This window comes from Antedon mediterranea, chromosome 5 (assembly GCF_964355755.1).
Source record: "Antedon mediterranea chromosome 5, ecAntMedi1.1, whole genome shotgun sequence".
Lineage (NCBI taxonomy): Eukaryota > Metazoa > Echinodermata > Crinoidea > Comatulida > Antedonidae > Antedon > Antedon mediterranea.
In genome coordinates this window covers 20597591-20660907 of record NC_092674.1, presented here as the reverse complement: position 1 = coordinate 20660907, position 63317 = coordinate 20597591, and the positions used below count along the sequence as shown (strand labels likewise).

The window sequence follows — 63317 nt, the reverse complement described above, 5'->3', positions numbered from 1 at the left end:
TGCCTGAGATATGCACCTGAGTAGGCAGGTTAGTCGCAACCGAACCCATTGACCCACAAATTCAAGTATTTGCTGCTGATTATGTTACATCGTCAAGGACCTATTAATCTAAGAAAACTTAGTGTAGGCCTATATTATTAATTACTACCCCACCAACTTCCTGATCTTTGAACATAATTCCATGAACACATGTGCAAACCAAAGGACAACATTGTATTAGCTGCCGTTTGCAAGAAGAAAAAACTAGAGATACTATTTTCAGAAAACATAAACCAGAAGAATGAATTATGTGGCATTTTACCCTAAGCTTTCAACACCCCGTGAATTATAATGTTGACCAATTTTGATTGAATCAACCCTGAAGAAACATTTCCTTGTTTTAATTATTTAGCATAGTATAAGCTTATAAAACTATGAATTATACACTAGGAAGATAACTATCGACGATGTGACAGATAATATTCATTTTCAATCTTACATAAAACAAAAGAAATTAGAAAGCGATCATTCTAGAACTATAAAATAACCATTTATGCTGGCAGATTAAACATAACTATTTTTCTTAAATCCAACAAAATAACGTCATGATTATTAAAAACAATAACATCGATGTATCTCGATAATAATAATAAATAATTATTTTTCTTAAATGCAACAAAATAACGTCATGATTATTAAGAACAATAACATCGATATATCTCGGTAATAATACTTAATAATAATAATATAACCCTCTATTACCCTTAAAGGTCAAAAGTACCACTATGGTTTACTAGGCTGGTAGCTGCAACTTTTCTTAATAAGTATATTGAAGCTGGAGCCAGGGTTGGCATCTTTAAATAAATTATGCTTAATTTTGACAAAGGCGAGCACAATGGAAAATTTTGGGACAAAATGTCCACCTTGGATACCTACCTCATCTTCTTCAGATGTATCGTGAAACGTATATTTGATAACACTAGTTCTCACTGTTACGATATTATTCCATAGGAAGATATTATAAAGGGTTTTAAAACAAAATGTCTAATTTCATCGGTAGATTGGTAGATTTTCAACCGTACGCGGTAGAAGTAATTTCTGGGTTCTTTATTTTCGTACCGCGCGTGTGAAGAATAATAATAAAAATATTTATACTGCAAACTAATAAAAATCAAATCTTTATTTCGCGTACCATCATCTAGGTCGTGTCCACAAATGGTTCTCGAATACACAGTAAAGTCGACGTACCGCAGGACTATAACACATTGTCGTTTACACGCATAAATAGACACGGTGATTTATTTAGTCAAACTAAAATTAGCAGACTGTGGAATTACTTCCGAAAGAAGTCACACAGTAAGTCCAAATTGTTTTGTTTTGTATGTAACATTATGGTTGAGGGATGAGGAAGAGGATGGGTGCAAAGATGAACAATGTTTTAATATATTCTTTATACACTAAGTAACAAAATATCTGTGTTCACATACGTTTATATACCACTGAACACAGTAAACCATTTGCGACTTATTTATTAATACTTTGTTGAAACTATCACTGTCATTTTTTTGTATTATAAGGTTTATTTGTTGCTACTAAATATAAAAGAAAAAAGAAAAAATATTAATAATTTTATGAATAAACAAAGAGTAATCATACATTATTATTTATATATAATTATATATAGAATTAATGTTCATTGCCTAATTTGTTTATATATATAAAAGTATCTCTTCGGAGATCCCGCCTCGTGAATAAAAATACTGAAGATTCGGTTTTGAATTAATGTTCATTGCCTAATTAACAACAGGCAAACATTAATTCTCAACCGCCCAGTGATATACTGAAATTTAATTAATTAATTTGAAACGATACATGATGAGGAAATCTGTGAGAATGAGAAAAAAGTCGCCCCAACCGAGTCTCGAACTCGAAACGCTTGATATGCAGATGTCCTAACCATTAGACTACTGGGGCTTTCATGGTATTGTTCGAACTCGATATATATATATATATATATTATATAAATCATACTGTAAATTATAGAAACAGTGCTCATATTCGGAACATGATCTCATAATCGCGTCGAGCATAGCTCATTGGCGAAAGTTCCGTATTTTTTTAGTTGTATGAAAAAATGTCTCTGGCGGGATTCGAACCTGCAACCTCTGGCTTACAGGGCGAGTATCATACCACTAGACCACAGAGCCATGTGTGGTATTATCACAGATTTTCACCCACCAGAGAGAATGTATCTGGCTCTGTGGTCTAGTGGTATGATACTCGCCCTGTAAGCGAGAGGTTGCAGGTTCGAATCCCGCCAGAGACATTTTTTCATACAACTAAAAAAATACGGAACTTTCGCCAATGAGCTATGCTCGACGCGATTATGAGATCATGTTCCGAATATGAGCACTGTTTCTATAATTTACAGTATGATTTATATATATATATATATATATATATATATATATATATATATATATATATATATATATATATATATATATATATATATCGAGTTCGAACAATACCATGAAAGCCCCAGTAGTCTAATGGTTAGGACATCTGCATATCAAGCGTTTCGAGTTCGAGACTCGGTTGGGGCGACTTTTTTCTCATTCTCACAGATTTCCTCATCATGTATCGTTTCAAATTAATTAATTAAATTTCAGTATATCACCGGGCGGTTGAGAATTAATGTTTGCCTGTTGTTAATTAGGCAATGAACATTAATTCAAAACCGAATCTTCAGTATTTTTATTCACGAGGCGGGATCTCCGAAGAGATACTTTTATATATATAAACAAATTAGGCAATGAACATTAATTCTATATATAATTATATATAAATAATAATGTATGATTACTCTTTGTTTATTCATAAAATTATTAATATTTTTTCTTTTTTCTTTTATATTTAGTAGCAACAAATAAACCTTATAATACAACAAAATGACAGTGATAGTTTCAACAAAGTATTAATAAATAAGTCGCAAATGCTCGACGCGATTATGAGATCATGTTCCGAATATGAGCACTATTTCTATAATTTACAGTATGATTTATATATAATTTACACAGTGCTACGCAACATCATTGATTTATATATATATATATATATATATATATATGAATTTTTTGAAATGTAATACTTACTTACATTATTTAAGTACCTTAATAATTTATATTATTGTAATAGTTTAGGAAAGAAATGAAAATAAATGTTTACGTTGAACTTGATTGAATACCCCACTACTGTACGACGTTTTTATTTGTGTAATTATTAATTAATACAAATGTAGAGATGTCAGTAATAATTAGGTTCATTTGTATATGTGTATATATTTAACAGGACTCACACTCACAGTAAAAAAATTGTGCTTCAAACGGAAAAATGTTTTAAAAGTTTATGCCTCATACATTTACCTACTTGTGTTATACCAAATATTTATCCTGGGAGACTTCGCAAATAAATATGTTTGACTAACTTGTATATAGAGTCTTAAAGCATCAGAGTATATTTGGGAATAGTATATAAAATTACATCGGGAGAACTGATCATAAGACCTTTTGTTTTTAAATCGAGTGAAACCCCGATAGCCGAGTTGTTGAGTAAAATTACTGTGGACTATCCCGTTAGGATCCTGAGATACTTCTGCCCATGTTGCAAGTCTTCTAAAACGTCTTCTTTCTTAGGCTGAAACGGCCCACTATGTTGCGGAAGGTAGTTGCAAAAGAATATGTTTAAACTAAATAATGTATTATACCAATTAGGATGGTATTTATTTGAATAAACGGCCAAAACCTCTCCAATTAAAACATAACTTAGAATAATAATCACCCTCTAGTTTATCAATATTTGCTTATATTTTTGCTTAAGCTGAAATATTTAATAAGTGCTTAAGCAAATAATTATTTATCAAAGCCTCTTAGCAGAAAAAAACTCTTGTAAATGTTACGTTGCGCATGCGTAATATTAAACTCTAGAGGACAGCAATTTATGTCTTAATAGTTTTTTTATTTAGCGATGGCGGCGCTATAACATTTTCATTATGTCAAATTTTTAGTTGGTTATTATGTTTTTATAACTTGAAATAGAGAAAGAGCACACATTTTGAAATCTATACGAAAATCATTCGCGCTATACTTCAAATCAAATCAACATTTTATTTATTTTTATCAATGATAGTTTTCTAAAAGTTAGTCATATTGGTCCGTCGTACCTATACCGAAAATATTAGTTTTGCTCGTCTAATTTCTGGGCAATCTTACCGAAAATCGATATCATTATTTTAGCGTCCGTGGTACCACGGAAAACGCACTAGCGTATCCCCTTCCAAACGTCCGATGTTCCAGCGTTGTCAAAAAAAATTAAAATTTATGTTGCAGAAATGTAATGTTTTTCGTCTTAGAGTTAAGATATCATTAAGTAAACATTTTTGCTTAGTATTATTAATAAATCCGACTTATTAAGAAAAACTCAAAGCAAAGTTAAGACGATTTTTTTGCTAAGCAAGTTTTATAAATCCGACCCCAGGTCATTCTCTTTAAAGAATATTATTTCCTAACATCTTTAATCCAACTTGTTGCAAGAGCAATTAATTATTATTGTTATATTATTCCATCATATAGTAATTAGAAATGCATCAGCATTGTAGTTATATAACATCTAACTGAATTCCTGCATTGTGGGTCACAAGGCGTGCAATAGTATGCACATTTGACCGGTCGTTAAATAGTACTGTTTATCCTTTGTTTGTGTACGAAAAATAAATGTTCTCGCGTATGAACAAAAAATGTCAATACCTGGACCATTACTGTGATTCTGAACGCCGCGTACGAAACTTTGGAGAGATAAACATACTAATTTAGACCAAAAAAAGCATTTAAATTAGCCATATATCTTTGTTTGTTTGTTTGTATGATTTCGATTAATTGACAATTGCACAAGACGTGGAATCGTTGGAAAAAACAGAATTAGACTAGATAAGTTTCATCGTCGAAGTTTCGTAATGGTATCGCTGCTTTTCTAGCCTGGCCTACTTTTGCCACTTTAGACTAGCTAGGTCTAGGCCTTTTTTGTCATCCGTTGACATACTTAAAACTACAAATGCGTTTACAAAATCCAAAGAAATATAATATTTATGAGATTAGAAAAAAAAGGTATATAACATTATCTTGCAATGTAAATATTTTATAAAAAAACAAATAAATCTCGCTGTTTCAATGTGAATCAACAGTACCCATCGTTTAATATAATTCAAATGACAATAATTTATTTAGATGTTACTTAGAACAAAATAATGAATGTTTATGTGGATGTGTATATTGTTAACTAATACCTGCATCTTTACTGATTCAAACGGTTTTTTAATAAAAAATAATGGTATTAATTTCGATTCAATTCAGCACATAAAGAAGCACTACTTTTGTAATAACTAAAATTATATTGAGTATTATAGCTAATACAATATGCCGTAAAATGTGATAAAATAATAACGCTTCTCAGTGTCAGATCCTTGGCTTTGTGTCAATTGTGGTATGAAATAAATAAATTATATTTTATAAATTAACATCGTTGTGAATAGGTTGCTTTTAACAGCAATAGGTAACCTTTATTTTGCACTGCACTTTTGACTTAGCAGTTTATTTATTGAGAATAAAACAGATCACCCAAAACTGCCAACAAAAAGAAAAGGAAAAATTATCCATCATCTATAAAAAGAACGAAATCATTTAATGACAAATAACAGCTATAACAGGCAAGAGGTGACGGCACATACTAAAATCCAACTGTGAAACCAGAAAGTCATGAAAATAAAACATTTACAACACTTCCGAGTTTATCAAAATTGACAAGGAAATATCTTGAAATATTCTGATATCTTCTATGTTGTGTCTAACAGTAACAGTGTGTTATAAAAAAATGAATGTTTTATATTCTTGAAATGGAACAAAAAAATCAATTGGTGAAAATAGAACAATTTACATACAATCGTTTGTATTTGTTCTTTTTAAAAATAGCAATATCTATGTCAGAACACTAACTTATATACAAAAATGGATACTATCCAAATCAATTCTATGCAGTTGCGTATGTACGTTGAAATTGAAATTGGCAACATCCTTAAAGAAAAAGCTATTATTATTTATGTTTTTCTAATATAAGCACATGCATTCAGGAAGTAGAATACAGTTGATTTAAATTTGGAAGAAATCCATTAGGTGTGGCACAATGGCGAATATTCAATCAGAGAGACACCGAATCCTACCTCAACTTAGCCTTTTGGATGCTGTATCAATAACGATAGGATCCATTATAGGCTCTGGAATATTTATCTCGCCTAAAGGAGTATTCCAAAATGTTGGATCTGTTGGACTTTCTTTCTTTGTATGGATATTCTGTGGAATAATTGAAATCTTTTCTTCTTTATGTTGGGTGGAGTTAGCATTGGCGATGCCCAAGTTTGGTGGTCAGTACCATTACCTTCGTGAAATCTATGGTGACTTTCCAGCATTTACATTACAATGGCTTGTCTTTTGTGTACGATATCCGGCATCAATGGTAATTCGGACTCTTACTTTCTCCGAATACATCTTAGCACCATTTTTTGAAAGTTGTGATGTTCCACCAATTTCTCTAAAATTGGTATCTCTATTAATAACTAGTAAGTTGTGTTGTTTCCTTCATTAGGCTTGGTTACTACTGTTACTGTACGACGTACAGTATAGGCATAACGCAGGTGACAGTTGGGACGATGCATTATGTCATGATTGCGTTACGTTTGCGTCCAAGCAGATACCAAGCGTCATCTCATTTGAGACTCTATTTACAACGCTTGGAAGCATTCGTCATAGTAAGCGCGCTCAGATTAAGATTTTACCGCTATTTATAAGTGGTAATTTGTTTTCGTTCCCGCACACATCTGATTCATTATTCAATATTAAGATACTACAACATACATAACGAATACAGTGAAACTGTTTTACGGCAACAGATACCAACGTAACTAAAAAAAGAAGCGTTTTCTTGCTTTGTAAATGAAACGGAGAGGAGTTTGTATTACAATGCCAACTTTGTTTTTATTACATACTGAAATGCATTTTTCTGTACGTGATCATTAACCAGGGGTTAATATTATGCTTATTAAATATCATCAACCTGATGTTTTAACGATTACACTGACCAGTTAAGATTGAATATACCCTCTTCGGCCATTCATGCAGTTATATTGTTAACGTTTTCAGGGCAAAACTTAAAATAAAGGAAGCTGCATTTCCTGCCTTCTCCTCTCTATACCTAGGAATTAACATTAACACGTATGCCGTGACGGTATGAGGCCAGTGCCTAATATATAAACTTGGCACTTACAACAAGTTTTTTTCTGAAGGGTAGGGTACCAGCCAGTTTTAAAAAATATATAAGCACTTATATATGTAGGTATGTAATGTATTATTTTTTTTTATAATTGTTATGCAGTGCTTTGTGGTTTTATGAATGCGGTGAGTGTCCGTGTCTCTAAAGGAACTGTTAACTTCTTAATGGCGGCAAAGATTCTAGCACTGGCTATCATCATCATCACTGGATTGGTATATTTATGTATAAACGGTAATTGTTATTATTATTTTTCTAGTTAAATGGTGGTTTCATTCATCTATAGTATGCTTAAAACTGACATCTTTTCGGTTGTTTCACCCAAGCTGTTTTATGTTTCACGATAGTTGATTTGGTACTATTTTAGTCTTACTATGTGACATGTTACGTATCTTACTATTATAACGTGTAAATGAATTGCTTTCCATCGAAATATACGATGCGCATAAAATTATAATAGTAAAAAAAAAAAATATTCTCAAAGTAAACACAATCGGTCATTCTATATTAGCATTATGCCTGTAATATGACGTATTTCTTCGTTAGTTAATCACATTAAAAACTGTTGTATTTTTCCTAGGTGACCAAAATGGAAACTTTGAAAATTCCTTTGAAAATATTAATTGGACCAAACTTGGCTTGGCATACTACGCTGCAATTTGGTCGTATGGAGGAGGGTAAGATTTAGATTACCCCATTTCAAGTTGATATTGACTAGAGTATTGGTATGAATAGCATAGCATAAACGCCTAAAAAGAACATCAATTTTCCAGTCATTGTACTACAGAGAGTCAAATTTATATATTGTTATATAAACAAATGTATATGTTATAATAAAGGGTATTGTCCAAGATTAGTCACGTGCTTTTGTATTTTTTTTTTCAGAGATAATATGATGGCAATGACTGAAGAATTCAGAAATCCTAGGAGGTACAGTAATTTTCTGAAAAACAAGTAAATTCATAAGAGATAAGAGGATTTTATAAAAACTCTTTAGTAAAAAGACATGGAACAATCGGAATTTTAAACAGTCTTAGGCAGCATCTACATTCACTTCCTGGGTATATATATACGACATCGAGCAAATAGGCACCCAACATGCCATTTAATCGGATTAGAAACAAACCCATAATATCTAATTAATTGGAAATTCTATGCCTACAGTACTGTTGGTCAGAAGAAAAAAAAGATACTATAACAGATCTATGATTTCACCTAGATAAGCAAGTGTGTTAATTTCAAAATTTGAATCGTGTCTGTAAATTGTACTTATTTCAGGGATTTTCCAAAAGCTACCATAATTTCGATTGTTATGGTAATCTTTCTTTACATATTGGCAAACGTTGCCTATTTTGCTGTGCTTACTCCCAATGAGATGCTTGATTCAAATGCTGTGGCTGTGGTAATTATATTGCTTTTTTCTCTCTGTAGCAAAATGTTTTATGTGTGCTTCACATGAGTATATTTCCGTGACAGCTTCACATGATTTTAACTGTATCACTGCAATTTGGTAAAAAAGCAATGTCACTTTTGACACTGTATTTCCATTATGCTTTTTGATAAACCATTTTAATAAACTTTAACAGGTAAAATTGTGTTTTAAATATTTCAGACATTTTCAGAAAAGACACTCGGTTCTTTTCGTTGGGTAATACCTATTTTAGTGTCACTGTCAGCGATGCCGATGACGGGATTCCTGTCGGCGCCTAGGTAAGGGTAATACACATCCAGATACATGGTTTATAATAATAATAATAATAATAATAAGATTTGTATAGCGCACATACCACTCCAGAGTGCTCAAGGCGCATTTAAAAATAAAAAAGAAATAAATCATACACATTCCTGACAAATAAAATGCAATTTCTTTGGAGGGTCCCCATCCGTTGTCGTTCTGTCGCGGTCCCGGACCCCTACCTAGGTGATCAAACAAAGGAGTAGTTTATTTCATGTAATAAGGTTTTTTTTTTTTAAATTGCATACATATTTTCAATATCTTTCACTTAATAGAACCTGATCAATACGAATTTAAACATGGCACCGTGACGTTGTTTACACAACATTTTGTGCAATCACCTTATCCACTACACAAAAACTTCAGGCCATAATATAAAATAGTATACGTGTACACAGTTTTTGCTGACGTATTCACGATCAATTGAGAGATTAGTAACATAGACCTACAACTTATATAGAGGTATTGTACTTATTTAGAGGTATGCTATGCTATTTGACTTATGTCTTACTACTCTTCAATATTATTTCAGATCATTTTATGCAACTGCTCGAGACGGAATGTTTCCAGAATCTATTGCGCTGGTCAGTATAAAGTATAAGACACCAATCGGATCTATCCTAATATGTGTATGTAGAAACAAGCATTATAAATAATCACATTTTGTTGTTGAATATACCATTTTATATAACACCTAAATAAATGTCCTTATGATTGGACGATTGTGGATCACATGGCATGCAATAGTATACAAATAATGAATGTTTATGAGTGTAATGGTACAAATAATGGCACGAGGTGAATGATGAAAGGTTATATCAACGAGGCAAAGCCGAGTTGATATAACCTTTCATCATTCACCAAGTGCCATTATTTGTACCATTACACGAATACAAAACATTCATTATTTGTTTTATATAACATCTAAATAAATTCTAGTTATTTTAAAAAGTACTATTTAACGATCGTTGAATAGTGCGTACTATTGCACGCCATGTGACCCACATTCGTCCAATCAAATGACAGGAATTTATATAGGTGTTATATAATACGCATTATTAAACGATCGTTTCATAGTACTTTTTTCGTGTACCAACAAAAAATCTGTTTGCGTTTGGAAAATATTTTTTTTATACTTTTACTTTTTAAATACAACATCGCCACCAATTTTCGTAGCGAATGTTATTGTTATGACTGGTTTGGCGATGGAGGTACATTTTTAGAGAGACATTTAAATTAGCTTCAGGTCGTTTTTAGGATTTTGATTAATTATTGGGAACATCTCCACAAGACGTGGAATCGTAAGAAAAAACATAATTAGCTTAGATAATTTCCAGATGCCTGTCGAAATTTCGTATTGCTGTCTTTCAATTTAAATGCTTTTTGATCTAAAGTAGTACATATTATATATCTCTCCAAAAATGTACCTCCATCGCTAAACCAGTCATAACAATATAACATTGCAACGAAAGTACACAATAGGAATTTTTCGTACAATTGCACGCCAAGTGATCCACAATCGTCCAATCAAATGACAGGAATTTATTTAGGTGTTCTATAATACGCACTATTGAACGGTCGTTAAATAGTACTTTTGTTCATTATTTGTAACATTACACTCATAAACATTTATTATTTACAGTGTATTTTGATACTGGCTTATCTGTTCTTCGATATCTGGACATTAATCACGTATCTGGGGTTTGTTAGTACTTGTTGTGATGGATTGGCATTATCGACAATATTTGTCTTGAGATGGTTCAGACCGGATATCAACAAACCATTCAAGGTACGTACAATTGATAAGTGAAAACAGTTTACGACCTACGGTACTTTCAAAGCACTAGTTAGTTTTACCTTACCTTTTATATTTCAATATTTCCGTGAACCGAAAATACATCATGAATGATTTTTCTTATTATCAGATTTACATTCCCTTTCATGCAGGTTCCTATCGCATTTCCAATAATAGCATTAGTTACGTATGTTGGTGGCATTATATTGGCTGCTATATCTGCTCCCATGAAAGCATTGGTAGGCTTAGCTCTCACCATGACTGTTATACCTGCTTATCTATTGGGCGTGTATCCGAGAACCAAAGTGGCACTTGCCGGAAAGATATCTGGTACGGTAATTCTTCTTGACTTACATGTTTATATTGAAAATGGCGGTAGGGTTTCATACACAATATAACGAATGAGTAAATATTGTCTTAGCATCCGTTGATATGCCTACGCTCCCCCATTCCATAACAAATTAAAGAACAGATAATCCTAGAAAATCCTAGAAGAAGGCCTATTAAATAATAAGTAAGTTCAAATTAATCAAAAATTGAATCTTTTTTCAGGTATTATTACTAGATTCTTTCAAATATTGACAGTTTCTCTACCAGAAGATAAGGAAGAATAAAGGCATTACGAACATTCCAGGCTCTTCAACAACCCATAACTCAATGTTATCATCATCATGTGTATTTCTACATAAAGCAGACAAAACAGTGAAAACTTAGGGTAATGAAAATATAGCAGGATAAAGTATATCAAAATAATTTAAAGCATTGCCATTGCTTAAAAAATCAGTATATAAGTGCATTATACACTTTAAGGCATCAATATTGAACATTTTAACTCCAGGGCTAGATTTTATCAATATTTGACAGTGACTCTTAGCAAGAGATACAGTTTTATAAAAACTTCTGGATAGTTACACCTATCGACATTTTTTATAGTCATGCGGTACGTATATTTGAAATCGCCATTTGTTTACGCTGAAATTACTGTGTATTCGAAAACACATCCTTTAAAATACACAAAATACAGATAAAATACAAGTACAATACAAGTTTGGTGTGTTTAAAGGTATTGAATAAATTTATCAACGTTTCCATGTTTCATTTAATTGCCTCATTGGAGTTGAGAGAAATGAGTTTCTCATCTAATTGGTTTTCCATCTTCGATACACGCCCTGACTTACTAAATACAAGGTAGTCGTGGTAGAGAGGTTGATACTCATCCGACATAATTACTTTAAATTGTTTACTTACGGCACTGTTAACAATGCATTTAGCGTTATTACTAACTGTAAGCTGAATTTCTCTTCATACTTTGTTTATCAAGACTGTAAAACCAAGCTATTGCAAAATGTTAAAACTGATAGAATTACTGATTCATAAAACAACACTAACATTCTTATGATCCTGTTTCAAACATTTAAAATGAACATTTCTCGTCTAGAGGCATGAACATACACTCAACACACGGATATTTAAGGAACTTCCTTGTAGTAGAATTGGAATTATCTTGTCGCAAAACTGGTTGCAGCCGTGCACCATTGTTTGCTGGTGACGGATGTTGCAACCAAAGCTACACCATAATACTCCTTGTTTCTCCTGGCCAGCTACACCTTTCATTAACCTTTCTACCTTTCTACCTTTCTAATGGATTCTCAAACAAACATGTTGAGTATAATGAAGCTGGAAGCCAGGTCCTACCATCTTTAATCTGACATGCATACAGTATACGGAAAAGAATTTCCGATTTTATTGGGCAAAATAATGCTGCAATATCAGCGCATTATTGTTATATTGTTACATGATAATAGTGATTATCATGCAGCAGCATTATAGTTATATAACATTTAAATAAATTCCTGCATTGTGAGTCATAAGGCGTGTAATAGTATGCACATTTTACCGATCGTTAAATAGTACTTTTTTGATGTGTACAAAAAAAAAATCTTCTCGAATACGAAAAAAAAATGTCAATGCCATTACTTTGATTCTAAATGCCGCCTACGGAATCTTTGGATTCAAGAATCTATTTAAATGTTATATAAAACAAATTCTGAATGTTTATGTGAATTTGTATATTAGTAACTGATTACACTAATACCTGTATCTTTACTGATTGAAAAGGCTCCCAATAAGAAATAATTGTATTAATTTCGATTCAATTCAGCACAAAAAAAACTACTTTTTTAATGACTATAACTACATTGAGCATTACATAGCCAAATACAATATGCCGTAAAAATAGCAGCTATGCTTTAATACGAATTGAAAATTAGGCAAGAGGTGACGGCACATACTAAAAACCAACTGTAAAACCAGAAAGTCATGATAACAAGACATTTACACTTCCGAGTTCATCAAATTGACAAGGAAATATTATGAACTATTCTGATATCTTCTGTGTTGTTTGTAACAGTAACAGTGTATTATAAACAAAACTGAATGTTTTACATTCGTGAAATGGAAAAAAAATAATTTGGTGAAAATAGAACAATTTACATTTTATGGTTTGTATTTTTTTGTTCTTTTTAAAAATAACAATATCTATGTCGGAACACTAACGCATATCTTATATATAAAAAATAGGATACTATCCAAATCAAGTCACTGCAGTAAGTTGCATATGTCCATTGTTATTATTATGATTCAAACAAACCATACAATTTGTGTACATTATATTTTATGTTGATACAATTTCAGAAATTGGCAACACCCTTGAAAAGAAAGCTATTATTTTTTATGTTTTTCTAATATAAGGACATGCATTCAGGAAGTAGAATACAGTTGATTTTAATTTGGAAGATCTACATTAGGCCTATCAGTGTGTGGCACAATGACGAATATTCAATCGGAGAGACACCGAATCCTACCTCAACTTAACCTTTTGGATGCTGTATCAATAACGATAGGATCAATTATAGGCTCTGGAATATTTATCTCGCCTAAAGGAGTATTCCAGAATGTTGGATCCGTTGGACTTTCTTTCTTTGTATGGATATTCTGTGGAATAATTGAAATCCTTTCTTCTTTATGTTGGGTGGAGTTAGCATTGGCGATGCCCAAGCTTGGCGGTCAGTACCATTACCTTCGTGAAATCTATGGTGACTTTCCAGCATTTACATTCCAATGGCTTGTCTTTTGTGTACGACATCCGGCATCAATGGTAATTCGGACTCTTACTTTCTCCGAATACATCTTAACACCATTTTTTGAAAATTGTGATGTTCCACCAATTTCTCTAAAATTGGTATCTCTATTAATAACTAGTAAGTTGTGATGTTTTCTTCATTAGGCTTGGTTCCTACTTGTACGCAACACGACGTACAGTATAGGCACAACGAATGTGACAAGTCAAAAGACACACTTCGTCGTGATTGGCCAGGCGTCCTTACGTTGCGTCCAAGCAGAAACCAATCGTCATCTCATTTAAGACTCTCTTAATTTAGAACGCCTGGCAACCTTTGTCATTGTAGGCGCACTGAAAAATGTTCAGATTTGACCGTTGTATGGCTGTGGTATTTTGTTCCCACACACATCTGATTAATTATTCATTATTTATTATAACACATAATTAAATTCCGGTTATTTGATTGGACGATTGTGGGTCACATGGTGTGCAATAGTACGCACTATTAAACGATCGTTTAATAGTACTTTTTCGTGTACGCGTTTGGAAAATATTTTTTGTATACTATTGCCTTTGAAATACAATGGCCCCACCTATGTTTTACTTTCGTCGCGATTTGAATGTTATGACTGGTTTCGCCATGAGAGTACATTTCTGGAGAGATATATATGTAATAATTTAGATTAAAAAGGCATTTAAATTACCTTTAGATCGTTTATAGGATTTTGATTAAATAATGGCAACATCTCTACATCGAATCTCTACGTGGAATCGTTGGAAAAAACATAATTGGCCAAGAAAAGTTTCCTGTCGACGTTTTGCCTTTCAGCCTAGCTATATAGTAAATTATGCCTAGGCTAGACGTTTTAGCCTTGCTAGGCCTAGGATTGTTTGATCGTTTGTTGACATAATTAACACTACAGTAGGTGTGTTTATAAAGTCCATATAAATATAATATTTACAAATATCAAAAACCAGGTGTTACTGTTTTTACTAAATGTGAATCAAATGTAGGCTTCTTGGCTAGGCCTACATTTTATTTAATTCAAATGACAGGAATTTAAGTAGATGTTATATAAAACAAGTAATGAACATTTAAATTCATGTAATGGTACAAATAATAGCATTTGGTGAATGATGTAAGGTTATATATCAACTCGGCTCCGCCTCGTTAAAATATAACCTTTCATCATTTAACTCATGGCACTATTTGTACCAATACACTCATAAACATTCTTTATTTGTATATTAAGATACAAAACAACATACATAACAATATAATAGCACTGTTTTACGGCAACAGACACCAACGTAACTAAAAAAAGAAGCGTGTTCTTCGCTTTTTAAATGGAACGGATAGGGGTTTACTACAATTTCAACTTATTATTACACACTGAAAATATTTATAATGCATTTTTCGATACATGATCATTAAGCAGAGGTATTTTATATGGCTTATTAATATCATCAATATGATGTGTTAATGATTACACTGACCAGTTAAGATTGAATATACCATCTCCGGTCCTTCGTGCAGTATTACTACGGGCTTCAGGGCCAAACTAAAAAACGTATGCATTTCATACATTCTCCTCTACACCTATAGGAATTAACATCACATATGACGTGACGGTAATTTTTAACTGGGTACATTTTTATCTGAAGGGTAGGGTACAGAGTGGTTTGGTGACTCTTCAATTCTAATAAAAATGTTGTTTATTTGGGAGGATGTACGCCTCTACAATTTAGTAGAATATGTTCAGTTAGACATACTCATTCCTGTACAATTTCGACCATACATAATATCTTTCTTAGCTTTCAAAACATGTTGAAAAACTTATTAATATCCTTTAATATATCATTCAACACAATGTCAATGGTGAATGACACCACCAGCCAGTATTAAATAATTTTTAAAAAACGTAACTTTAACAACTAATAATACATTTTCACCATACATAATTTATGCAAAATCTGCTTAATGGTTAGAACAAACTCAGTGTCCGTATTGTACTGCACAGTCTGATGATAATATTGTCTTTTATTAACGAATGTATGTATGTACTGTATTTTGTTATTATAGTGCTGTGTGGTTTTATGAATGCGGTGAGTGTTCGTGTCTCTAAAGGAACTGTTAACTTCTTAATGGCGGCAAAGATTCTAGCACTGGCTATTATCATCACCACTGGATTGGTATATTTATGTATAAACGGTAATCGTTATTATTATTAGTCTAGTTACACTGTGATTTAGTTTTTTATTTATCTATATTATGCTTAAAACTGACATCTTTTCGGTTTCACTATAAGCTGTTTTATGTTTCACGATAGTTGATTTGGTACTATTTTTCCGTACTGGTATATTATAACGAGTAAATGAATTGCTCTCAATCAAAATATACGATGCACATAAACAAATTCTCAAAGTAAACGCAATCGGTCATTCTATTATCACGAGGCCTGTAATATTCTAAAAACTGTTTTTCATAGGTGACCAAAGTGGAAACTTTGAAAATTCATTTGAAAATGTTAATTGGACAAAAATTGGCTTGGCATATTACGCTGCAATCTGGTCATATGCTGGAGGGTAAGACTCAGGTTACCCCATTTCAAGTTTATATAGTTTATATAGTATTAGCATTAATTAATAGCATTTCCCATATACGTATTGGAAATGTTGCACGTCTAGGATGAAAATCAATGTATCCAGTCATTGAACTACAGATAGTCATATTTATATAATTATGTTTGATTGATGCTTCTAACAGTGTTATTTATATGGCGTTAGATAAATGGTATTGGCCAAGATTAGTCACGTGTTTTTGTATTTTTCTTTCAGAGATAATATAATGGCAATGACAGAAGAATTCAGAAATCCTAAGAGGTACAGTAATTATCTTAGTACATTCATATTATTCGAAAGTTTGAAGAGGTAACAGGATTTGATAACAACTCTTTAGTAAAAAGATATGACAAAATCTGAATTTTAGTTGTTTCAACAGTGTTAGGCAGAATCTACATTCTCTTCCTGGGTATATATATATACGACATCGAACACAGTAGCATCCAAAATGCCGATTAGAAGCAAATCTATCATTTCTAATTAAAGGCCTGTGTACTGTTAATCATAAGAAAAATATGGTACTGTAACATATCTATGATTTCAGTATTGTGTGTTAATTACCAAATTATAATCGTATCTGTAAATTCTTATTTCAGGGATTTTCCAAAAGCTACCATAATTTCGATTGTTATGGTAATCTTTCTTTATATATTTGCAAACGTTGCCTATTTTGCTGTGCTTACTCCCAATGAGATGCTTGCTTCAAATGCTGTGGCTGTGGTAATTATATTGTTTTTTTTCTTTCTGTATCAAAATGTTTTACGTGTGCTTCCCATCAGTACATTTGTGTGACAGCTTAACATAATTTTAATTGTATCACAGCAATTTGGTAAAAAAGCAATGTCACTTTTGACACTGTATTTTCCATTGTGCTTTTTGATAAACCATATATTAAACTTGAACAGGTAAAATGGTGTTTCAAATATTTCAGACATTTTCAGAAAAGACACTCGGTTCTTTTCGTTGGATAATACCTATTTTAGTGTCACTGTCAGCGATGCCCATGGCCGGATTCCTGTCGGCACCTAGGTAAGGATAATACACATCCAGATACAATGGTTCATTTCATGTAATAAAGTTGCTTTTTTTTTTAAATTGTATACACATTTTCAGTCAATATAAATTTAATCATGGCACCGTGGCGTTGTCTAAATACCATTTTGTGCAATCACCTTAGCCACTACACAAATAATTTAAAACAGCTTACGTGTACACAGTTTGTGCTCGCGTATTCCCGATCAATTTAGAGATCAGTAAAATATAGGCCTAAAAGCATTGTACTTGTATGCTGTGCGATTTGACTTATTCCTTACTACTATTTTAGATCATTTTATGCAACTGCTCGGGACGGAATGTTTCCAGAATCAATTGCGCTGGTCAGTATTAAGTACAAGACACCAATCGGATCTATCCTAATATGTGTATGTAGAAACAGATACTATTATAACTAATTGAACTTTTGTTGTTGAATGTACCATTTTAATGGCACATAATCACATAATGACAAAATAAAATTGGATTGCCAAAAATTATTTACCTGAAAAAAAATGTAATTGGGGTTTAACTTTTGTCTTTTTCAATATTAAGTGAAATCATTACTAGTTTTTATTCATTTTTTCCAATGAACCTGGTAGTGAACAACTTAATTAAAACTGATTTTAATTATGTTTGATTTTATAAATCCTTGTTTTTTTTTTATAATCTTGGATGACAAAGTGGGTTTTAATCATAATTTAGTCGTTTGTTACACCTAGTTGTAATCCCAGGTAAACAATGTAAGGACGATGGTTAATACTGTATATTATACAATACGGTATATGTGTTATTATTTACAGTGTATTTTGATACTGGCTTATCTGTTTTTCGATATCTGGACATTAATCACGTATCTGGGGTTTGTTAGTACTTGTTGTGATGGATTGGCATTATCGACAATATTTGTCTTGAGATGGTTCAGACCGGATATCAACAAACCATTCAAGGTACGTACAATTGATAAGTCACTTCTGATAATTAAATCATTTAGGGGTCTTGCACTACTTATTTAAACTATGTAAATCTTTCTTTTGATAATGTCTAACAGTTTTAAAACTGTTTAAGGCCTACTGTCAAAGCACTAGTTCATTTTAACATATCTATATATTCAATATTTCTGTGAACCGAAACATGTGTAAATGAATGAATGATTTTTCTTATTCTCAGATTTATAACATTGATATTCCCTTTCTTGCAGGTTCCTATCGCATTTCCAATAATAGCATTAGTTACGTATGTTGGTGGCATTATATTGGCTGCTGTATCTGCCCCCATGGATGCATTGGTAGGCTTAGCTCTCACCATGACTGTTATACCCGCTTATCTATTGGGCGTGTATCCGAGAACCAAAGTGGCACTCGCCGGAAAGATATCTGGTACGGTAATTCGTCTTGACTTACATGTTTATATTTACAATGGCGGTAGGGTTTCATACACAATATAACGAATAAGTAAATATTGTCTTAGAATCCGTTGATATGTCTACGCTCCACCATTCCATAACAAATCAAAGAACTGATAATCCTAGAAAATCCTAGAAGAAGGCCTTAATAAATAATAAGTAAGTTCAAATGAATTAGAAATAATTGAATCTTTTTTCAGGTTTTGTAACTAGATTCTTTCAAATATTGACTGTTTCTCTGCCAGAAGATAAAGAAGAATAAAGGCATTACGAACATTCCAGGCTCTTCAACAACCAATAACTCAACTATTATCATCATCATGGGTATTTCTACATAAAGCAGAAAAGCAGTGAAAACTTTTTTATTATTTTATTATTTATATTGGAAATAAAACAGGATATAATATAACAAAATAATGTATAGCGTTGCCATCATTGCTTAAAGCAAAACAACAGAACAGTGCATTATACACTTTAATGCATCAATATTGAACAGGTTAGCTCTAGGGTTGGCATTTATAAATATTAACTGAAATATTTAAGAAATGCTTAAGAAAATAACTTAGGCTTGTTTATCAACCCGTCTTATTAGCAGAACAATTGTCTTAGGTAAATTTAACTTAGCAAATGTTGTCCTATGGCGAAAAATCTTTTTTCTCTTAGCGATGGTGGCGTCATTACTCATTTTTAATCCCAACAAGAGAGGGCGAATTCTTAGAGAAAGATAAGAGCACGTCGGAAATACATACGAAAATCATTCGCTCTAAACTTAACATCAACATTTATTTTTTCGTATCAATGACAGTGACCCTTAGCAACCGAGCGTAGCTTTTCCGAACGTTAAATGTCAGAAAAGATTTATTTCTGTTGCAGAAATGAGAAAAGATCAGAAGATATTTTTCATCTTAAGGAATGAGGGTGTTGTTTGTTTTATATTTGAGAAAAATTAAGCAAATATTTTGTTTATTAATATAAATCCGACTTATGCAATATCAAGGATTTTAGGCAAAGTTAAGACGATAATTTTTATTTTTTTTTTGGGGGGGGGGGGGAGCTAAGCAAGTTTGATAAATCCGACCCCAGGTATAACGTTTATATTGTTTATTCAAAAAAACTATTTGCGGATATTGATAATACTCCAAGCATTATGAAAGGCCCTGTAAACAAAATTAATTATAATTTATAAAATAGGAATTTCACTGATTTTCAATGACTTACAATCGTTATTTATATTGTAATTAGAATAGTAAATAATATGTAAACGTAATCGTTCTTTCTATTTAAAAAGGTCATAATAATACAGTCAGTTTGTCCGCCTTACCGATGACGAAATATTATCAATGTTTAATGCATATAGTTTATATTTTATCAGGAGCTACATCTGTTGCTATAAACTGCTTTATTGATCTTGTTGCCATCCATTGATTTCTTTTTAAATTGATCATTTGATCTTTAAAAAACATAAATTATATAAAAAGTACAAACAAAATAACACCACTACTAATAAAAGTACGTACATACATTTTAGAAACAAGTTAACCACTACTATTAGAAATCGGAAAAAAGAATATTATATGGTCCCGTTTGAACAAAATAAACAAGATATTAAAAAAACGTGGACAATCCTAAATGATATAATGGGTAGGAAAAAGACTACCAATTTGCCTACAAAAATAAAATTGGGTACTGAGACTTTCTCTGATAATGATGAGAAAGCTGATGCATTCAACTCTTTTTTTTATTAATATTAGATAAAAACTAAATAATAAATTTAGGCATGAATGTCAAAATGATCAAATCACCCACAGAACTTTCTTAAAGGGAAATTTTACCTCTTCAATGTTTTTTAAGCCTGTTACTGAACATGAACTTAACCACTATATTAACAAGGCCAACAGCCATTAAGTCGCGTGCTACAATGCATAGTGATACCGGACCGACATACAGACCGATAGACCGACAGACAGACCGACAGACAGACCGACAGACAGACAGACCGACCGACATAGTGAACTATACTGACCGAAATTACTGAACATGTTTAAAAATGTTGAAATGTTTAAAAACATTTATATTTTTTTAATTTACACGTGCGTAGCCTGTCACTTTCGATGTGCTCGTATAACGTAATTTCGAGTTGAAAAGTAAGTCAAGAAAACAGAAATCGAGCAAAAAGAGTGCGTAATAACATTTAACACGCAGTGCGCGCGCAAAAATATGCGCACTCATGGCAATTTTGTAAACGCTTAAAATTGCCTGAAATGTACTCTTATTTCATCGAAAATAAATTTTGAAAATTTTAAGCGCGCGTACGCATGCGTTACATGCGCTACGCACTTAATTGTATTGCCATATGATGATTTATGCCCTGAAATTTATGAGTACCAAATTTTATTTAATTGTGATTCATGGTTGTGAAGATATGATTACAAACGTGATTTCGTTAAATCGTGCGTAGACCGCGTAATTTTTTATTGCGCACCGTGAAAACATAACCACATTGATTCCTGGCCATAAGGAATATACTGTGAAAAATTGACCTAGCTAGATTAAACTGATATCAAGATAAGGTCAGAAAGCGATAAAACGCATAGTGATACCGGACCGACAGACAGACAGACCGACAGACAGACCGACAGACAGACAGACCGACCGACTGACATAGTGAACTATAGAGTCGCTTCCACGCGACTAACAGACCGACAGACAGACAGACAGAGCGACCGACCGACATAGTGAACTATACTGACCGAAATTACTGAACATGTTTAAAAATGTTGAAATGTTTAAAAACATTTATTTTTTTTAATTTACACGTGCGTAGCCTGTCACTTTCGATGTGCTCGTATAACGTAATTTCGAGTTGAAAAGTAAGTCAAGAACACAGAAATCGGGCAAAAAGAGTGCGCAATAACATTTAACGCGCAGTGCGCGCGCAAAAATATGTGCACTCATGGCAATTTTGTAAACGCTTAAAATTGCCTGAAATGTACTCTTATTTCATCGAAAATAAATTTTGAAAATGTAAAGCGCGCGTACGCATGCGTTACATGCGCTACGCACGTAATTGTATTGCCATATGATGATTTATGCCCTGAAATTTATGAGTACCAAATTGTATTTAATTGTGATTCATGGTTGTGAAGATATGATTACAAACGTGATTTCGTTAAATCGTGCGTAGACCGCGTAATTTTTTATTGCGCACCGTGAAAACATAACCACATTGATTCCTGGCCATGAGGAATATACTGTGAAAAAATTGACCTAGCTAGATTAAACTGATATCAAGATAAGGTCAGAAAGCGATAAAACGCATAGTGATACCGGACCGACAGACAGACCGACAGACAGACCGACCGACCGACATAGTGAACTATAGAGTCGCTTCCACGCGACTAAAAACACAAAGAATACTTCTCCTGGCCATGATGGTATAAGTGCCCAACTCATAAAATCTGCTTCCCCGTTTATTTTAAAACCTTTATTGCATATTATTAATACGTCATTATCATCGGGCTGTGTCCCGGCTGATATAAAAATTGCTAAAGTTATCCCGGTATTTAAGAATGGTGTCATCTCAGAAATTTAATAATGATCGGCCTATTTCCATTTCACCCTTTTTTTCCAAAATATTTGAGAGGATTGTGTATGATCAAACGATTTGTTACCTCTCAAAATATAACGTACTGAGTAAAACACAGTATGGGTTTAGACAACACCATTCAACTAATCATGCTTTAATACAATCGATTGAAAAAATCACAAACGCTATTGAGAATAAAGAGTTCACACTAGGAGTTTTCCTTGATTTATCAAAAGCGTTTGATACAGTCGATCATGATATATTATTAGATTAAGTTAAGATTTTATGGTATAAGAGGAGTTCCGCTAAACTGGTTCTCAAACTATCTTAAAAAAAGACTACAATACACATTTATTGTTAATACTGCATCTAGTAAAATGACAGTAAACACTGGAGTTCCTCAGGGATCCATATTGGGTCCATTATTATTTCTTATATTCATTAATGATATTAGTCAAGCATGTAACCATGTAGACATGATTATATATGCAGATGACACAAATGTGTTTTATAGTCACAATGATATTAGTCAAGCTTTTGATACAATGAACCAGGAGTTATCTATACTTTCGGACTGGTTTATTGCTAACAAATTAACGCTAAATGTAAACAAATCAAAATATGTTATATTTAAGGCTAGAAATAAGTCAACTGACACTACCTCACTAGAATTGAGGATGGGAAATGAATTTATAGTAAAAGCTACTAAAGTTAAATTTCTAGGCTTATTTCTGGATGAAACTCTACCGTTTAATTTTCATGTAAATGAGGTAGCAAACAGTATTTCTAGAATAATTGGTGTCTTAAACAAAGTGAAGTCTATGTTATCAAGTAAAATCTTGTTAACGGTGGTATACAATGCACTTATACCTAGAATAACGTATGCTATCACAGTATGGGGTGCTACTTCTGCTACAAATTTAAACCGTATACATATTCTCCAGAAAAAAGCACTTAGAAATATTTGTCATGTTCATTTTATGCATCCTTCTCATCCACTTTTTATTTCGACCCAAACATTAAATATGTTTGACCTTTATACGAAACACACTGCTATATTTATGTATCAATATAAACATAATCTATTACCTGAATCATTTAATAACTTATTTAGTACATCTGCCTCATTCCATAATTACTCAACTAGAAACAGGTCAAACTACTGTCCACAACTAAAACGCACCAAAGTCGGACAGCAATGTATTTCCTACCAAGGAACACATATTTGGAATAATTTAACAGACTATATAAAACAATCCCCCACTTTAAGTTTGTTTAAACAGAGATTAAAGCAATATTATAACAATAGAAATATTTAAGTTAAGTAAATCACATTATGTTATTTTGGTTTGTTCTTTTTTGTTTGTACTAATTGTTTGATCTTTTTTTTTTAGGGTTACATGCTTAAAGCACTTGTGCTTATTTTGTATCCCTTTCCATTATCTTATTATTTGTATTGTATTTGTATATGTCATTATTTTGATTATGGAATAAAAATATCGATGAATTGAATTGAATATTGAATATTAATAAAGGCTTTAGATTCAGATAATATGTAGGCTAGTCAGCTTCCCCAAAGAAGGATAAACCATGGTAAATGCATTTTTTTGGACACATAAAAACATAATATAATGTATATTATATTAATAAAAGCTATACAGTATAATAATAATAATATTAATTTAATTTGCTCAATAAAAACGATTTCGTTTTAGTGTAAATGTAATCTAATGTGTTGTCGAACATGAAAATCTAGTCTACGAACATTAATTATTCTGTATGTCTTATACGCTATTATGGTATACCTTCATTATTTTTTATTACATTTCAGAAAGCATTACAAAATTAAATTAGACCAATAATTCTGCCGTACTGGATATTTTCCAATACCCAGATACATTCATATTAAACCTAGCAAGTCATTGTTCTTACAAAAGTTATAAATTATAATTATGGCATTGTTTTAGACATTCAACTAAAAAGTGAATTTTAAAGATTGACCAGCATAATAACCTAGGCCTTGTTGTTAGGCCTAGAATTATATTATCATTTTCAATAGATTTACGAAATCTGTATCAATTAGCGACTTGTTAAACTTTCTACACGTGGTCTATTCATCATCAAAGAAAATATAATAATATAAATGTTTTTTAACAAACTTACCTTTCAGGATACTTAGGCCTAAATTAAATTAAATTTTACTAGGACTAGTCTGTACTACTTACGACAGTGTCTTACTAACTTTAATGATAGCATCCTCCGAAGTAAAGCGTTTTGTTTACCATTCGTTCCTAACCAACAGCACTGCGTCAATATTCCATGCATGCGCGCAATACGCAGTTGTTTGGTTGGGCATGAATAGTTATATAGCGCGTGTGTGTAAATAATTCTTAGTTACCAAACGTGTTAACAACCGCGATCAAAACACTGGTACATGATAGACTATCTAGGCTAGTAAGACCAACGATTGTATATTGCAAGATAGATAACTGCGTGAGACGTTTGTAATCCATGGACGCCATTCGGCGGACAAATTTGAACCGGAATAAAGTTGTGTCAAAGCAATATCGTACGATTTTTTGGTCAAAGAACGAAGTTGTCTAACCACAAGCATGTCCAGATCCAAAGTGTCCAGATCCAAAAGAAACTTTTATTTATTTTGTTTACATAATTTCTTCCCTTTCCCTCAGGATGGTTAACCACAGATACTTCGAGGCGGACCGCAACATTTAAACCATTTACATTTTAAATCAAAATAGAAGGCGCAATAACCTATGGTATTTTTTCCGCCCGAATGGCGTCCATGAATTTATAGGGCACGTAGTATTATAAGATCTGTAATGTCATTATCGATACAGCCAAAACATCAAAAATATAAAATAAAGAACAGATAACACTACAACATTGCCTTACTCAGCAAACAGCGAGAGTACTTGAAGATTAAAGACAAATTGTGAGGAAATCCTTTCAAGAAATGGAACGAAATATAGCTAATGCTGATGCAGATTCCCAATATAATGATCTTATATAACTTGTCAATTTGAAATGCGTAATCCTCATAAGAGAACCAAATATAAATTGAGATTCAATGGTGGCTGAATAAAGCAGAAGAGCTGCAACGACTTGCCAATAGAAATTATTTTCCGCCACTAAGAAGGTATACTGTATGGCTCAATCAGTCATAAAGCCTTTTCTCAATATTTTTATCAGCGGTATACTCCGTCTTGTCAACCAGAGGCTACAACTTGGAATAGATCTCCGTTACAGAATTGAACGCCAAAACGAACACAATCATTTTAACAGTAAAAGAGCCGCAATATGCAGATGATAATTCCATTGTTGCGAATACCGAAGATTTACAGCTGATAATGAATACTTTCCATTATGCATCGCCATATACCTGATCTACATTTGGACTAAAGGGCAACACCAAAAGCTGTAATGACGTCATAAGACGGGATGTGACGTCACATACACATCAATAACCTCGCTACCAAATAGTACGGCTATACAGGGAGTTGTTACTGGCTACACGGTACCATCTTCGAGACGTCATATGGCTGCATCCGGTTTGAAATTTAAAACTCCGGCTCTACAGCTTTGAGGACATGTCCCTGTAGTATATTCAGGATACAACTCCCTGGTATATTCATGCCAAATCCCAGCTCAATACTACAACGAATAAGGGAGTAGTAGTACTTTATAAATCACACTTTTTACTCAATAGTGTCGGATGGAAGAGGAGATGATAGGAGAGAGTCCTAGACTCGGGTACCCCGATCAAAAACTCAATTGGATTGGATCCGGATGATCACATTCGATGGACAGACCTTGAATAACGTTTCACGTACTATGGTAGCTGCCTTTCATCTAAATCAGACAGAGATGTGGAAATACAGAAACGACTGAATGCTGAATAACTGCGTTATATTCTACAACACTTCGCTCCACTGCGTAGAAATTATTGCTTACTCTTCTGGTGATTATTATTGGTGTCTATTAGTTAATTACAATTAATAATTATCTTTCATAGAATCCAAGTCTCTGCTGTTTATAGTTTCCAAGATATGAACACTTTTTGTTTTAATGGTGGTCATTTTGAAATCAAGATGGCCGCCATACCGGACGTTGTACACTTGGCACCCGATATTTTGAATATATATACATCAAAGAAACTTTGTGGCAAGCGTCATGCTTTGGTAATAAAATGCACAACTTGGCTATTTTTATGGCGTTAACTGCTCTACTAATAGAGTTTAATGTTATGGAAAGTCATCAACAACATGCTAACATAATTTGCTCTTGTTATAATTGTCTGTCAGATTTGTTATGTGTTCTCTGTCATTATCCTCTTCTCAATTGTTAATGTCACTGTCCTTTTCTCAAACAGACCTAGCTAAAGATCCTGTATCTTTCTGTATGATCCTCCCTTCTTCCTTTACATTATTCGAAAATTCGTTATTTCTTTAGTTAGTTATTAGTGTTTTCATTCAAATACTGCTCAGTTGACACAATCGACAGTAGGTGTGTCATAAAACAAAATAGTGTTTTATTGCATTTTTTTTGGACTCATAAACATATAATATTTGTATATTAATATATGCTATACAGTATAACCTTATCGAAAATTGTATGCATGTTTGACAAAAGGAAAGCTACATACCATACTATAATTATATCAATTTAATTTGCTCAATAAAAACGATTTATTTTTAGTGTAAAATAAGTATTACAAATTGTAATTTAATTTGTTATTTAAAAAAATGAAAATCTAGACTACGAACAGTAATTATTCTGTATATCTAAGTATACGTACTGTTAACGCGTTTATGGTATATCGTCATTATTTCTTTGAATCCGACCATCAACGCAGTTTAATTCTTCCATACAATTTGCTGGTACTTCGTATAAATAATCCACATATTATATTAGCAAGATGCATAGCATTTTTAACAATAAATTATTTCAGTAATGAAACATAAATCTCCAAACATTTTGCGTATTAACAGCCTCAGTAATTATATTGTTGGTATGTTTTTGTTATCAACTAGGCTATATTTCCGTTATAAACTTACAATACCTCGACATCAATGCATTATAGTAGGCCTACTGCTTTACTGTATTCTTAGCAATGATGTTTTAGGTCAGTTACATTCATTATCAGACATTATAACGCTACAAATACATTTTAGACGATACAATAATAACAAAATGAAAACTGGCTACATAATTATAAATTAATACTAAATATTACGGTTTCGGAGGTTCAATTGTGCAGTTGTATAATGATCGGCTACGGCTTGGTTTTTTGTTCTGCGCTGTATCTGTTTTGGTGGGGGAAGAGCGTCCATTTTCTGTTTGTAGTTGAGATTTTTTAAAGGCTATGTTTTAGTTATCTATGGTTTAGCTGGTAAGCTATCTTGCTATTCTTACAAGTCACTTCTGTACGTTTAATATTAATTTGTATGTTTCTCATTATAACCACATGTATAACTCAACGCGCATGAGTTACGTAACTAGTACGGTAACGTCAGAATAGTCAGTAAAAGGCTTGTCAGTAAAAACAAACCAGATGGTGAGACCATATTAGAGGAATTCGGGTCATATTCGAATTCCGTTGCTGAAACGAAAAACACATTATTTAATTACAACCAAACAAATAAAAAGTATAGTATAGACATCAGTACCGTATTTTACTTTTGGTTAGTGTCTATCACCGGGTGCATTACTAAGGCAAGAGTCAACCAGCACCCTCCACTAAAGATGACATGCATTACTGAATCCAACTCGTTTGACTAAAGTCAGCGATGACTACTAAATAGGATGTCCACGGGGTAAAACATTTGACCATTATTATCTCCCAGACGCAAAAGCTACCTCGCGGTATAATATACCATGGCTTTCATAAACGTCTTACCTGGCCCATATCCACCACCTTCTACAGAACTTTCAAACGGCTGTAGTTGCACATCCGTCATGAGTACACCTATTCGAGATGTTCCAACATAAAACATAACTTCATCGGCAGCCAAGTGTGTTCCAAGCTTAGCCTTGGGCTGAACATCTTGTGTCGTCTCAATTACAACAGTTCCTACATATTAAAATAGAATTGAAGAGAAACGTCATAAATGATGGAAGAGCAAAGGCAAACGTACTGACAAGCATTTAAGAGAGTAGATGGAATGATTCGATGGAGATGAGGTTGACGACGGAAGGAGATCGACGGACTAGCATACATTCACTGTACACGCAGCAAGGATCGAGTGTTCTGTCCAGGTTCGTTAGGAGTGACAACCCGCTCATTAGCAGCATACCTATCATACAACATCATAACCATTTTGTATACTAATACATGCATTTTCGTAAACCTTATTTATTTATTGAGCAAATTAAGATTAGGTCCTCCACAGACCCACCGCAGCCATAGTACGGCGCCAACTATAAACGAAATGGGCTGAGAAGGACACCGGGGTAATCCTCTCCGGAAAATGCACTGTGTCAGTTGATAGTGCACTCGATTCAGATGATCTTTATCCAATAAGACTATTGCCTCGCCTTAACCGCTCGATATAACCGGTTATTATACCACTTCTTTAAAACAAGGCTTCCGTGTATAAATAAATATTACCTTCAGTTTCAGCAGGATTTTTAAACCGACTGTCAATGATGTATCGCACTGTAACTTTTTTCAAAAAGTATTCATCATTATTTATTTTCTCAAACTCCAGCGTATAGGCCCAGTAGTACGTGTTTGCATCTAAAGAGTTGAAAAAATATTTCAGATTGAATTCAACACGAGTGTCTGTACACACACCTTCAGCGCTTCTCCCTTTCGGCAAATCTTGTTCGGTGGTTACTGCCTGGTGATCAAAAACAGTTTGTGTTAAATATCTGTCTATGAAATGAAACGCATGTATCCGTAATTGTAGCTCGTTCTTACAACATTATACAATAAGGGTCTGTTTTCTATTACCATCTAAATAAATGTTCTATGCGTATTGATACTAAATGTCATAATCCATATATTGATTGTCGTATCAGTATTATTGGTACTGTCGTCATTATGATACAGTGTCAATAAATATAACATTTTTCTTGTGATGTAATAGATCATGTGTTAAATACAAAAATGAACTGTTCTGATACTCCTGTTAATACAGGCATGTTATTCTACCACTACTACTGTAATACAGTCTCAACGTAAATGTTCATAGGCGTGCATTACCCTCCGACAGCACTAAACGCTAAATTGTACATTTAGTGGTGCCCCGACAACCAATGTAAAGTGAATGAGCGTGTTAGTAAGTAAGTAATATTTATTGCTTTCCAAATACAGTACAAATAAATAAAACATTATAATGTAAATGAAATAAAAAGAGAAACATTAAATATAAAAATACAAGACTAGACAAGAAAATAAGCATGGAAAGCAGGGGATGGTCCTTTAAGCCCAGAGGCTTGTTTCCAAAGGGGTCCCCAACATAATAAAATAATATTTTTTCATTTAAAAAAACGGGAAGCAATAGGACCTAGATTTTATAGCGAGTTGTACAGAGATGTATGTGCTGAACCAATACATTGACTGTAGATCAAACGTCTCTAAACACTGCATGAAATAGGACTTACCGCTCCAGTACTATTTGTGTAAGGTATGGTGAAGCGAGCCCCAAACCTCATACGGAATCTGCACGTCTCTGTATTCAACGACCAGTCATCAACTGTAGGGTTAGCTCCGTTAACATCGTATGCCAAAGCTAACAGGAAACCTACAATATTTTAGGTTAAACAAACAAGATAAGGTATTTTCATCCCGTTTGAGGCAAATTATAAAAAAAAGTACTTAAACCTAGTGTCCGGTGTTCTATTTGCTCATTGGAATTGTGCAATTTAAAGAACCTAGTGCTTATTTCGGAAGAGTGGGGATACCGGTACCACACCGTATCCATCTCATCGAATAAACACCGTTTTTGTGGTAGACTGAAATACACAATGAACACACAGGAGACACTGGAATCTGTATATCTAATCCGTTATCGCATTCTATAAAGCGCATTATAAACTCAAAGGATTCCCCAGCCTTCCCCAAATAAAACAAGGAGCAGGGCAGAAAAGGCACTAGATAGCCTGGTACAATAATGTACAAGAACGTATCACTAAAGGCTTTTGGAGAAATCTATCGACCGTCTATCATGACATTAAATAGCCTACTTGTAGGAAAATGTGATTTCGGTATTTATTTCCTCTGTTAAATGGATTGTCAAGTCTACTTTTGGTAATTGCAAGTTTATGTTTATAATTAACTTCCTTGTTTCGGTTGGATCTCGACTTGGACATAAGGGAGTTTTTGCAATCTTACGAATACGATAACGAAAACGGATACGTCACGCACACGTATTCGTTTTTCGTAAGCCAGTAAAAATCTGTTTCGCATGGCAACGAAATATTGAGGGCGTCGTCCAAAATATTACTGCGGTAAATTTGAGCGAAGCGCAGTTACGTGTTGCTTGGTGCTTGGCTGCCTAGGCCCAGCGTAACATCAAAGCGAGTGAGGACTTTAAAAACTGCTATTTATCAAAATTGACCTGGCATTTTAGTAAATTACTTTAGTAAATTAATTTCAATAAAAGTATAATTATAAATTATTATAATCATGTTCAATCATTCCTGATTCAAATGCAAAATAGATCAAAAACTATACTCGTTTTGTAGTTACGAATATGACTGGTGATATTCGTCAACACGAATACGCTTTACGAATATGCTATGATCAGCTCAAAAGTTTCACAAATGTGTGACGTTTCTGTTTTCGTGATCGTATTCGTAAGGTTGCGAAAACTCCCTAATGTACCCGTATAGAGTACCATACATGTATAGGATATGACCAATATCCTAGTAATAAAGTGGCTAAATAAGTACAGGCTAACGTATTAAATTAAACGGCTGTGTATTATTTATTAAAAAAATATGTAAGATAATGAGATATTTTCTTTTATTTATTTTTTTTTCTCCTGGGTTTGAAAGCAGTAGACTTGTAATAATTAATATCCACCAAAATGTATTATTATAATAGACCAGATCATACGGTGTGTTCATTAATTCCATAGGTTAGTTTACTATCTGAAATGCGATTGTTTTGTTATCGTCTCAAAAAATGGTTAATACGTGTTTGATCCCAAAAAAATACTGGGGTAATAATGCTTGTAAAGCGCCTTTGAGCATGATTACTCATGAAAAGGGCGCTATATAAATGTGGTATTATTATTATTATTATTAATACTGTTCCTACAATAAAATAATCATAAAATAAATTTAAAGCTACCATACGGTTCTACATTTTTAAAATTAAATGTTATGTAAATTAGAAAATGGAAAAATAGACTATAATGATAGGTGTAAGTCATATATAAGTTTCGGAAATAAATATGGACAACTTCATAACACGAATTACAGTTCCGAATACTATCTGGATTAAAGTCATTTAAGTTCCATGTGAATATTTGGCTTATATGATGGTGTACCGTAATCGAAATCAAAACAAGCCCTTTTCTGCGTTTCTAGTTTAAGGCTTTCCGTTTCAGCAAGGACAATGTTATTAAAGTATCACCACCATACACATTATGTTAACATGAATTGTCCATTTTTATACAATTTATTGTGAATAATTATTTTCTATACGAAATCGATGTTCCATTTGTTATTTCATTTTATCCCATTGACCGTTTATAGCAAGGCCAAGCATCATATGGCATATTTTCATTCCTATCTAATCTCGCTTTGTAGTTTCAAATATGCCTATAGTGTTCGTGTGTTTGACCACAACCTTGTACTTAGGCTCAGTTTATGACGCATAGTATTTGAAACGACCAGCAAGATAATAATTCGTTCGTAAGTATAGCATGTAATGAATGAAAACTGACCTAAATTGGCGTATAATTATAGGCTATGTCAGACCAATGAATGGGTAGGGTTTGGGTAAATCATACCGGATTCCACTTAAAATAATAGTTGTCAGATCATGATAGTTAACGACTAGACGAACACAAAACAGTTAAACTTTAGTATTATTCTCCAATGGTAATATCCTGTTTGGATCATGGAAAGTAGAATGTTGCAAGTAGTAAGTAAGTAGTAAGCAGGCCTATTACTGTCCGCCTCATGCGTCGAGCAGTAGGCCTAGTATTCGGGGTTTTAAGCATTGATAACACTGCGTAGGTCATAATCATAGACTATAGCGTTACATTATTGTATAATTATTACTATAATTTACTTACCAATAAATACAATTATCTTGTTAACGTTCATATTGTTCGTTGAATAAACCGGATAAGAATGAAAGCCTTAAGTCGAATATCAAATGTTATTGTGCTACGAGCCAAGGCCAACTCAACTATGAAACGCCGTTAGTGACTAATGTTTAAAGCAAGAAAGCGTTTATATGTTACTATCTCGTCGGTCTGTTTGTCCAGGTTAATTTGTCTTGTCTTGGCATAAGTTCCTATGTTTTCAGCTGTGTGATCGTCTGTACTGTATGCCCTTCTCGCTCTATTGGGAACGAGTGTTCTCGGGTAAGGACTATAAACCGTATGTCCAGTGTACACATCTGGCTTATGTGCACTTTAAAGAACCTAGTCCATCTTTCGAAACGAGTACCCCGGTGTACACAGACAATTATCATAACTCATTAAGAGGGCCTTCTATAAATAAGGTGAAATAAAAATTAATGAAAACAAATCAAAATTGATAGTGAGACTATAACTAATTCATCGACTGATTAGCATTTTGTTTATGGCGTGAAAATACATGCAAATGGTGTAAACGGTAAATAAAATGTCACAATAAACTTACATATGTCTGCCAATCAATCAATGAAATGAATGAATGATAAAAAGGACCTTTTTCATCTTGACAGAACGTTGTTTTTATTTCTCCGAGATCAGGAAGAGGGGTTAGACATTCTACCGTGGTGCGAGGTTGGCCCCGTTTTAACAGACTCATGTATGAACTCACTTTATTTATAGGTTTTTTAATCAAAGTGGTAAATACAATTTACTATGTGAAAGAAAATAACAGGTTACTCTTTGATCCCTCAATTTAAATTGTTATTTTCTGCTAAAACGGATCTTATTTAATATTGGACAAAGGCTATATAATAATAAACTTCATGATAATATCCAAGTGTCGTTTTCTTACAAACATATCAATTCTCTACTACAAGTATCAATCACTAGGCCTACATAAATAGCAGTCACATTTAAATAATCAACATATATATATATATATATATATATATATATATATATATATATATATATATATATATATAGGCCTACGATAAAACAGGAAAGTGTTCACTCTCACTGAACAGAATATTGGATGCGGAAACATTAATTTATTAATTTTAAATAATAAAGGTATACCGACCATAACCTTGACATATACGGAAGCCGGTTATCTTATACCTAACAACTTTATTCTACATAAATTCATTGAGATTAACAATTTCTTGTCTGTCACCACCATTAATTAAATATAAAAAATAAACCTACGATTAAAATGTATTAAGTTAACCCCTGTAAAACAGTGGCCATCTTTGCTTTCATTGAATCACAAAGGTAAATAATAAAATGAGCACTGTCATGTTCTAATGAGTCAATCTCGTCATTTAGGCCTATGCCCTAGACAATATCACAATTACGTATTCCCGACGAATAAAACGATCTCAATCAAACGTTATTTCAAATAAGCTTAGGCCTAAAGGTGTTTCATTTTGATTTATACAAGGAGAACCAACGAACAAAAGTAACAATTTTCATAAATGTTTTGTTGTTATTATACCTAATGATTTAACTGAAGTCAAGTCTATCACAGTAGTAATTAATGTTCTTGTCACCCAACATATTCATAAAGAATAGGCGCGCTCACTATACGTTTTCCGAGTCACAATACATTAGATACATGATTAACATACCTGTAGCATAGGCACACAGGTGCATGATACAGTATTAAGCCTATTATATATACCGACTTACTTTACATTAATTTCGAATCTATTTCAGGTATTTAACAAAACAAACTTTGTTTATATATTATTTAATATATACAAAATGTAATTATATATTATTTAGTAATCTGATATAATTGCATAACCTGACGATCATAACATAACCAACGATTATTATTATGATAAACATTGTATGTGTTGTTTTAATATCTTACAATATAGGCCTAGAGAAAATACAAATTTATTTAAAACTCTAACATTGTGTCTTTAGCGTTATACATTTCTTTTATTGTTAATACGTACATATTAATTTGTATAATCATTAAATTATGAAATTTTATTTTAAAAATAATAATTGTTAATAATTGTTTTGCACTTACATAACTTTCATTTATGGTAGCCTTCAGATCTAAATGCCCAGACCACCACATATTACTTAATTTTTCCTATATACAAAAATTGGTAACAAAAATGTACGGAAATGGAAATAAAGTTTATATTTATCCTGCTATCGTAGATCATAATCATTATACACATGTTCAAGTATTGTTAATAGTAGACAATAATGCACATGTTTCATGTATGTTAAAAGTTCACACAACTGTTACGGGATAGCAGTATAAACATTGAACAGTGAGATACGGTAGTCTACACCGGTCAACTCATTCCATACGTCGTACTAACTCTGTGTCCAAGTTAAATTTCAATAACATTACGATCATTTTATAGCTCAAGGTTTAGTAACTTATCGCACTGGTTTATTTGGTCCACAAACTATGAAATAACTATTGGTATTTTTGATTAAAAAATTAATACCAGCTCTTAAAGCTGTTTACAAAACATTAGGCCTACATCGTTTTGTCCAACACCAATAGGCCTATTTTACACACGAAAGTGTTAATGGTAAATTATATCTTGATCGTACAATGATTTTAAACCGCTACGGTCAGATCAGACGAATAGTAAAATTCGATCATTTTTTCCTGACAAACCTCTTAATAGCAATGATGAGTGAAGTTATCGAGTACAATTGTTGATGTCATACAAAACAGTAGCTTGTTTTCGCCATTCACGAATTTTACACGCACTGCATGAGTAAAGGATTGGTGGTATAATGATACCGAATTATGTATCCAAGTATCAGATACATCACCGCGGACATGGAAGATCAATCAACAATACTTCTTTCTAGTTTCGTTGGTAGCTTATAACACCGTGGCTTTTTTTCTTTCGATTATATAAAACGGCAACAACAATGCCAACGGCCATAGTTACTAGTAAGATGGACACAACAACAGCTACTGTGGATGAACCTGAATCGGACGGTAAATTCTTTTTAGTGTATTTCAAGCATGGCCCTCCTAAAACATAAACAAATGTTATAGTCGTAAATATTACATAGACTAAATTGAATTATTAAACTATACTGCAGAAATGTTTAAAGTATTGATTAAATCAATATAAGAATAATTATTAATTGTTTATGAAGGTTGTCTCTTCTACGACTGCCATTCACATAATAGTTTTCTCGTGTTTTGTGTGGGTCTGATTTTACAATACAATTGCTTATTTACACCGCAAAAAATAACAAAAAATATTCCTCAGGAGAGGATCGAACTCTCGACCTCCGCATTACCTAACCAGTAAAGGCGAAGCCATGTACTGTTTATAAGTACGGCGCGCTGACCGGCTGAGCCACTGGGGAACACATAGGTAATTAGCCTACAAATAGACAAGATCGTCGTTTACGACTAAGTTCTCAGGACTGTGCATCTAGAATCACTCTTTATCCAATGATTTATTTCATGAAAAATATTAAGAAAGTTAACAAAGTACGGTTTTTAAGTAAGGTCTACGGAACACATAATATGTAAAAATATATATATATAAATAGACCAGCAGATATGATTAATAATAATTTGTTTGTGAGATTCGTCTGTTCTACGACTGCCATTCTCATAATAGTTTTCTCGTGTTTTGTGTGGGTCTGATTTTACAATACAATTGCTTATTTACACCGAAAATAACAAAAAACATTCCCCAGGAGAGGATCGAACTCTCGACCTCCGCATTACCTAACCAGTAAAGGCGAAGCCATGTACTGTTTATAAGTACGGCGCGCTAACCGACTGAGCCACTAGGGAACACATAGGTAATCCTACAAATAGAAAATATCGTCGTTTACGACTAAGTTCTCAGGACTGTGCATTGATCTCGAATCACTCAGTTAATCCAATGATATATTTCATGAAAAATATTAAGAAAGTTAACGAAGTACGGGTTTTAAGTAGGGTCTACGAAACACATAGGCCTAATATAAGAATGTAATAAATAAATACAATTACTTGTTCCATATCCATTATCTGGTACATCATGAGCAAATGGTTGTATTTTGGCATAATATAAAGAGACTTTAAGGCCATCCATCTGGTACTCCACCGAATCACAAGAAAAATAACTTCCAACTTTAGCTGCTGTACCAAAGGTACTTTTAGTATGCTTGTACCATTGCCCTGGTGTAAAAAAACAAGTAATATGGTGATGGTAATGCTGAAGATGTTGAATGATAATGATACTGAAGAAGATGAATGCTTATAATGCTGAAGAAGATGAATGCTTGTGATGCTGAAAATAACGAATGATGTTGATGGTGAAAATAACGAATGGTGGTCAATCTGAAGATAATAATATGATGATGATAATGATAAGTGATGACTACGTAAACACTACAATGGTGATACAGAAGATAACGATTGATGTTAATGCTGAAGATGATGAATGAATTAATGATGGTGATTCTGAGTATGATGAATGATGGTGATAATGAAGATTATGAATGTTGGTGATGCTGAATATGATGAATGCTGGTAATGTTGAAGATGATAAATGCTCGTTATGCTGAAGAAGATGAATGACGGTGAAGCTGAAGATAATGAATGATGGTGATGCTCAAATTAATGAATGATGGTGATGCTAAAGATGATAATTTATTGTGATGCTTAAGATGATAAATAATGATGATGCTGCTGAAGATAACAACATGATGGTGATGCTGAAGATAATGAATGCTGGTTGTGCTGAAATTAATGAATGATAGTGATGCTGAAGATGATAAATTATTGTGATTCTTAAGCTGATAAATAATGATGATGATGATGATAATAACACGATGGTGATACTGAAGATGAAATATGATGGTGATATAGAAGATAATGATTGATGATAATGGTGAAGATGATGATGATGCTGAAGATGATGAATGATATTGATACTGAAAATAATAAGTGATGGTGATGCTGAAAAAGATGAAAGATGTTGATACTAAAGATGAATGCTAGTGATTCTGAAATTAATGAATGATGGTGATGCTGAAGATGATAATTTATTGTGATGCTTAAGATGATAAATAATGATGATGATGATAATAACATGATGGTGATGCTGAAGATGAAATATGATGGTGATATAGAAGATAATGATTGATGGTAATGGTGAAGATGATGGTGATGCTGAAGATGATGAATGATGTTGATACTGAAAATAATAAGTGATGGTGATGCTGAAAAAGATGAAAGATGTTGATACTAAAGATGAATGCAGGTGATGCTGAACAAGATGAATGATGGTGATGCTAAAGATGATTAAAGCGGTGATGCTGAAGAAGATAAATGATGGTGACAACTTACAGGTTACATGTACTTAAACTTAAATAATAATCTAATGTCAAAAACCAACCTCCGTGTAAGGCAGTTATTGGAAAGTTATCGTCAATAACGTATTGTACTGTTGAGTTTTTAATCCTATATTGCAAATCATCTTTTGCAAAGGCGATTGAAAATTCCCAGTGCTGGACAAAATTATTTGGATCTGGAAAAAACTTCAGCATGAAGTTCGAAACATTTCGGTTGCATTGTGAACCTTCGGCCACGGCCTGGTATGGCACGTCGATTGTAAGATGCTCTTTCTAAAATTAAAAATAAAATACATATTTAAATATTATTACTACAAAAACAAATATTTAAGCAAAGAAAACTGGTTTGCGTAAGTCTGTCCTTAAGTCTTCTTGTCTAGTTTTCCCATCGAATTGAATAACAGTCGTTGTACAATGTGATCGTAGATAAACACAACATGACAGCTTTTAGTAACTAGTGTAGATATTCACCACAAAATCATTCAAACTGACAAACTCGGATTTTGAAAAAGATGTATATTATCCCCCTGAACAAAAAAATGTTTGGTTTACTATTCCATTTTTATGTCACATAATAATTATCCGCTTTGACCAAAAATTGGTTAGAACCAAAATGTATTTAACTGGAAAAAAAACTGTAATATAAAGCAAAAAATAGTCAAATTGGCTTCAAGCCAATGGGTTTTTAGTTTAATTTAACCATTTATTTTGTCATTTTAGAAGTGAACACATTATGTGTTTCCTTTTTTTTCTACGGAAGTGATTAACTTGATTAAAACTACAAAATAATAAAAGTATAATTAAATAAAAAATAATAATTAAAAGTCTTATTTAATTAACCTTTATTTTGAATGTTTTTGGGGAACAATACATCTTTAAAATTTGCTATTATTAATTAAGAGCATTACAAATTATAAACATTGCTACTGATAACTGATTGCATAAAGTTTTAATGTAAGGCAAGTATACTCACAGTTTCATCCATATTCGTGTATGGAATGGTTAATCTAGCCCCGAAAGTGATTTTAATACACTGCTGAAAATTCCATTCTCTTTGAATAGGTACAACACCAGGAATAGTATTGGTAGCTTTAGCTAATATAGTGTTTTTTAAAGTTACTGCAAGAATTAAACGTAAAATCTTTTAGCAATATTATTGTTTTGGGTATTTTTTAAACATTGCTCAAGCACAACAAAAATAAATATAACAATATATAAATGAAATATCGTAATTATGATTAAAATGAAGTTGTCACACGAACAATTGAACAAAAGTAGTTTCTCTTTTCAATCACAGCAAGCTTTAAAGTTCTCCTTTTTGTTTGGCTACATTGGAAACTAAGGCCAGATTATACTAGGACAATAACAAACGAATATTTGTTTTGTTCTTACTGATCATGACGTCATGTGACTACACCTATCATGGTGCTGAATTTAGCTTGACTAAAAAAGGGTATTTATACAAGAATTATAGAACACTTCACCATAAGAAGAAGGTACGTATTGCTTATGAATACAATAACCCTGTAAAGTATATCAGGAGGGACATCATACATTTTGTTTACACTTATGAATCGGATATTGCCGTCAATGATTCATCGTAGTCAAATACCGTACATATATTATTGCCTTATTTATAGCTCATCTATTTTACTCCACAATAATACATAATGAATAATGATTTATTTCCAATAGAGACGCAACCAAAATACGTACTTGCGCGCGCAACGTGATGATTTGACCACATCAATCACAATGATCACAAACAATTGATTATTCGAACGTCCTTGTGTTTCGTCTCTAGTGGAAACCACGCTTGAAAGATGTTCCAACATCAAACGTTTAAATCACCAATAAAACGATGATTTTTTAATACAATTATTGCATAGTAAATAAATGAAATTGAATATTCCAGTATTTTAACGTCTCATTATTTTTAAATAATAATAATAATAAATGTGATTATGCAATATCTATAGATAATATCTTTACATTGTTATAATTCATGTTACTTCGACATAGAAAGAATGTAACGTCTGACATTGCATTCGACCTAACTTAAATAATTCCAATATTACAAATCACGGAATTTGGGTCAACTTATGAAAAATGATATTTGCCTATAAAATTAAACCGAAATATACCGTACCTTTTACGGTTTAGTATTAATAGAGTAGGCCTATAAGAAAATGTCATTGAGATATCTATATATACTTTATTAACCAAACCACGATATTGCAGTAGTAGTGAAAGATAGGATGAACGATTTCGGATCTGGCTTTAATCCAACTGCATAATAAAACGGGGTTTTTTTTTAAATTAAAGGCTTCCTCACCAAAGTACTGTGTTGAAATGTCAGGTGGTATCAACAATACAGATCATCAGACATGTTGTATCCTTTGACTAATTTACGTTAATAAAGAAATCCGTCCGGTATGATGACGTCGACTAATTATAATTATCAAGACATCTAATTTAACCATTAGTCCTATTATAGTTTAAGTAAACTAACATTTATTTTACAATTTTTATTATTACAGAGTATTATTATAAATTGATGTGATTTAGTGAGTAAACACAGTAGGAATGTTACCTTTACCGCCATTTGAAAAGATCTCTAAATTTTCATAGCCTATATATTTATAATTTTAATCAAATTAGACATACAGTGATATTTGAATTAACAAATATTAATATTGTTTTCAACCAGTATGACACGCTATTCTTTTCATTTAAATGCCATATAGTCCATGAAAGACGTGCATGTACAATAATACTATATATTATTCAGACTTTATAAATTCTGATAAATTTAAAAATTGTATTATTAGAAACAATGAGCCTAATATTGCCTTACAAGAAAGGAATTTCTTGGGTCCTAAATAGGATAAATGTAGGCATGAAAACAATGTAGAAAAGAATTGTCATTGGATGATTGGTTACCACAATAAAAAGAACGATGTTTGTTGCGCGTATGATACCGTGAAGAACACAGGGCTCTACGTGACTCAAGGTTTACGTTTGCGTTCAATTAGTACCTTAATGATGATACACAATATTTATATATATTGTAGTGAGAGATATGGATTATTTTCAATTCAAGTATTAATTTATATATAGCGTTTTGTTAGATAAAGTCTTAAACCCTATTCAATTTGTTATAATATATAAACATAAAGACAAAAATAAACTATGTATTATGTTAAACAATTTTTTGTTTGTTTCAGTTGATATTGGAAATTAAGATTAAAAAAATTGAATGAGCTTACCAAGAAGTAAGAAAAGCAGTAGCATGATTCCTTCGGTAGATCCCAACATTGTAAATGTCTGCCAGCAGTGTAACACACTTTACACACAGGAAGAAATTGTTTTAAAGCAAACTAGGCTATCCCTAACCATACTGCCTAAGGATGTACACAAAAATTAGTCATTTGTTAATTTAGTTTCTCGGAAGAGGAAAGACGAAAATAGACAGAACGTCACGGTTACTTCTATATTTCATTTCTGTTAATTAGGCATACTCAGGAATTATATGGTCAATAGGCCCACAACTATTTTTTAAAATCATTTATCTCTAATTTTAAACCTACTAAATTCATTTTAGGAGGAAAGAACAAGTGTTGATATATTCAGATATTGCAAGACATTCGAATGGTTGACTAAATCGTGATTTAAATAAGGCGTCGAGTGCAATTGTGTTATTAATGTTGTTTGTGAAGAAAGTGAATTGTAGGCCTACCGTATACAATACATTGTTTTAACAGCAAGGTCTTTATCACGAGATACCAGATATCTATGCAATAATTACTTGATATATTCTTATTTGATATGCGTAATTTTAATTTGAGTAATATAAAGCTCATGAAATGCATAATAATTTACGGCAAAGTCGATATATGGAAAGAAAGAGAGTAAAGTATTAGAAAACCTGTTTTCGGGAAAACATAGGGATGTGGCTTCTTTTCAACAAAATGACACAAATGTGTATTGAATTTTTATTCCATAGTACTAAGTACTGATAGAAGAGAGCCAAAACAGCATCGGCTTTTATCAACATGATAAGCTTTAACATTAACTGTGTAGTGTTCGTAGAACAACCTATCAAAACTGTCAAACAAGCAACGCATGCAACAACCAATCACAATAACTAGATGGTACGCGAGCGAAGCGATACACTAACGTGATTGGTTGAAACTGCATCACATGACTACCGCTGCGAGGATCGTAAATCGTATATATCCTCGAGAACGATGATATTGACTGTGTAATTTTCGCGTAATTATCGTGTCCCCTGTCATTAAACATATAGATTCTCGAGTACGATGATATTGACTGTGTAATTTTCGTGTGCCAACACTCGCGTTGCCGATAAATAAACAAAAGTCATCAACTCGATCTTGAACTCGGGTGGAATTGTCACTCCATCGCAAGACAACGCTTCAACCGTTGCGCCACGGAAGTTCCTTGAAGAAATTAATCTTCTAAACTATTTAAACTATGCATACATAGCGCCCTCATTTGTTATAAGTCCACCCTAAATGTGCTGAAACACCGTTTGTGATTGGTCAATACTCACGGTAGTAACCTAGTAACTCGTACCCGCTGAACATCCGGTGATTCGGCTCCTCGAAGATCGAGAAGAAGACGAATTGTTTATTCGGCCTACCTGATTATAATATTATTATTTTTAATAGGCTTATTGATGGAAATTCTTCTGTTAATTTAAACGACCTAGGCCTAAGTGAATATTTTATTGCCAAGGAATCATTAATTAGTAATTATCTGTATATTATTCTTCGCAAGGTAAGGTGTAGGCAGGCTTGTTTAAATACAATACAAATACTATAGAGGAGGCCTAGCCTAGCTTCACCCAACCCAGCAGACTTGTTCTTGGCTATATAATATAACAGATATTGCCTTTTATATCGGTAAAATATAAGATTTGACATCCCCTCGGGAATGATATTAAGTTCTCGGGGAATATATATTCCCTCGAACTTAATATCATTCCCTCGGAGATGTCAAATCTTATATTTAACCTCTAAGCAGTCAATATCTGTATAATATTGACACATAAATTATAAAATTTGGCTAACGTTGGATTTCTTTCCTTCCTTTTCAACTTTCTGTTTTATAGTAAAATACAATAAGTGTATTAAAAAAAATTACTTTTTGTATTCTTTTTCATTTTTCTCAATATTGAAGAAATACAAAAAAAGAAAGAGAAAAGAAAAAAAAAGAGTTTTTATTTTGATTTTATGAAATTCATTAAATTATCTTTTACTTTAGCTCATTTAATGTGAGCTTTATTTACATTACAAGCATATTGGTTAGCTAATATTATTACATTATCGTATTTTTAAAAGAAAATTGTCAACATAAAAAGAACAAATAAGAGAGCTATCTAAAATAATACCAAGATCCCGATGTTGATGCACGTTAATAGTATGTTTGACGAAATAATCATATACAATTGTATTGTTAGTAAGGTCTCCGTGAAGCTTTTTGGCATCGTCATAACTGTTGATATTGATAGGCGAAATTACGATTTCGACAATCTGTTTTAATCAGAGGATAATGAAAACTGTTACCGCTTATGCATTAAGATAAAGAAATAGGAACACTGTAAATCATACTGAATATGGTGACACTTCCAAGCAGTAAAAGCTGAAAGAGTTAGAATGAAAGAAATTCTAATGTCTGCTAAACCATTGAAGGCATCATATCTACGTTTATGTTCATACTGCTGTAATAAATGTTAATATTATTTTTCTATGAACATAAAATGAATCGCTATTGGCTAATTTAAGATCTTTGGAAATTCCCTGCTATCTATAGTATCGGAATTATTTATTAGGACGTACTCAACCAAAATCGCTCAAATTTGATATTTGAAGGCTCTTCGACGTACCAACATGTGAATAAAACTACTTCTACGTACTGTAGACCTGTCAGGTTTCGTGGTCGTCATATCCGCCTATACATATGTTTTATCAATATACTATTTATTTTTAATTAATTATTTAAAACAACGTCAGGCCTAGTAGTAGGGCTATTACATTTTAAATAATAGTAACCAGGCCTATTTATACGGAAAGTTTTTTCTGTCGATTTGTCTACCTAGCGTAAACACCAGTAAATACAGCTCACACATTTAAATTGGTTATGTTCGCAATGTTGAGAGGATAAACGTAATTTTAAGGCCTAATCGATGGTACCTATGAATGGAAAGTAACTGTTGTTGTCACCATTGGCTGGTTAGGTAAGTCGAGTAGATTTTATTATAAGATCTTATGAAATGCAAATTATCAAATGATGGTTTTATTCTTCGACATTTTACGAGTTTTGAGAATAGCGCTTAATAAAATGTATAAGGTCTAGATAAAATAAGTATAATTCTATTTTAAATTCAAGCAGACAATTATATAATTTTACTTCAGGAATACACAATCGATCGGATTGATCGGATCCCTGCAGATGCATTTTCTATAGCAATTTTATGAAGAATTTAAATTAAAGGTTTCTACTGACACAGCATTTATAAAAAGGCAAAATTACGATTTGGACATGAATATGCCTAAATTGTAAACATTAAAAAACATTAGAAAACTGTTACATTAGGGGAAAGAGAGAGCAAGGTGGAGAGTGGAGGGCGTGGAGTTTGTTTGAGGGGAAATAAAATAAGGAAACTCAAAACCGCACATTGATGGACTGAATTAGTTGGAACTTGGAAGCAGTAAAGATGATGGGAAACAAATTCCGATTTCTAGCAAATTAAAATGTAATGTACGATACGTTTATATCCATAATATTAATGTAACGTAATAAACGTTATTGTTATTCATACATAATAACATAAATGAATCGATAGTGCCATTGTTTTGGTGAGTTTTGAGTGTGTGTGCGAAGTTGCTGTTGTTTCGCTATTGGCTGTTTTACGATATTTGGAAATTCCCTTTATCGTATACAGTATAGACTCATAATTATTTATGCTGATCAGGGCGTTGCTCATAATACTCTTTTTAGACGTTTGATTTTGTTGTATCAAATTTTATAATCAGCTCTTTGAAAGTACCAAAAAGTGGTAAGAATAAAATTACTTCTACATAGACATGGCAGTTTATGTCTCATTTGGACGTAGACCTAATATATGTTATATGTTATTTCTATAATCATTAGGTATTATTATTAGTTAACGTCTGGGCTTAGTAATAGGTATATTATGTTTTACGTATTAAGTATTAGAAACCTGGTATATTTAGTACGAGAAAGTATTAATACCTAACTCAAGCATAACAGTTAGTCTTCAACTCACAATCAACTGCCACTTTTATTTCGATTTAAAAAATCCTCATCTCTTTACATATATATTTCCTCTAAACATTTTCTCTAAAACGTTATTTTGATAATATATATATATATTTTCTTTTACGGTACAGTAATATCAATGCTTTTTGTTATATGTTTTCCCACATATTTCTTATAAGGTATTATTCCTCTGTTTTTACATAAAACGTTATTTTGATAATATATATATATTTTCTGTTACGGTACAGTAATATCAATGCTTTTTGTTATATGTTTTCCCACATATTTCTTATAAGGTATTATTCCTCTGTTTTTACATAGTCTCTTTAACTTATTTTCCATTAACAAACACATTTTTCTTATTAATTAAAATGTTTCAATTGTATAAGCTGTTAGGTCTACGCTTTTGACATAACTTTACGATAAGTTGTACTCTGTAAAATTGGTAAAATGTTTTGTCATAATTATTCCACATATTGTTCATTTTATTACTTTGTTTTGAAAAAAAATGTTCATTTAGCATGTTGTAGAGTACCGGTATCTAATTTATATTTGTAAATTAGTGTGAAAAGAATGGGATTTGCTGAAGTGAACTTCAAAACCTCAAACATTTGGGTCTAAACCATATAAAAAGCAATTCATTTACTGACATTCTTTTTGTTTATGAAAAAAAAAAATCAAAACCTGTTGTTCTTGCTGTAGGAAAAGATACAAATGTGGTGGCAACAGGTCGGGTAGAACCGATATTATTAAGATTAAGCTTTTTCATAAAAATGTAATGTGTTATTTTATAAAGAGATTTATCTACTTTAAAGCCACTACATTTTTGGTTAAAAACACATTTCATATCGCAACTGATATTATTTTAATTATGGCTTTTTTTGAAGTCAATCATTGTTTTATGCAATGTTTTTAAAATAGTAACATATATCTCTTACGTAATTAGTGGCGTACGTATTTACAAGAATAAAACAGTTGTCTTCTATTTTAATTTTTAGATCAAAATCTACAATTGATATATTTATTATATTTTTTTGTTACGCTTTGTTTTACTATTAATACATGTGGATACTCTTCTACTATGTGAAGATCCAACGCAGTTGTAGGGATTTTATCATTCGTTAAATGTGATTGAGGATGATATCTGCTATATTGTCTTTTACCTACCCATTTAGAAATACAAATTTCTTTTTGTTTTTCTATCACACAAACAAGAAGTAGCATGATCTCTTCAGTAGATATTACTCCTTGATCTTAGCATTGTAAACGTCTGCCAACAGTATAATACACTTTACACCAAAGGACGAATATTTTAGACCACATTTAAGTCATTTCTATTCTAGATGTAAAAATTTAGTATAACGTAACCTGAGAGGGTCAATAGCCTAATATGCAATTTGTTTATTTACTTCTAGACCTACTAGTACTACATTTTTGTTTTACTTCTTATGTAAAATAAAAAACGAATATTTATTTTAGGTCTAACGTAGAATTACATTTAAAAAATAAAGTTTAAATAAAATAAGTGGAATTTTAATTGTTTTAAATGTAAGAATACTATTATCACGCCTAAATTGAACGTAAATGTATAGGTACAGGAGAACGCAATTAGAAGTATATAGATATATATATATTACCCTTTTCGTTAAACTTTGAATACCCGTCACTTAGGACTGTGACAACTATTATACAGTTTTACTAATAATTACTAGTAATACACAATACTTTTATACAATTTATCATAATTTGTAGATGTAAACAGTCCTGTTTAACCACCTAATTTTAATCTTAATTCTATTAAGATTGGTTGCCTTTATATCGTCGATTGATCGGATTCTTTCAGATTCACGTTTTTATAGCATTTTTTTTTATGAATAATTGAAATTAAAGGTTTTTCATAAAGCCATTTATATGACTAAAGTGTGAATGTTACAGTCATTGGCAACCAGAATTGCAAAGACTGGTCTCGCAAAGTGACCAGTTATGATCAGTGTACTGATGTACTAGTACACTGGGGTAACCCTCTACTCGTCTCGAAAGATGTACTAGGTTCTTTAAAGTGCACATGAGCTAGATGTGTACACTGGACCTACGGTTGAAAGTCCTTATCCGAGAAGGCTCGTTCTACTACCAGAACCATGGAGCGAGTGAGCCTCGAACCCTTGCCGATGTTATGGCTACGTAATTACGGTTCCACTGTCTTAACCGATCGGCTACTCACTCACACGACGGAAGAGTATAGCTGCCAAACTGTTACATTATGAAAGGAGGGAGAGGGACTCAAAACCGCACAGTGATGGAAGCAGTAAATAGGCCTATTAGGAAATGTAAGAGTAAGAAAATTCCGATTTCTAGAAAACCACTGAATGTATAATACGTTTATGTCGATAAAGTTGTAAAAGTAAACGCTATTGTTATTCTATGAACATAGATTAAATCGATAGTGCCATTGTTTAGTTTTTTATATTCACCGGGATTCTTCGAATTTTGATCTATTATATAAGTTGCTGTTTAACCATTGGCTATCGTAAGATCTTTGGAAATTCCAATTTTTCGTATAAACTCAGAATAATCTCTTCTGTTCATATCAGGGCTTTGCTCATAATTATTCCGTTACTCTTTCTAAACAGACAGAATATAATTTAATATGGGTCTTTGAAGGCTTCCACAAGAGGTAAGAATAACCTTTACTTCTACATTATTAGAAAATATAATGCCTATAGTGCCTTTGTTGATAGGAAATATAATGCCTATAGTGCCTTTGTTGATAGGAAATATAATGCCTATAGTGCCTTTGTTGATCGGAAATATAATGCCTATAGTGCCTTTGTTGATAGGAAATATAATGCCTATAGTGACTTTGTTGATAGGAAATTTAATGCCTATAGTGACTTTGTTGATAGGAAATATAATGCCTATAGTGCCTTTGTTGATAGGAAATATAATGCCTATAGTGCCTTTGTTGATAGGAAATATAATGCCTATAGTGACTTTGTTGATAGGAAATATAATGCCTATAGTGCAGAAGCTTGAAGGAAATAAAGATACAGCTCATTCAGAAGCTTCATAGGCAGCGCTAACTCCCACTTCTCATCTACTTCTACAATCTCTACCGATTTCATTAAATTTGTACCCCTACAGATGGACCACCATTATACCCTAGTTTGATGAGTGCACATAGTTGTGGTATAACAACTCATGTAGGCCTACTATAGAAAGGCAAGATAATGACTGGTGATGACTCTCTTGCCCGAGATGAGTGGAGGTGGACAGATTTCGACCCAGTTAGCTAGGCCTATGGCTTTTGGACATTTACCATTGGGAAAGTAGTGTTAAGGCCAGTGCTTTTGTTGAAACTGAACTTGTATTACCTACAATAAGGGCATATACATGGCTGCAGTCGCGTGCTCAAGTTAATGTTTACCGACCGACCAACCGATCGACTGACCCACCAACCGACCGAAATTGCTGAACATGTTTAAAAATGTTGAAAATGTTTGTTTCAATGTTTGTCGGTTGCTGTGTCAATTTCTCCTTCAGCGATTCTTAGTCAGTTAATTAACCTTTTTTTAGTCAGTTAATTAACCTTTTGCCAATATTGTGGTAGGGGCGGAGCGATACAGTATGTCTATAATATAGACGAGATAAATCACCGTACGTATGTGAAATAAATACTATAATAAATTCCTGTTATTTGTTTAACTACAGATCACTACATAATGTCGGAAAGTTTGACTAGACGTTTGAATGATGAACAATCCAAGAACTGGATGAAGACAGGCCAAGTACTTAAGATATTACTAGGTGATATCTTAGTACCAGTTGCTGAGAAAACATTAATTGAGTTTCATGAATGTTTGAAACAAAAAGATCCTTACAAAAAATATGTCAATCTTGTCCGAAAAAAAGGAACCGCCTACAAGTTGTAAAATATGTACTACATGGAAGAAAAATATATTAATGGAGCACAGTAACCCGCAGAGAGGTGTAAAATGGACAAATATTGACCCAAAGATCTGGCCCGAATCTATTTGGGAGGTAGCGAAGACATACATGCCTAAAGGACAAACGCCGGGTGTCTACAATCCAGATACAAGTTCTGTATTGAATTTTATACTTATATGCAAGAAATTTAAAGATAAACGGATTGGAGACAAAATGATTAAGAACGTAAATAATTAAAATTATATTTTACTATTAATTTTTAGCCTTATACTTCATTTATCAAAAATCACCTTTTTTCCATATTTAAAAAAAATTAAAAGAAAAAAAATTACACTTAACTTGAAATAGCACAATTTCTGTAATAAGGTTCTGTGCAATGTCTTTGGCACTATCGGTTCTATGATACTAAGATCTTTAATTTGTGTTGTGCGATGATAAAACAGAACTATTGAAATATAAATGTTGGATCTTTTCTATTTATTTTTTGTTTAGGTTCTTCAAGTACGTAACGCTATGATGCACTCTGGAATGAACATATCAGATGACGATTTCAAGGCACATGTCAATACAATAAAGCAAATGATGGATATATTACGAACACGTATAGACAACACAGAAACTATTGCAGCACTCAAGGATGTCGATGGTGTAAGAAATATTTACAATGCAGTTTTAAGAAGCACCTTTACATTTACCTCTTGCATTTACACCATTTTGCATTTCCACTAAATTATATTTATACACGCCTAGTTGTGTATTTACTTACCATTAAACTTGTGTGGAATAATATAATGCATTCTAACTTGATCCAAAAGCAAAATCATTTTACCCAGCACTTGCAAAATTATCTTATAAAGAAAAAAATAATTAAAAACGGGTTTTGTTTTAAAGCTTCTTTCAACAATAATTGAATTTACTAAAGTAACAACTATAAAATAATAAAAATAGATTTCCAATTTAGATAGTCGCATGATTTTTTACTGGCAAAAAAACCAAAGTTGTTTTATCCTCTTATAAGTATTACGATTTCTTTTTCAGTTATTACAAGTAAACATAAAATTAATTGATGACTCAGTAAAGCAAAGGTACTTTAGGTCTATGATATGTTGATATATTAAAAAAAATATATATTATGGCATTAGTTTCTACAGTGCTTGTATATTTTAAAAACTCTTTATTTTGTTCATAAGCTATAGGCCTACTTTCATTGTGAGACGGCTGCAAAATAATTTTGTTTTCCTGCATCAATAATATAACTGTTATATACAGGAATGTGTTTTTGTGTGTTATTTCAGTGTATCTGGCAACTCAACTCAATTTAAAGAAAAAGAGGAAAATCTTATATCACAACATTTTATGGCAATAGATGAAGAACTTCGTGGCATAGACGATGCGGCAACTTACGAGGTAGCTATACTAATAGATATTTGATATGGGCAGTTACAAAGATCTATCTTTAGTACACCCTCCCTCTCTCTCTTCCTTCCTCTTCCCTATCAAACATTTGGAAGGCAGACAAATCAAGGCCCACTCAGCCACCTGACTGATTATGACAATTGCTGCTTTCTTGATATAGATGCAGGCCTTGATTAAGCACAATCTTTAAAATTTAAGATTCTCGGAATTACTATCTCATTTAAGAAGTTAAATGAATTAGACGTTTTTGGTTCGGTTTTCACATTTACAGAGAATGAAAAAAGACTTTCAGAAGAGTTTGAGTGTGTTTATCGAAGCAAACCCTGATTTGGAAGACTTCGGACGTTTCAAAGGTGCCCGAATAGGTCTTCAGTTTGAAGAAAGACAACCGATAGTGCGTCGACGTGAAGATCATAGTTGGTGGGGTTATTTACCACATGTTTATTTTAATGGTCGGGATGTGTATGTATGTACCATACAATAAAGCAAGTGCATACTGTACAAATCACAACATCATGTCTGATTGTAGGATGTTATCTTATGAAAATATCGTATTTATTTCAAATGTTTTCTGTTTATTTAGCAATTAATAATTTAGAATTATAATAATATTACAATTTACAGAACAAATATAATCTCCTATACTCCACATCTTATTACAATAAATTACCAAATGTATATTTTTTCCATGCAGTGATATCGACAGACTGAAAGTTGTCCTCTCATGTAAACTTCTTGCTCTACTATATCACGTTGTCGGTTTCTAATGTATTAACGATTAAGGAAATTATAGGCCTACATATAATATTAATAATACATATCTATATATAATTATACTAAAATTGATAAGTAAAACATAGAGAAAAACTTATCACAAAAACAGATATAACCCAATGTTCTCTGATTTACGAGAAGTGTATCTTAAGAAAAGTTGAAAATATTATGAAAGACACCACTAATCCGTTACGTTACAGCCTGTTGCAATAGATCTGGAATTAGACTACGAGTACCAACAGCCAATCTATGTAGAACTAGGAAGTCATTTGTTGTAAATAGCATTCATGTGTATAATTCAAATGTTAGACACTATACTGCAATTTTCGTAACATTTTAATCATTCTTTTATCATTATTTTTTAATCGTTTTAACAGTTTTTTACATTCGTCTATTGTTTGTGATTCTTGGGCAATATGCATTTTTAGTCGCGTGGACGCGACTCTATAGTTCACTATGTCGGTCGGACTGTCGGTCGGTCTGTCGGTCTGTCGGTCTGTCGGTCTGTCTGTCGGTCCGGTATCACTATGCGTTTTAGCACGCGACTTATGGCTGTTGGCCTTGTTATCAGTATGTTAACATTGGTCAATTAACCATATTTTACCATTGGCATATAGCGTGTTTGCAATTGGATGCATTTTTCTTTGTAGTTTATTTTCTTAATTTATGGCAAGCAAAATGAATTTCCATTTTAAGTGGACCAATAAAATGATGCTTCTGGATCAAAGACATATAGACGTTCAGAGGCCGTTAACCGGGCCAAAAGAAATGACAAATATCGGTTGTTCGAATGTAATAACACTGTTTTCTATTGGAGAAAATGTTCTGTAAGAGAATATATCTTGCACTACTATGGTGTCGCAATAATGATGTCAAAGAAAGCAGAGCAGACATTACTTGAATAGTAGAAACCTATGATAGATCCATGTATGTCATACTCTAAATATATCAAAGTATCAATAATTCAAGCATATGCATATATCAATAAAAAATGCAGAAGAAGAGGATAAAGGCAATTTCTACGAGCAGCTACAATCAGTTTGGACAGTAAGGCATAATGGGAAAGCATGGTATCGGCACGAGAATGAAAATAGTGAAAGATTAATGTAGTCGACTTTGTGGTCTTAACAATCTTGTTGTCACAGGAACCATCTTCCTACATTGGCTTATATACAAGCAAATGATTTCTCCATACGGAAAGAATCATAATAGTATTGATCATTTACTAGTAAACATACAGCACAGTTGAAATTATTGTGGAAACAACAGCAGAAAATTAAAAGGAAGAAGTTTGACACAACAAAACTGCAGAAACAGACTGTCACAGCCAAATTCAATATTGAACTCAGAAATATGTATGATGTACTGCCAGAATGTAATGAAAATGTGGAACAAAAATGGCAAAAACTAGAGGATGCTTACAAAGAAACAGCAAAACATGTTCTTGGGTACAAAAAGAATGGAAAGAAACCATGGATCAGCAAATAATCATGAACGCGTGTTGAAGAAAGAAAGAAACTTAAATATGAACAGGCAAATCTGAACGAATAAAACACTAAAGACAGGGATGTTAAGAAGAGTATGAGAAAGGCCTCAGAAAGTGGGCCGACGACCTTGCGTCTGAAGCAGAGAATGCACAAGGAAATGGGAGAATGAAAGAGTAGTACCAGATCACAAAGTCTTTATGCAATGACAAACCAAAACTAGTGACAAAAGACAAGGATGGTACACTACTCACTTAAGAGACGATGACGTGAACAAGAAGTCCTTAATAGACAAAATGCAATGAACTAAGTGACAGATGATGTGGTTGAAAATGAACCTATAGTTTAATGTCTTGCCTAGCTGTCGATTAGCCTCGGACACATTTTGCATAGTGGCGTGTGTGTGAAGAAGAGTGCGCGAAGGCAATCACGTGAATTGACCTAGAATCCTAGGCCTACTGTAGAAAGAATCGTATCGCAGTTGTTCGTGTAATCACTTCTTGTTGCTGTAGGCCTACGCTTGTGGGTGCACGCGGAACAACAAATTTAACTGATGAATTATTCATGTTTATTTTGTGACGGTTCATGAGGGGTCCCCAACTTATGTACCAAAAAAAAAATCGCAACCCGGTTGGCACGGTCAAAATACACTTTTGTCATCGTCATCCTTTTATATACTGACAAAAAAAAGACTCTGTTCCTTTGGCAGAATTACAAGCAACAACTCATCTAAATATATAGTTATAAGTCACAGGGAAATAGTGTTTGTGATTATTTATTATCATTTTTTGAAAATTTTCAACAAATGATGTTGGATCATAAACAAAAACAAATTTACACCATCCAGACCAACGTTTTATCGCCAATGCGTGATGTTTTTATTATCCACGTTACGGTATTATCCACAACGATAATCGCTCTTATTTATAATTATTTTATCTCAAACATTGTCTGTCTGTTGTGTGCAAGGAGCTAGTAGTAGTTGTTTCAGGCAGCGTGCTCTCAGGCAGCGAGCCCATTGAAATGTACGATTCCTACAACACGTAAATTAGAGCAGTGCGAGTCGCAACCGGTCGGAGAGTGCGAGGGGGATTTACCTACTGAGGCGAACTGCATGCGTGAGTGATTTGAACATCTCACGTGACATCAACATCCAATCAGAAAACAGTATTCTGGCTAGCTGGCAGTTTCGTTGAGCGTAAAAAAATATCGCAGACGGGCTGCGTAATTTTTTTTCCAGGACGAACGTGGGCAGAAATCATGAATAATTCATGATTAATTATGACATAATAGGGAACACGCAGACGGGCTGTGTGTTTTCATGCTAGTGCCCTCGGGACCACAGGCTGGCCAAATGTCTAGCGCCCTCGGACCACAGGCTGGCCAAAAAAGAACCACAGGCTGCCCGTGTGTTTGACGACCCCTTTAGAATAAATGAGCATGTCTGGTGTGTCAAAGGCCAACAATACGGTGCAAAACTCATTAATTTATTGGAAAATTCTTACGGACCGATATTAGTATATTTTCTATTCTCTAGAGCACAGTAGTAGTAGATTCAATTCAAATTCAAAGCAACATTTATTTTCTCCTTTCATATACAAAATAGATTTCAGTGATCAATAAATATGTTAACTAAAATTTGAAAGAAGAAGGTACACGCCCAGAAAGATGAAAAACACATCTTGTGGAGGACGTACCTATTACAGACACAGACAATGAAAATTTATAAAATAAAAAAAAATAAATAAATAAATAAATAAATAAATAAAAATAAAAAAATAAATAAATAAAAAAATTGACCGAGGAAAAGTTAATATTTGGCAATAAGGTGACTTTTAAGTTTAGATAAAAATGATTTACTAGAAACAGAGTTTAAGATGGGGAGTGGCAGATCGTTCCAAAAAGTGGGTCCGGAATACCTAATGTTGTGTTGAAAGTGGTTGGTTTTATGGGTTGGAATATGTAATTTTGAATAAATACGGGTATTATGATAATGAATTGAAGAATTTGGAGTGAACATGGAGCAGAGATGTTTGGGAAGGTTGGAATTAATAGAAGAAAAGATGAACGAGCCTTGTTGGGTTAGATTGATATCGGAGACTTTGAGAAGATTAAGCTTTGAAAAAAGATGAGATGAATGAGACAGGGGTGGGGCGCCAGATATAACCCTGATGGCCTTTTTTTGAAGAGTTTGAAGTTTTTTAATACTGGAAGGATAAGAGTTGCACCAGACAATAATATTGCAATAGTTAAGATAAGGCAGGATGAGGGAGCAGTACAGGATACAAAGAATGTTAGGGGGTGAAAAAGAAGAAAGTCTAGTGATGATGCCAAGACTTTTTGAAATTTTATTCTCAACAAAATTGATGTGATTTTTCCATGAAAGTCGACTGTCAAGATGAACTCCTAAAAATGTAGCAGATTGGACTGAGGGAATATCATGATTGTTAATAGAAATGTTATAGTTTGCAGTATCAATGTTTTTAATTTTCTGAGGGGTCCCAAACAGGATGAAGTTATATTTTTTGTGGTTAAGAGAAAGTTTTTTAGCTGAAAAGTATTGAGACATGAAGGTCAGATTGGTATTAACAGTATTAAATAAGGTTTGAATATCAGGGTCAGAGTAATAAACAGTGGTGTCGTCAGCATATAGAAAAAAAATTAAGAATTGCAGAAGAAAGATAAATATCATTAATATATAGAATAAATAGGAGGGGGCCAAGAAGAGAGCCCTGGGGAACACCACAAGTAACAGGGTTGAAGTTGGAGACAGAATTAGAATACTTGGTACATTGGAAACGATTGGTAAGGTAACTTTTGAAAAGATCATATGCGGGCCCTCTAATTCCATAGTGGGATAGTTTAAATAAAAGTATGTTGTGGTCTATTGTATCGAATGCCTTTGACAAATCTATAAAAATGCCGATGGCTAGATGGCCACTTTCAAATGCGTCAACAATTTTGTTTGTTAAGTCAATGAGAGCCATGGGTGTGTTGTGACCTTTTCTAACGCCATATTGATTTTTGTGAAGAATGTCATGTTTTGAGATAAATGAAAATGTACGATCGTAGATTACCCTTTCTAAAGCTTTAGAGAAAATAGAGAGGACAGAGATGGGGCGATAGTTAGAGAAATCAGATTTGTTTCCAGATTTGTAGATAGGGGTAACGCGCGCAAACTTCATCCTGTCTGGGAAAACACCCTTTAATAAAGCAAGATTAAAAATATGGGTAAGTGGAGAAGAAATGAGATCGGCAATATGTTTGATGGGCTTGGTTTGGAAATCATCAATAGCGGGTGATTTGTTGTTTTTAAAGGTAGAAATGATTTTAAAAACTTCGGCCTCGTTGACTGGAGTAAAGAATATTGAGTTAGGGGTAGGGTTGGGTAAAGAGTCTTTAAATGATCTGTTACTATTGGGAATTTTATTAGCAAGTGAAGGGCCGATTTCAGAAAAATATTTGTTAAAGGCATTTGAAATTATATTGGAATCACTAGTCAACTCACCTTGAAAATTGAAAGAAGTATTTGTATGTGTATTATTTGATTTATTAAGCAGGGAATTAATTGATTTCCAAGTTGCCTTAATATCATTTTTGTGTTTGAGAAACGTTTTGTGAAAATGATTTTTTTTTGCAGCTTTAATTGTAGTATTTAATTTATTACGGAATTGTTTAAAGGCTGTTTCATTTTTTTGGGTGGGACAATGGATAAATTTAGAGTACAGTTTATGTTTGTGTTTAATTGAATTAAGTAGGCCATTAGACATCCATGACTTTAATTTATTATTTTTTTTTTTCGTTTTTGAGGAGAGGAAAGTGTTTATCATATATTGATTTTAATATAAGTTCAAAGTGTGAATAAGCCTTATTTGGTTCATCAGTGTTAATAACATCAGTCCAATGTTGGGTGGAAATTTCAAGACGAAAGTTTGCCAGTGAAGTAAGGTTAAATTTTCTAAAAGTATAGTTTTTATTTGGATTAAGATTATGGAAGGAAGCGTTGAGAAGAGAAATATTGAAGACAGGAAGATGATCGGAAATGTCGCTATAAAGTAGACCACTTGTGTTTTGGTATTCAGTCTGATTAGTAGAAAATGTTGTCTAATAAAGTGGCAGAAGTTTTACTGATACGGGAATGTCTATGGATACAAGGAAGGTAATTATTACTGAAAAGCGAGTTGATAAAATCACAAGCATTGTTGTCAGTATCGTATTTAAGGATATCGATGTTGAAGTCTCCAAGAATGTAGACAATCTTGTTTTCTGTTGATAAAGAGGAAAGCACAGAGTCAAGTTCATTAGTAAATTGTTTAGGGTCAAGTGAAGGCGGTCTATAAATGGTTCCAACAAGAATATTTTTTAGGTTTTAGGATACAGTATTGTATATATTTGTGTATACAAATCGGGATACTTTTTTTCTTTATCCAAAAATCTGGAGAAAATGCATTTCAGCAGGAGAGATAATAAGAGACTCGTGAATTTATCTGGAGAGTTCAGAGGTATGTCTGCTTATAATGTACAGTATTGTGTAACAAATTCTTTTATCAAATCAATGGTACGAATTACGATTAGATCGCAAATACCTTGTTTTCTTGATGACGGTTTCTTGTTCCTTCCACGAAAAACTTCGTCAGAAGAATGTGCTTCAACTGTGTGTTACTTCGTTAAACTGCAAAACCTCAAGTAGGTGCTAATTATAATGTAATACATTAATGTTTTTGTAAAGTGTGTGTATACATTATAAAATGTTTTTTATTTTTGCCCGATATTGTTTATTTTATAAAAATATAATATATATAGGCCTATACTATTAATTACAAATTATTAGTTGCTTATTTGATTGGTTCTATTTGATCTAAATAGGGATCACATAATTGTTAAAAACTTGTTTAAAAAAATGTTATATTATTTTTTTATTTGTATATTAAAATATGTTGGTTTAAATGCACATGATCTTTACTATAGAAGACTTTAAACTTTTGGAACACAGATCTTCCCACAGAGCAACAATATGCAAAATCCATCGGTGGTATGGGAAACTTGTGTGACTACAAAAAATACATCACAACATTAACAGATGACTAACTTAAAGTTGGTAATTTAATCATAGATATAGGTAAATAACAACAACTTGGTACCAAAGGTACACACACTAACTGAATTAAAATAAAATAATTAAAATAATAAATTGGACTAGAATATTGTTAATATGCTATAATTTCCAACCTTTATGAACTCTTAAGCTAACACCAATCTAACAAATCTTATTGGAATATACACTACCAATTATTTGATTGAATTATGAAAATTTAAAATCTATCTAACACACAGTACCACAATATTAAGATATATTTGTCAGCATAGCAATAATATTAGCTGTTACCCGTGCTGCTCCATAGGGTCTCTTTCTGTAATGTTATACCGCATCGGATAAGGAACTTAAGCATAATACAAGCTTACTCTTCCCTGCTAAAAGGTACTTTTCACGTTTATAAATAAAGTGTAAACGAATTGTAAAGAATATAATTCTGACAATTCCGGCAATTTTTGTAGATTAGTATTTGTTTACTAAGTGCAACACAGTGACCTTAATTAAGAAACAAATAAAATGAATGGATGGAACTTTTATTGTATTCAAACTTTACGAATAGATTCTAAAGAAACATTTTGCTCAATAGTTATGTATAGACTCAAGACATTGTATTACCTTACAGTCATCTGATCGTTCGGTCTCTTGCTACAGGCTTGGCTTCAGTTTATGACCTTCACCCAAAAGTCTTTCACTCCCTCTCAAAAGTTCGTCTCCAGGTTGTTTTTGGACGACGCCCTACTTTCCTCATGCCTTCTGAAAACCACGTTTGTGCAGTCATACAGTGGCAGCTATCCTCCATCCTTTGGACGTGTCCATTCCATTTTTAAAGCCTTACTCTGACCTCCTCGCTCACTAATTTCATTTGGGTTTTCATTAGCATGTCTTTATTTGAAACGACATTTGACCATATGATTTTGAGTATTCTCTTCACACATTTGCCGGATTTTGTTTATGTCTTCTTCCCTTCTTTCCCTTATTACTAACACTAACCGTTAATATCTTACTTACTTGAATCTTACTTGAATCTTCGGGCTCATGATTAAGGCAAATGCCTTTTAAACGCCCTCCATTTCTTCTGTATTTATCTAGAATTGGTAGCAAAATGTATCTCCCATTGCTCTGTCTTTGTTTAGTTGATCCTTGAATGCATTTATGTTTTCTGCTTGTACTGTAGTGTGGTATAGATTGTTCCATGTGTTCACGATTCTACTTGAAAAGGAGTGGCTTCTGATTTTCAGTCGGGCCCTTGGCTTTCTTAATTTGAATTGATGGCCCCTTGTTCTTTTTTTTTTTTTTTTTTTTTTTTTTTTTTTATTTCATCACATACATAATACAAAATTAATATATAAAGGCAACGTAACAATTAAAACGATATAATACTCTCTCAAAAATAAGAGAGTAATGAAATTAAAGAAAAAAAAAATAATGTATCGCAAAAATACACTTAATAATAATCATTTTGCTAATAATATGGTTGCCTTGTATTTTTGGTAAATGTGAAATAAATGATTATAATTAAGTAATTGTTTTTTGATTTTGCAACTAAATATGTACCACTTTGTAATTAAAATTAAAATGTTTGCATCACTGTGTGTTTTTCCAAAACCAAAACATATACTTTCTTTGGTGATAATTAAGTTATTGTTGATATTTCGATACATATATTGTTTTACATTTTCCCAAATGTTCTTTACCAGATCACATTCAAAGAACATATGTAGCAGTGTTTCCTGCTTTTCCTTGCAAAAACTACACATTGGTGAATTGACCTTTGACATCTTAAAGAGCATTGTATTTGTATAAATTATACGATGAATAAATTTAAATTGAACATTTTTTAGCTTAGTGTCATTTGTACAGGCGTGTAAATTTGAGAAAAGGTTTTTCCAATTAAGTTTGTTGTCAAACTCCATTTCCCATTTGGATTCAATTCCAATTGGCTCTTCAACATTTTTTAATATAATGTGTTTATAGATATAATGACAATTTCTCGTTTTCACAGAAATGAATGTCTGTAATTTGGATTCAACTTCATTAGTTGTGTTTATACCTTGTTCAATTAATTTCTGTTTCCAGAGCTTTGGAATTGAATTTACAATCTGGTGATATAATAAGAAGTCTGGTTTAAAATTATATTTTTGGTTAAATTCGTCTAGTTCTAATATTTTCCCTTCTTTGTTCACGATATCTTTTACATAGTTTACATTTTTAACCAACCAATTTTTTTCAACTTTAAATTCTCTTTTATCAAAACATGAGTTGTTCCATAAAGATTGATTTAAGATGTCCTCTATCGTATACGGTTCTACAAAATTGTATTCACTCCACGCAGAGAGTATATCTTTATAGAACCTTTCAAATTGTTTTAATATTTTTGAAGATTTAGAAAAGTTGGTTTCGAAAACAATATTTCCTCCAACCTCTTTAATCTTACTTTTTAAAAACACTTTCCACTTGGATTGATTTCCATCAAGATATCTTTTCACCCAACATGATTTGAGAGATGTACAGTAACTCTTAATATGGGGAATTATGGCCCCTTGTTCTACTGTCCTCTCTAAAATCAAAAAAGGTTTCGGTTTCAATATCATCCAAGCCCTTGATAATTTTAAACACTTGTATAATGTCCGCTCTCCTTCTTCTGTAATTCAGTGTAGGTAATACAAGCTCTTTTAATCTCTGATCGTAAGATTTATCTCGTAACTTTTTGACAATTTTAGTGGCCCTACGCTGCACTCTTTCAAGCTTATCCAAATCACCTTTTAGGAAAGGGTACCATATACAGCTTGCGTATTCCAGATGAAGTCGAATTATACTTTTATAAAAGGGCAGGAACATATCCTTATCCATGTAAGCAAAAGATCGCCTTACCAGTCCAATGAGTCTATTTGCTTTATTTACAGCTTCATTCGTTTGTAGTGAAAATTTTAAAGACTGATTAAAAGTAACTCCAAGGTCCTTTTCAGTATTGGCATTTGGCAGATACTCGTCACCTTCCTCTGTTGGCATAGTGAATTGCATTTGTGGATTGGAATTTCCATAATATATTACTTTATATTTATTGATGTTGAATTTCAGCTGCCATCTTTTAGACCAATTGGATAATGCCTTGAGATCATTTTGAACTGTATCATTTCTGTTTTCATGCACAACATTAAACATCTTAGTGTTATCTGCAAACATCCATACTTTAGATTTAACTGTATCAGGTAGGTCGTTTATGAAATTATAAATAATAAAGGGCCTAACACGCTGCCTTGAGAGACTCCGCTTTTAACCGTAGACCATTCAGAAAATGCTGCGGCCACTCTAACTCTTTGTCTCCTGCCTGTCAAAAATTGATGTATCCATCTCAGTAGGTTTCCTTTTATTCCGTACGCTTCCAATTTTGTTATTAATCTCTGGTGGGGGATATGTGTATATATGTGTATTTCTCCACTTCATTTAGTTTAGTGTATGCCCAGCTACTGATAACCTGTAGTTTGATCTCTCTTTATTCTAAGAACTTTTTCGTTGCATACATTTGCAGTCATTGCTGCATATTCGTGTAGTTTTTTTACTTTAGCTTGCATGCGCTCTATGATAGATGACAGAAGCACAATGTCATCAGCAAATTTCAGATCCTTTAATTTAGCTGTGAATTTATAGCGTATCCCAGTGTTATTACCCTTTGTTGCATGTTTCATGATCCAGTTCACCACAATCAGAAAGAAAAAACCAGACATGACAACTCCTTGCTTTATCGTCTATGTATAGAGTCGAATGCTCTTGCAAAGTCCACAGACGTTTAGGTTGACTGCCATTCCATAACTTGCTCAATGATATTTCTTAACAAAAATATCTGCTCAACTGTACTTCTTCTACTACCTCAAAATCCATTCCTCAACTTGCTATTCACTCCATCCTTTATCATGTTAAGCACTCTTCCAAATACTTTGCTTGGGACAGATTTTAACGTGATTCCTCTCCAATTACCACACTGTAAGATCACCTTTAAGCCCCTGTTTCCATGTCATCGGTACCTCCTCCTGCTCCCAATATATATCAGCAAGCCAGTCGACTATTGTATCTATGTCTGCCTTTAGCAATTTGGCAGTTATTTCATCGTTTCCACCAGATTTCTCCTTTTTTTCAACATTCTTCAGTTTGTCCTAATATCAATATGAGTATACAGTACTTTCCTTTACGACGCCTGAGGGAATAGACACTTGTGGAACGACACAGAGATTGGAATGTTCCATTCATCGCAAATCAATACATTTGTATAAACGTATATTAAATCTATCAAAATAGTATTTTTTAAGAAAATCGGCCTATCTTCAACATTATGATACTGTACTCGAGCTGTTCAACCGGTTTTCAGCTATTAAAAACAATTATCGTAGGAGGAGATAGGAAAATGCGAAGCCTCCTCGCATTTTTGTGGCGGGTATTTTTCAAGATGGACATCCATTTGACAGTTTATACCACGATCGGAAAACACCCCTATCTGGGGCAAATCGTTGAACCTAAATTCGTTTTAATCGTCAATAACTAATTATCTAACTTAATTTAATTAGTAAACAGGGTTACATCAGGTGGTTAAAATCAGTACTGAAGGTACGAACCAACTTTACATACCATCGAGTAAAAATTATAAAAGTAAGGCTCGCGTACCATCTAGGTCGTGCCCACAGATGGTTCTCGAATACATAATAATTTCAGCGTTAAAAAACAGGCTATTTAAAATGTACGTACCGCAGGATAATAATACATGTCGTTTACAGGAACGAATAAATAGACACTGTTATTTATGTACTCAACTAAAATTAGCACCATGGGAATTACTTCCGAAAGAGAAACTTTTCACAAAATGAGACCAATTGTATATAAGTCAAATTTAAACAAACTTAATTTGTGTTTTGTATGTAACATTAGGGTTGAGGGATGAGGAAGAGGAATGGTGCAAAGAGGA

At 32.8% G+C, this 63317-nt stretch overlaps 4 protein-coding genes and 3 non-coding genes across 7 annotated transcripts; 3 read left to right on the top strand and 4 right to left on the bottom strand.

Moving 5' to 3' along the window:
* The first annotated feature begins 2233 nt into the window (after positions 1-2233).
* Positions 2234-2305, top strand: Trnat-ugu (transfer RNA threonine (anticodon UGU)). The gene has a single exon. It is a non-coding gene; the product is annotated as a tRNA-Thr (tRNA).
* Positions 2306-6189: 3884 nt separating this feature from the next.
* Positions 6190-13091, top strand: LOC140048802 (large neutral amino acids transporter small subunit 2-like). Its single transcript, XM_072093591.1, has 10 exons — positions 6190-6646; positions 7459-7587; positions 7934-8030; positions 8239-8283; positions 8632-8755; positions 8966-9063; positions 9621-9717; positions 10731-10877; positions 11036-11213; positions 11436-13091. The coding sequence occupies exons 1-10, from the start codon at positions 6214-6216 to the stop codon at positions 11495-11497; spliced, it is 1410 nt and encodes a 469-aa protein (XP_071949692.1). The 5' UTR covers positions 6190-6213; the 3' UTR covers positions 11498-13091.
* A 600-nt stretch (positions 13092-13691) lies between these two features.
* Positions 13692-20109, top strand: LOC140049340 (large neutral amino acids transporter small subunit 2-like). The gene is made up of 10 exons (XM_072094211.1): positions 13692-14143; positions 16088-16216; positions 16494-16590; positions 16843-16887; positions 17223-17346; positions 17558-17655; positions 17951-18047; positions 18462-18608; positions 18860-19037; positions 19264-20109. The coding sequence occupies exons 1-10, from the start codon at positions 13711-13713 to the stop codon at positions 19323-19325; spliced, it is 1410 nt and encodes a 469-aa protein (XP_071950312.1). The 5' UTR covers positions 13692-13710; the 3' UTR covers positions 19326-20109.
* Positions 20110-27317: 7208 nt separating this feature from the next.
* LOC140048743 (uncharacterized) lies at positions 27318-33041 on the bottom strand. Its single transcript, XM_072093521.1, has 5 exons — positions 32921-33041; positions 30276-30415; positions 29278-29509; positions 28567-28740; positions 27318-28269 (listed from the first exon to the last, which is right to left on the bottom strand). The coding sequence occupies exons 1-5, from the start codon at positions 32949-32951 to the stop codon at positions 28166-28168; spliced, it is 681 nt and encodes a 226-aa protein (XP_071949622.1). The 5' UTR covers positions 32952-33041; the 3' UTR covers positions 27318-28165.
* A 938-nt stretch (positions 33042-33979) lies between these two features.
* On the bottom strand, positions 33980-38549 carry LOC140049180 (uncharacterized). The gene is made up of 3 exons (XM_072094000.1): positions 38386-38549; positions 36996-37163; positions 33980-36011 (listed from the first exon to the last, which is right to left on the bottom strand). Exons 1-3 carry the CDS (start codon positions 38534-38536, stop codon positions 35839-35841), a joined length of 492 nt encoding a protein of 163 aa, XP_071950101.1. The 5' UTR covers positions 38537-38549; the 3' UTR covers positions 33980-35838.
* On the bottom strand, positions 36248-36355 carry Trnai-uau (transfer RNA isoleucine (anticodon UAU)). The gene is made up of 2 exons: positions 36318-36355; positions 36248-36283 (listed from the first exon to the last, which is right to left on the bottom strand). It is a non-coding gene; the product is annotated as a tRNA-Ile (tRNA).
* Trnai-uau (transfer RNA isoleucine (anticodon UAU)) lies at positions 36687-36794 on the bottom strand. The gene is made up of 2 exons: positions 36757-36794; positions 36687-36722 (listed from the first exon to the last, which is right to left on the bottom strand). It is a non-coding gene; the product is annotated as a tRNA-Ile (tRNA).
* Positions 38550-63317: the final 24768 nt, after the last annotated feature.

Excerpts from the sequence above, each read along its gene's own strand:
- LOC140048802 (XM_072093591.1), top strand. The coding sequence starts at position 6,214 with ATGGCGAATATTCAATCAGAGAGACACCGAATCCTACCTCAACTTAGC. Across the intron at positions 9,064-9,620 it reads GGATTCCTGTCGGCGCCTAG|ATCATTTTATGCAACTGCTC; the intron begins GTAAGGGTAATA and ends ATATTATTTCAG. Across the intron at positions 11,214-11,435 it reads ACTTGCCGGAAAGATATCTG|GTATTATTACTAGATTCTTT; the intron begins GTACGGTAATTC and ends ATCTTTTTTCAG.
- LOC140049340 (XM_072094211.1), top strand. The coding sequence starts at position 13,711 with ATGACGAATATTCAATCGGAGAGACACCGAATCCTACCTCAACTTAAC. Across the intron at positions 16,217-16,493 it reads GGTATATTTATGTATAAACG|GTGACCAAAGTGGAAACTTT; the intron begins GTAATCGTTATT and ends TGTTTTTCATAG. Across the intron at positions 18,609-18,859 it reads ATATCAACAAACCATTCAAG|GTTCCTATCGCATTTCCAAT; the intron begins GTACGTACAATT and ends CCTTTCTTGCAG.
- LOC140048743 (XM_072093521.1), bottom strand. The coding sequence starts at position 32,951 with ATGAACGTTAACAAGATAATTGTATTTATTG. Across the intron at positions 30,416-32,920 it reads CAAGATAATTGTATTTATTG|GTTTCCTGTTAGCTTTGGCA; the intron begins GTAAGTAAATTA and ends AAAATATTGTAG. Across the intron at positions 29,510-30,275 it reads ACACAAATAGTACTGGAGCG|GCAGTAACCACCGAACAAGA; the intron begins GTAAGTCCTATT and ends TTTGATCACCAG.
- LOC140049180 (XM_072094000.1), bottom strand. The coding sequence starts at position 38,536 with ATGCTGAAGTTTTTTCCAGATCCAAATAATTTTGTCCAGCACTGGGAA. Across the intron at positions 37,164-38,385 it reads AATAACTGCCTTACACGGAG|GGCAATGGTACAAGCATACT; the intron begins GTTGGTTTTTGA and ends TTTTTACACCAG. Across the intron at positions 36,012-36,995 it reads AGATAATGGATATGGAACAA|GAGGGCCATGCTTGAAATAC; the intron begins GTAATTGTATTT and ends TTTATGTTTTAG.